General features: G+C 36.0%; 2 protein-coding genes across 2 annotated transcripts; one reads left to right on the top strand and one right to left on the bottom strand.

Annotated features, from left to right (window-relative positions):
- Nucleotides 1-24,836: 24,836 nt before the first annotated feature.
- On the top strand, nucleotides 24,837-27,367 carry egr2b (early growth response 2b). Its single transcript, XM_056469323.1, has 2 exons — nucleotides 24,837-25,164; nucleotides 25,625-27,367. The coding sequence occupies exons 1-2, from the start codon at nucleotides 24,999-25,001 to the stop codon at nucleotides 26,698-26,700; spliced, it is 1,242 nt and encodes a 413-aa protein (XP_056325298.1). The 5' UTR covers nucleotides 24,837-24,998; the 3' UTR covers nucleotides 26,701-27,367.
- A 4,546-nt stretch (nucleotides 27,368-31,913) lies between these two features.
- Nucleotides 31,914-33,586, bottom strand: adoa (2-aminoethanethiol (cysteamine) dioxygenase a). The gene has a single exon (XM_056469400.1). The coding sequence runs from the start codon at nucleotides 33,345-33,347 to the stop codon at nucleotides 32,601-32,603; it is 747 nt and encodes a 248-aa protein (XP_056325375.1). The 5' UTR covers nucleotides 33,348-33,586; the 3' UTR covers nucleotides 31,914-32,600.
- Nucleotides 33,587-72,089: the final 38,503 nt, after the last annotated feature.

The raw sequence follows: 72,089 nt of genomic DNA, 5'->3' as shown, positions 1-72,089 counted from the left end.
AATATTTAAAGAGGATCTTTTATTATTTTTCTGAATGCTGGTAATTGTTATTTTTTGTTCTTAAAGGAAAACATCATTGTTTAGTCATTACCCATTTTCTCCAAGAAAATCAATTCAATTCAAGTTTATTTGTATAGCGCTTTTTACAATCATTGTTTCAAAGCAGCTTTTACAAAAGGTGCACATTATTGCATTACAATCAAACTAAGTTAAAGTTACAATCAAATATAACTTATTATATACAGAGAAAGGTAACCTGCAATTTTATAGCATATAGGTGATGTGATGTGAGTTTTAAACTGAGAGAGTGTGTCTGAGCCTCGGACATTATCAGGAAGGCTATTGCAGAGTTTAGGAACCAGAGCGTCCAGTGCGTCTGGAAAGTATTCATAGCGCTTCACTTTTTTCACATTTGTTTATGTTAAAGCCTTATTCCAAAATGGATTAAATTCATTTATTTCCTCAAAACTCTACATTCAATACTGCATAATGACAATGTGAAAAAAGATTTTTTGACAATGTGATTTTTTTAATTTATTAATTTATAAATTTATTAAAAATAAAAAACCTGACAAATCACATGTACAGAAGTATTCACAGCCTTTGTCGTGAAGCTCTAAATCAGGGGTCACCAATCTCGGTCCAGGAGGGCCAGTGTCCCTGCAGGGTTTAGCTCTGACTTGCCTCAACACACCTGCCTGGTTGTTTCAAGTATACCTATTGCTCGTTTCCACTGACTGGTACGGTACGGTTCGGTTTGGTACGGGTAACCTTTATCAAGCTTGCGTTTGGAAAGTTTCAGACAGGCGTTATGTTTGGAGAAAACCAGGCACCGCTCATCACCAGGCTAATACAATCCCTACAGTGAAGCATGGTGGTGGCAGCATCATGCTGTGGGGATGTTTTTCAGCAGCAGGAACTGGAATACTAGTCAGGATAGAGGGAAAGATTAATGCAGCAATGTATGGAGACATCCTGAATGAAAACCTGCTTCAGAGTGCTCTTGATCTCAGACTGGGGTGACAGTTCATCTTCCTGCAGGACAATGACCCAAAGCACACCGCCAAAATATCAGTGGAGTGGCTACACAACAACTCGGTGAATGCCATTGAGTGGCCCAGCCAGAGCCCAGACCTAAATCTTATTGAACATCTCTGGAGAGATCTGAAAATGGCTGTACACTGTCACTTCTCATCCAACTTGATAGAGCTTGAGAGATACTGCAAAGAGGAATGGGCAAAAATTCCCAAAGACAGGTGTGCCAAGCTTGTGGCATCATATTCAAAAAGACTTGAAGCTGTAATGCTGCCAAAGGTGCATCAACAAAGTACTGAGCAAAGGCTGTGAATACTTACACTGTAAAAAATGATTTGTTCTCTCAACTTAATTGAGTTAAGTGATCTTGTTGCATTGACTCAGTTAAGTTGTATTGACTTAACTCTCTTAAGTTTTCTCAACTTAAAATGTTTAGTTGACAGAGTTAAATAATTGATCCAACTACTTATTTCATGTTAACTGGACTTGCAATGTTTAGTTTTAATAGGTTAACTTACATTATCAAGTTAGCAGAACTTGCCAAGTTTAGTTTCAATACATTAACTTTCATTTTCAAGTTCACTGAACTTAATTTAGCTGATTTTCTCAATTAGAAACAGAACAGACAATAAAATACATTATACATTTTATTAAAGATATTTACTCCCAATTTAGCAATTGTGCATACAATTTTTATACACATATTGAGATATTGTAAATTCAAACCTAAAACAAACTTCACTAAGTTTATAAAATGTGGCCAAATTCCACATTCGAGCAAAGGTCTAATCTGCTCTAGAAACATTTGTACTGGGAATAATACATTGACGATCAGTTCATATGTATCATTTTACATGTTCTAACACAAATTTGAAGAAGCATTACTTACCATATGTGATGACTGAACAATTAAAAAACCTGGTGAAAAATATGCCATGTGTCTGACTTCTTTTGGTGTTTAACTGGCAGTTGGCAAACTGACTTATTGGTTCATGTTCCGCTACCTGCTGGATTGGAAGTATGGGACGCAACTTAAAGGATGCTGGTTCAGCATATGTTTTTAAATTAAGTTGACAAACACGCTATTACAGATAGAGTTGAGACAGCGAAAACTTACCAGGTTAAGTTGAATTACCAACTTTGTTGTTTCAACTTACAAAATCATGTTGAAAAAACTAAAATGCAGAATCATTTTTACAGTGTATGTGCATGTGATGTTTCATTTGTTTTTGTTGTTTTTTTTTAATAAATTTGCAACAGTTTCAAAAACTCTTTTTTCACATTGTCATTATGGGGTATTGTGTGTAGAGTTTAAGAAAATAAATGAATTCAATCCATTTTGGAATAAGGCTTTAACATAAACAAATGTGGAAAAAGTGAAGGGCTATGAATACTTTCCGGACACACTGTCTGGTTCCTAAACTCTGGAATAGCCTTCCTGATAATGTCCGAGGCTCAGACACACTCTCTCAGTTCAAAACTCACATCACATCACCTATATGCTATAAAATTGCAGGTTATCTATGTCTGTATATAATGTCTGTATGTAATACAGACATAGATAATGGGGACGACAACTCAATTATTTTATGTTCAATCCACTTATATTTGTACAAAAACTAACTTAATTCCTTCATGTTGTCCCAACACAAGTGGATTGTGTGGAACCCAGCATTTTTAGTGCATGTACTGAATATGAACGAAGGGGTTTGGAACAACTTTTAAAAATGATCAGTTACGTTTAACCTGGTTATGTTTTAAAATTAATCTCCTTTAGCTGGTATAAACAAACAAGCAAGCAAAAACAAAGAATTATTGGGTTGCATTTGACATTGTAAAAGTACAATGACCGTCATTACCAGTCAAAATGCTCAGTGTTTCAATTTTTCAATGGTTTTAGAAGATCCTTGCCCACTTTTTTCTTCTTCCAGAACACACATTCTGCAAAAACAAATGCTGAAAATATGTAAAAAAAAATAAATAAATAAATGCTGTTACTGGACTTCGGAACAATTCATACTAAATGTGAATGTTAGCATAATATTCAGTACCACTATATATTACAGTCCTGTTTCACATATACTGTACGTACATTCTGTGATCAGAGTCATTACATAAACATGACATAAACAAAAACTGGGTACTTTCCCTAAATCTACCCCTGAATGTAGTTAACTAAAGTAACCCAGTTCTTTCCTATGTAGGTAGACTACGGAAATAAAGTGCAACCACACTGTAAAAAATCTTGCTGCCTTCATTTTTTTTTTGTTGAATCAAATGAACTTTTCGAGTCATCTCCACTTACATCAATAGAACTGACAAAAATATGAAGTTAAACTTTGTATAATAAGAATATTTGTGGGTGGCACGATTGCTCAGTGGGTAACACTGTCGCCTCACAGCAAGAAGGTTGCTGGTTTGAGTTCTGGCTGGGTCAGTTGGCATTTCTGTGTGGAGTTTGCATGTTCTCCCTGTGTTCACGTGGGTTTCCTCCGGGTGCTCCGGTTTCCCCCACAGTCCAAAGACATGCGCTATAGGTGAATTGAATAAACAAAAATTGCCCATAGTGTATGAGTGTGAATGTATGAGTGTATTGGTGTTTCCCAGTACTCAATTGCGGCTGGAAGGGCATCCGCTGCTTAAAACATATGCTGGAATACTGTAGTTGTCGGTTCATTCCACGGTCACGACTCCTGATATATAAGGGACTAATTATAAAGGAAAATTAATGAATGAATGACAACATTTTGCAGAAGCATACCATTCGCTATCATTTCCACCATCGAGCTTTGTAAGTTTATCAGAAACTTTTCAAATGAGTGTGAGGCCAGGGATATGTTTAATGGTCAAATCTGAGAATACAGATGCTCAAAGCGTTCCCCCATTATGCTTCAGTCGGTCCCAGAGAGCAGGAAAAGTCTTGCATCTTCAAAACATTAGTGTTAATGGCTGATGTTTGCTAATAGGAAAGGCAAAAGTCAATGATGGACCGGGTGTAATTATAATAATGAAGCTTGTGTTGGGACGTGACCTGCTACCCCAGTAGGACGCGACTCTGTGAGCCCATCACAACACAAATAGTATGAGTGTGAGACTCCGACTGTACCACTATGATTATTACTTTGCAGCATAACAAGACAGGCTTAATTTCAGTGCATTTTAAAAACTCTTCATTTCAGTTTTACCGAGCAGGTATCAGCATAAAAATCAATACAGTATTACAGTTTAAGAAATGTAAATGTGCATAAAAATGAGCAGTACAAAATCTGCACACTGGTTTCACGTTTTAAAGTTGACTAAAGAGTCCGCATTCCTGTTTATTTCAACACAATCTCATGGCACAGCCATTACTATTTTACACTTTAGCAAATACTCCTACAATCTTATTCAAATTTTGCATATAATCATGTGAGTTTTGGGGTGGTCCTGCTAAAAAAATAAATAAACAAAACTTTTTAAAGATAGAATGACAAAGGTGGCACGGTGGCTCAGTGGTTAGCACTGTTGCCTCACTGGTTCGAATCCCAGTCCAGTTGGCATTTTTGTGTGAAGTTTGCATGTTCTCCCCGTGTTCACATGGGTTTCCTCCGGGTGCTCCGGTTTCCCCACAGTCCAAAGACATGTGGTATAAGTGAGTGAAATAAACCAAATTGTCCGTAGTGTATGAGTGTGTGAATGTGTATGGGTGTTTCCCAGTACTGGGATGTGCTGGAAGGGCATTCATTTATTCATTCATTTTCTTTTCGGCTTAGCCCCTTTATTAATCTGGGATCGCTTCACTTTTTCAAAAAAAAATTATGTTACAGCCCTATTTCCTCAAAATTCTACACACAATACCCCATAATGACAATGTGAAAAAAAGATTTTTTTAAGTTGTTGCAAATTTATTAAAAACAAAAAACCTATAAAAATCACATGTACAGAAGTATTCACAGCCTTTGCCGTGAAGCTCTAAATTGAGCTCAGGTACATTCTGTTTCCACTGATCATTCTTGAGATGTTTCAGCAGCTTAATTGGAGTTCACCTGTGGTAAATTCAGTTGATTTGAAAAGGCATACACCTGTCTATATAGGGCCCCAGGGTTGACAGTGCATGTCAAAGCACAAACTAATCATGAAGACAATAGAATTGTCTGTAGACCTCCGAGACAGGATTGTCTCGAGGCACAAGACTGGGGAAGGTTACAGAAAATTTTCTGCTGCTCTGAAAGTTCCAATGAGCACAGTGGCCTCCATCATCCGCAAATGGAAGATGTTTGGAACCACCAGGACTCTTCCTAGAGCTGGCCGGACATCTAAGCTGAGTGATCGGGGGAGAAGGGCCTTAGTCAGAGAGGTGATCAAAAACCCGATGGCCACGCTGTCTGAGCTCCAGTGTTCTTCTGTGGAGAGATGAGAACCTTACAGAGGGACAACCATCTGTGCAGCAATCCACCAATCAGGCCTGTATGGTAGAGTGGCCAGACGGAAGCCACTCCCCACCTGGAATTCGCCAAAAGGCATCTGAAGGACTCTCAGACCATAAGAAACAAAATTCTCTGGTCTGATGAGACTAAAATTGCGAGTGAATGTCAGGTGTTACGTTTGGAGAAAACCAGGCACCGCTCATCACCAGGCTAATACCATCCCTACAGTGAAGCATGGTGGTGGCAGCATCATGCTGTGGAGATGTTTTTCAGCAGCAGAAACTGGAAGACTAGTCAGGATAGAAGGAAAGATTAATGCAGCAATGTACGGAGATATCCAACGGAGAAAACCTGCTTCAGAGTGCTCTTGATCTCAGACTGGGGCGATGCTTCATCTTTCAGCAAGACAATGACCCAAAGCACACCGCCAATATATCAATAGAGTGGCTTCACAGCAACTTGGTGAATGTCCTTGAGTGGCCCAGCCAGAGCCCAGAACCAAATCCTATTGAAGATCTCTGGAGAGATCTGAAAATGGCTGTACACCATCACAATTTCCAGACAGCTGTGCCAAGCTTGTGGCATCATATTCAAAAAGACTTGAGGCTGTAATGCTACCAAAGGTACATCAACAAAGTATTGAACAAAGGCTGTGAATACTTCTGTACATGTGATTTTTCAGTTTTTTTTATATTTAATAAGTTTGAAACAATATCAAAGCTATGAAAACTTTCCGGATGCTCTCTCTCTCTCTCTCTCTCTCTCTCTCTCTCTCTCTCTCTCTCTCTCTCTATATATATATATATATTTACATATATATATATATATATATATATATATATATATATATATATATATATATATATATATATATATATATATATATATATATATATATATATATATATATATATATATATATATATATTTATTTATTTATATATATTCCAGCCAAAAAAAAAAAAAAGGAGACTTTCTCCAGAAAAAAAATATTATATAGGAAATTCTGTGAAAATTCCTTTGCTCTGTTTAACATCACTTGGTAAATATTTGGCAAAAAAAAGACAAATTTCACAGGAAAGCTAATAATTTTACATTCAAATAATTTTACTATTTAACTATTTAGGCAAAGCTCATGTAAACATATTTTATTCCAGTAGAATTCTTATTTATTTCCTCTCTCTACAATATGTCTTCAAAGTTACGCATGAACGCTTATTATTGTCATGTTTTGACTTCTTAAGCATTAGTAAAAGTAATTAAACAAATTATTCTGCTTCCTTCGTAAGCAAACACAAGGATCCTCATTATCAGAGCCTATCCACATGCGCCATCCACCTTCAAGACGACACCAGAATCAACGATTCTGTCACGTCAAAACCTTTCAGCTCCTGCGCCTCTGCCTGAACATTACCATGACAATTTCAATGTCAAAGATGTAGGACACACATGAAGTCCAACCATTGTCTTGAGTTTCCCTCTTCCACTTTTTTGTTACACCCCCATAAAACAGCGCAAGAGAGAGTAAGCCGGCAACCTCATATAGCCACATGGCAGAATATAGACTATCAGTTTGAAAGCAGATCAGTTTGCAGATCATCCCAGGAGTGTGTGAGTGTGTGTGTGGAGCTGCTGTGTTGCTATTGGAGCGGTTGGAGCGTTTGGAGGAACCCACTCATATGATGGCAAGTCACAAAGAGCCACTCTCCACGCTGCACTGATAATGTGAGTATATGTTTCTTCATGTGTTTCAGCATGTGTGTGTGTATGTGTGTGTGTGCACTTTAATGCACTGTAATGCTGCATGATGTTGAACCTGTGGGTGTACAGTACTTGTCTCTGTGAGCACAGACCTTAATTTAGATAATGTGGATAATGGGATATTAGAACACAGGGCGAACTTTTTTCTTTTTTTTGGGGGGGGGGGGCAGAAAAGTATTATTGCTCTCGACTGTTTCATGTGAGCAATTATGTAATCTGAGTGTTTCATATTGACTTGATGGCATGCTGTCATTTAAAATGTCAAATTAGAATAAAATGCATGTGATTAGACTAATAGAGTTGAGGATTCATATTGAGAGCTTTTGTGTTCAGTTCATATTAGAATATTTAATATCATATATATATATATATATATATATATATATATATATATATATATATATATATATATATATATATATATATATATATATATATATATATATATATATATATATATATATATTGTTTTTGCTAAAGTGTTTAAATAAACTGGGAATTTTAGGATTCATAAACATGCCAAAAAAGAGAGTTCTATATATTTAAGATATAAAAGATACAGTTGAAGTCAGAATTATTAGCCCCCCTGAATTATTAGCCCCCCTGTTTATTTTTTGCCCCAATTTCTGTTTAACGGAGAGAAGATTTTTTTCAGCACATTTCTAAACATAATAGTTTAATAACTCATTTCTAATAACTGATTTATTTTATCTTTGTCATGATGACAGTAAATAATATTTTTCAAGACACTTCAATACAGCTTAAAGGACATTTAAAGGCTTAACTAGGTTAATTAGGTTAACTATGCAGATTAGGGTATTCAGGCAAGTCATTGTGTAACGATGTTCTGTAGACGATCGAAAAAAAAAATAGCTTAAAGGGGCTAATAATTTTTACCTTAAAATGGTGTGGAAAAAATCAATAACTGCTTTGATTCTAACCGAAATATATATTTATATATATATATTTCCCAAGTGATTTTTTAATTAGATTTTTTCAGCATAATAGTTTTAATAACTAGTTTTGAACAACAATTTCTTTGACTTTGCCATGATGACAGAACATATATAATACATAATAAATATTTAAGTTACTAGTATTTAGCTTAAAGTGCTATTTATAGTCTTGACTAATTAGGTTAATTAGGCAAGTTATTAATAATATTGACCTTAAAATTATTATAAATAAAATGTAACTAGACTGTCTATGATCAATTAGTCGTGACATCAAATGTTTTCGTTCAGTTGTTAATCATGTTGGGGGTGGGGTGCAAAAAGGTATTCTTGCTCTCGACTGTTTCATGTGAGCAATTATGTAATCTAAGTGTTTCAAACTGACTTGATGACACGTGATCATTTGAAATGTTAAATTAGAATAAATGCATGTGATTAGACTAACAGAGTTGAGAATTCATATTGAAAACTTTTGTGTTTAGTTCATATATTAGAATATTTTATATATATATATATATATATATATATATATATATATATATATATATATATATATATATAGTTGAAGTCAGAATTATTAGCCCCCCTGTTTATTTTTTTTCTCCCAATTTCTGTTAAACAGAGAGAAGATTTTTTGCAACACATTTCTAAACATAATACTTTTAACAAATCATTTCTGATAACTGATTTATTTTCTCTTTGCCATGATGACAGTAAATAGTATTTGACTAGACATTTTTCAAGACAATTTTTTTAAGCTTAAAGTGACATTTAAAGACTTAACTACGTTAATTAGGTTAACTAGGCAGGTTAGGGTAATTAGGCAAGTTATTGTATAATGATGGTTTGTTCTGTACACTATCGAAAATATATATAGTTTAAAGGGGCTAATAAATTTGACTTTAAAATGGATTTTTAAAAAGTAAAAACTGCTTTCATTCTAGCCAAAATAAAACAAATACGACTTTCTCCAGAGGAAAAAAATATTAACAGACATACTGTGAAAATTTTCTTGCACTGTTAAACATCATTTGGAAAATATTTAAGGGGGGGGCTAATAATTCTGACTTCAACTGGATATATTTCCCAAGTGCTTTTTAAATGAGATATTTTTCAACATATTTTTAAGCATAGTAGTTTTAATAAAGTTTTTGTAATAACTTTAAGGTCAATATTATTAATAACTTGCCTAATTAACCTAATTAGTTAATACTTTAAAATGTCACTTTAAGCTGAATATTAGTATCTTGCAAAATAAATAGTAAAATATTATATTCTGTCATCATTCAAAAAATAAATTGTTATTCAAAACTAGTAAATTTTAAACTATTATTAAAAAATCTAATTTAAAAAGCATTTGGGAAATAAATTTTAAAAATCACATTCTAATAATTATAAATATTAATAATAGTACTAATAATTTTTTCTTCTCTTTTTTTCTTCTAGTTTTGGCTGGAATAAAAGTACACTGTAAATAAAATCCTGGTTGCCTTGAATTTTTAAGCTGAATCAAATTAACCTGATGAGTCCATTTAACTTATATTATGTTAACCTGACTTAAAACAGCTTACGTAACTTATAAAACTTATTAAATTGAGTTCTATAAAATATAAAATAAATCTTTTACTGTGTAGTAACATGTTTTTGTAATAATTTTAAGGTCAATATTATTAGTAACTTGCCTTATTAACCTAATTAGTTAAGACTTTAAATGTCACTTTAAGCTGAATAGTAACTTGCTAAATAAATAGTAATATATTATGTTCTGTTATTCAAAACTACACTGTAAAAAATTATATGTTTTAGTTAGTCATGACAACATATTTTTTGTTTATTGTTACATTAAACTAAGTTAACCCTGTTCTAATTTAATTTTATAAGTTACGCAAGCTGTTTTAAGTCAGGTTAACATAATATAAATTCAATGCACTCATATGGTTAATTTGATTCAGCTTAAAAATGTAAGGCAACCAGGATTTTATTTACTGTGTACTTTTATTCCTGCCAAAACTAGAAGAAATTAAACTCCAGAAGGAAAAATTATTAGTATTATTATTAATATTTATAATTTTTTTAATTAATATTTATAATTATTAGCTTTTTTTTATTTAACTACACTGTAAAAAATATATGATCAATTAGTCATGACAACATGTTTTTAGGTCATTGTAAGGTATTATACTAAGTTAATCATGTTCTAACCTAACTTTATAAGTTTCACAAGATGTTTTAAGTCAGGTTAATATATATAATATAAGTTAAATTGACCGATCAGATTAATTTGATTCAGCTTAAAAATTTAAGGCCACTAGTTTTTTTTTTATTTATTACAGTGTACTTTTATTCCTGCCAAAACTAGAAGAAATAAAACTTCACCTAAAAACTTTTGTAGGAAATACTGTGAAAATTTCCTTGCTTCATTAAACATCACTTAAGAATTCCAATTTACTAATAATTTTGCCTTCAGCTGTATATATGGACACAATGAATTTCAATACACGCCATGGAATGTCATCTCATTAATCCTCTTGTACATAAATAGGAAATTCAAACCGATTTGTTATTTCCCCAAAAAAGCAGATAGGACAATAATTGCTTGCCAATAGCAATAGCACAAATCCAAAAGTCCTTTGAAGGTGAGCATCTATAGAAAAGTAACACCTACACAAAATCACTAAGAAAAACGGCCTCCTACTCGGTTAAAAGAACAATTGCTGTTGTTGCGGAGTCTCCCACGGCTGGTCTTCAGATCTCAGCTGGCTCCGGAGCAGGTTTGTGTCCATTCACCCTCATCTGAATTTTTGTGGGCGTAACTTGACAGCTTGCTTTATGCCGGATTGTCATATGCCTGACCAGCATTGGGAGACATTCCATTCCTGGAGCAGATTTGTAAATTGTGTAATTTCCTCCATTTTTTTCTTCTTTTTTTCCCAAATGCGTAAAGAAGTAACAGCGATCCCTCTGACCTTTCTTTTTTCTCTCTCACTTATTTAAGCTCACGTTGGTTTCTGGTAATTTTACATTTTTTAAGTAAAATCAATTTGTCACTTTTAAAGCAATGGATTCACTCACTTTTTTAAGCAATTGCATTTTACAGTGTAGATAGATAGATAGATAGATAGATAGATAGATAGATAGATAGATAGATAGATAGATAGATAGATAGATAGATAGATAGATGGACAGATGGACAGATGGACAGATAGATAGATAGATAGATAGATAGATAGATAGATAGATAGATAGATAGATAGATAGATAGATAGATAGATAGATAGATAGATGGACAGATAGGTAGATAGATAGATAGATAGATAGATAGATAGATAGATAGATAGATAGATAGATAGATAGATAGATAGATAGATAGATAGATAGATAGATAGATAGATGGACAGATGGACAGATGGACAGATAGATAGATAGATAGATAGATAGATAGATAGATAGATAGATAGATAGATAGATAGATAGATAGATAGATAGATAGATAGATAGATAGATAGATAGATAGATAGATAGATAGATGGACAGATAGGTAGATAGATAGATAGATAGATAGATAGATAGATAGATAGACAGACAGACAGACAGACAGACAGACAGACAGACAGACAGACAGACAGACAGACAGACAGACAGAGAGACAGATAAATAGACAGATAGATAGACAGACAGACAGACAGACAGACAGACAGACAGACAGACAGACAGATAGATAGATAGATAGATAGATAGATAGATAGATAGATAGATAGATAGATAGATAGATAGATAGATAGATAGATAGATAGATAGAATTAGATTTGCATATTTATGAATTGAATTTGTGTATTTATGAAATGTGTTTTGAATTTATGAATTCACCAATTGCGTTTTGAATTTACGAATTGGGTTTTGAATTTATGAATTGCGTTTTGAATTTACGAATTGCGTTTTGAATTTACGAATTGGGTTTTGAATTTATGAATTGCGTTTTGAATTTACGAATTGCGTTTTGAATTTACGAATTGCGTTTTGAATTTATGAATTGCGTTTTGAATTTATGAATTGCGTTTTGAATTTATGAATTGCGTTTTGAATTTATGAATTGCGTTTTGAATTTATGAATTGGATTTGTGTGTTAATGAATGGTGTTTTGAATTACCAAATTGAATTAGCATATTTCTGAATGGTGTTTATTTTGAATTTACGAACTGGATTTGCGCATTTGTGAATTGTGTTTTGAATTTAGAATTAGGATTTGCGCATTTGTCAATTGTGTTTTTAATTTACAAATTGGATTTGCACGTTTCTGAATTGTATTTTGAATTTACGAGTTGGATTTGCGCATTTATTATGAATTTTATTTACAAATTGGATTTGCACATTTATGAATTGTATTTTTTTTACAAATTGGATTTGCGCATTTATGAATTGTATTTTGAATTTACGAATTGGATTTGCGTATTTATGATTGGTTTTTTTAATTTCCGAATTGGATTTGCGCATTTGTGAATTGTATTTTATATACATAATTTGTATTTGCACATTTGTTAATTGTGTTTAGAATTTACAAATTGTGAATTGTAAATATTTTATTTTTGAGACTGATCTGGCTCCATAGTTAAGCTGTATGAGAGCAGTTTGTGTCGTGTGTTTGACAACAAATGCGTTTGTTCAGAAAATTGCAGAATTAAAAGCATTGGGTCTGGCAGTAATTGCAGCTTAAACATCTCAGAAAGCACTTCAAAATCCCATTACAATAGTTCTCTGTCTTGGAGCAAAAAATTAAACTATAGGGTAGATCAGCATCTAGTGAATTACATTTGTTCCAAAGAGGTGAGATATTTTGGAAGATTCAATGTAGTTTTTTCTTTGGGCAATGTAATGAATTACTTTAAACTGAATAAGACTGTGTCAGTCTGCAGTATTTACTATGTACACGCCTAATATTTACAAATTACGTGCCTAGAAAGTAACCTGTAAGTGGAAAACTGTCCTATTTACTTAATTTGTGAGTACAGTTGCCTGGTTTTGGCTTTTGCTGTGTGTGCCGATCTCACGGCCAACTTGATGAGTAATAGAGAACAATGAACCAGAGAGGAAAAACAATGCAAAGGCTGATGCAGAAGGATGTCATTCTATGTATCCTTAATGTGCAGAAGTCATTTGACCTCTCGAGACCCCAAGCACATGCAAGAAAGAAAGCTCTTGAATTCAGTGGCTGCCATGTGTGGGAGTCCATTACATTGAGACCATCATTCCCAGCAGGGACAGCCAGATCCCAGCTGCCAATGGGCATTCGACGGGCCCGGCACGCTCTGCCAAAGCGGGCCGCTTCTGCACAGTGTGCAAACATTTTTGCATCTGTAGGCGTACAACAAAAGACACATGCATCTGAAGAAGTTTCCTTCTTTCATTTGTGGGGGAGGACGCAAGAATCCCTGAAAATGTGAAGCATTCAGATGCGCCAGTCAGTGGCAAAGATTGTCGCTGTTCTGTGCAGAATTGAGAGCTTTTGTGTGTCGAGCTGAGCTTTCTTCTGGAGCTGTCATACAGTCACAATTAAACACTTCATAGTAAAGTTTAGATTATAGGAGCTGTGATCTTATTGGTGGAGCTGTGAACATGAAGGGTCGATAATGCAATATGTACACTATCAGAAACATTGGATGTCAATGGGGCAGTTATCTCCATAAAGGGATAGTTCACCAAAAAACAAAAAATTGTTGTTAGTTTACTCACCCTTATTACCCACCTTTTTGATTTCAACAGTAGAACATTTCAGCGGCAAAAGGTGTGGTCTTTGGGGATTTATGAAAAAAACTAAATAAAAAAACTAAATTAACATAAGTACATGCGTTTTGTTGTTAAAAATATAGAATCTGATGGTTCAAAATAATACAAAAATAATAGAAAAATGCATCTAAAGCTGCCCAAATGAAGTGGTTGGCAAGTCAAATTAATAATCAAAAATGGATTTTTTGATAAATGTACAGGGAATTTACTTAATAAGTGAAAGTGAATATGATTTTTACTAAATATTCTAATGATTTTTGGAATAACAGAAATATCTGTAATTCTGACCCATACAATGTGCAATTGGCATAAATATCCACAAGCAATGTAAGTTGCTGTCCATGGTCACATATAAAATAATTTTCAACAAGATTAAAAAATATATTTATTTTTTTATGTATTTTGCTGATTTTGGGTGGTTTTGGCGAATTGTACACTGTAAAATATACTGTAAAACATTTACACTAACTTACTGGAAATTTTGGTTGCCAGTACAACTGTAAATGTGCAAACAAATTGTAAATAAATAATTACAATTCTGCTGTATTTTTTACATTACAATTGTAATTTTTAATTTACAGTATCGCTTGTAAATTTACAGTCGTACTGGCAGCCAAAATTGGCAGTATTGTAATTTATACAGTAAATTTTAATTATTGATTCACACTGTGCTTGTAAGTGTACAGTCTTACTGGCAACCAAAATTGGCAGTAAATTATTGTAATTTATACAGTAAATTGTCATTATTAATTTACAATGTGCTTAGAAATTTACAGTCATACTGGCAACCAAAATTGTCAGTAAGTTACTGTAATTTTTATTGTAATTTTTTACCGTACAACTAAAGCCAATTTGATCCAGAACAAAATAAGCTATGGTCCATGGTCACAAATAAAATAATTTTCAACAAGTTAAAAAAAAATTTTTACAGTTTTTTTTTTTTACAGATTTTGTGTCTAAATGTACTCTGTAAAAAATATTGTAAAAATTTAGAATAACTTATTGCCAATTTTACATTTACAAGCACACTGTAAATAAATAATTACAACTGTTCTGCATTTTTTACATTACTATTGTCATTATTAATTTACAATGTGCTTATAAATTTACAGTCGTACTGGCAACAAATTTTGGCAGTACTGTAATTTATAAACTAAATTGTAATTATTAATTTACTGTGCTTGTAAATTTACAGTCTTACTGGCAACCAAAATTGGTGTAAGTTACTGTAATTTATACAGTAAATTGTCAATATTAATGTACACTGTGCTTACAAATTTACAGTCGAACTGGCAACCAAAATTGACAGTAAATTATTGTGAATTTTACAGGAAATTGTAATTATTAATTTACACAGTGCTTTAAAATTTACAGTCTTACTGGCAACCAAAACTGGCAGTAAGTTACTGTAATTTATAAAGTAAATTGTAATTATCAATTTACACTGAGCTTGTAAGTTTACAGTCTTACTGGCACCAAAATTGGCAGTAAATTACTGTGAATTTTATAGTGAATTGTAATTATTAATTTACACTGTGCTTATAAATTTACAGTCATACTGGCAACCAAAATTGTTTTTTTTACCGTACAACTACGGCCAATTTGATCCAGAACAAAATAAGTTGTGGTCCATGGTCACATATAAAATTATTTTCAACAAGTTAAAAAAATGTTTTTAATGGGTTTTTTTTTACAGATTTCGTGTGTCAAATTGTACTCTGTAAAAAATACTGTAAAAATTTACAATAACTTATTGCCAATTTTGGTTGCCAGTAAGACTGTACATTTACAAGCACACTGGAAATAAATAATTACAACTGTTCTGCATTTTTTACATTACTATTGTAATTATTAATTTATAGTGGGCTTGTAAATTTAGAGCCAAACTGGCAACCAAAATTGGCAGTAAGTTACTGTAATTTCTACAGTAAATTGTAATTATTAATTTACACTGTGCTTATAAGTTTACAGTCATATTGGCAACCAAAATTACCAGTAGGTTACTGTAATTTTCACAGCAAATTTTTATTATACAACTACGGCCAAAGGCGATGCAGTGGCGCAGTAGGTAGTGCTGTCGCCTCACAGCAAGAAGGTTGCTGGTTCGAGCCTCGGCTGGGTCACTTGGCATTTCTCTGTAGTGTTTGCATGTTCTCCCTGCGTTGGCGTGGGCTTCCTCCGGGTGCTCCGGTTTCCCCCACAGTCTAAAGACATGCGGTACAGGTGAATTGGGTAGGCTAAATTGTCCGTAGTGTATGAGTGTGAATGAATCTGTATGGATGTTTCCCAGATATGGGTTGCAGCTGGAAGGGCATCCGCTGCGTAAAACATGTGCTGGATAAGTTGGCGGTTCATTCCGTTGTGGCGACCCCGGATTAATAAAGGGACTAAGCCGAATGAATGAACTACGGCTAATTTGATTCAGAACAAAATAAGTTGTGGTCCATGGTCGTATATAAAATAATTTTCAACAAGTTAAAAAAATGTTTTTGTGTGGTTTTGGGAAATTGTACACTGTAAAAAAACACTTAACATTTTTTTACATTTATTGGCACTTGCAATTGTGCTGTATTTTTTACATTACAGTTGTATTTATTAATTTCCAGTGGGCTTGTAAATTTACAGTCGTACTGGCAACCAAGATTGGCAGTAAGTTACTGTAATTTATACAGTATTCTTTTACAGTTCAACATAAACTACATCCAATTTGATCCAGAACAAAAGCTTTACTATAAAAAACTAATAAATGTGCCAAGGTTACTGCCCAAATAAAATACTGTAGCCCTACAAAACAATTTCTGCCCATTTGTTTTCTGAGAGTGTACTGTGCTTCACAAATCTGTGACAGCTTTCATCTCAATGCAAATTCTTACAGCCTTGCAGAACAGTTAAAGGTCTTTTGAAGCCGATGCCTTTTGCAATTAATACGTCCAGCAGAAACAGGACCAGCTTCATTACCTCCTCATTATGGATGTTCAGGCTCCGAACCGAGACAATGTTTAGGGGCTTCCCCCATTAACAGCGTCTGACACGTCCCTGTAATCAGTCTGGCCGCTGTCTGTCACATTACTCCATGCAGCCTTTATTCACGGACAAGAAAAACAGCAAAGCGCCTGACAAACATGCATAGCTGTTCGGCACTAAACGTCCGCGGGTGATAATGTAACTGTGGCGTGTTGCTCGCTCGGGCTCTCTATTGAGCGTTTTGGTGATTTGCGGGGATGCACTCCAGTCAATATCTACTGAGATGTCATTATGACGACACGACCTCTTTACTAATTGCCTGCTTGAGCGACAGCGGCGATAAAAGATTCAGAGCAGACCGTGTGGACTAGAGGGGACCTCGGACAGGTTACGGATGCATGGGGCCCATATTAAATCATTGAATGTCCTCTCAGTTTAGGCTCATGACAGGTGTGGGGGTTGTGCTAAACAACTAATTAGGCTTTCAGCTTTCTGCATACTTCTTAGAGATCAACATAACATAGGGCTTGGATTCACAAGACATTTGAAGAGTTCTCTAAAATAGCGGTAACAGATTCACAAAGGTGGTGAGACCTTTTTGAATACTTTTACCAGGAAACACTCTTAAAGTCTGCGTGAACCATAAGTTGCTGAGACTTAGTTCGGTGTGTTGACGTCTTCCGACTGAAACTGAATATTTAGTAGGGGGTGGAGCTTTTTCGCATCATTCCCTTGTAATAAACTAACAATAGGAGGGGCAGGGTTACCAATATTGTGGTTGAAGTCAACAGAGACGGACCACCACTCCAAATGTAGAAGCAAATGTTCAAATTTTGATTACACAAGATTACACAAATAAATTCAGTGGATTTACTTGCAAGGATAAATTTTTAAACTAAAAATGAATTAATAATTAACCTAATGAATAACAAATTGCGATAGGATTATAAACATTGTAAATAATGATTAGACTGAACCAGAGATTGTTCATGTGGATTTTATTTCCGTATGATGAGAAATTTACTGAGTAGTTGTATATATTCAAATAAAGGTTAAAAACAAAAATCTGCCCACATTCAAATACATATTTTAAAATACAGCCTGAGTGTCACTAATAAAACAAGTACACTCACTGGCCACATTATTAGGTACACCTTACTAGTAGCGGGGTTGGACCTCCTTTTGCCTTCAGAACTGCCTTAATCCTTCATGGCACAGATTCAGCAAGGTACTGGAACTATTCCTCAGAGATTTTCGTCTATTGGTACTAATGGGCCCAAAGTGTGCCAAAAAAATATCCCCCACATTATTACACCACGACCACCAGCCTGAACCATTGATACAAGGCAGGATGGATCCATGCTTTCATGTTGTTGACGCCAAATTCTGACCCTACCATCTGACTGTCATAGCAGAAATTGAGACTCATCAGACCAGGCAACGTTTTTCCAATCTTCTATTGTGCAATTTTGGTGAGCCTGTGCGAATTGTAGCCTTAGTTTCCTGTTCTAGGCTGACAGGAGTGGTACCCGGTATGGTCTTCTGCTGCTGTAGCTCATCTGGCTCAAGGTTGGACGTGTGCGTTCAGAGATTCTCTTCTGCATACCTCGGTTGTAACGAGTGGTTATTTGAGTCACTGCTGCCTTTCTATCAGCTCCAACCAGTCTGCCCATTCTCCTCTGACCTCTGGCATCAACAAGGCATTGTCTTCGAAACCCTAGAGATGGTTGTGCAACAACCATGCCACGTTCAAAGTCACTTAAATCACATTTCTTCCCCATGCTGATGTTCAGTTTGAACTGCAGCAGATCATCTTGACCATGTCTACATGCCTAAATGCATTGAGTTGCTGCCATGTGATTGGCTGATTAGAAATTTGCGTTAACAAGCATTTGGACAGGTGTACCTAATAAAGTGGCCGGTTAGTGTATATGCCAATTGCTAGCCTCTTAGATGTGTGCTTTTTGTAAACAATTAGCAGAAGTGCATAAAAATAACTTTTATTTAACAGAGTACAATAATCACAAATGACATTAAGACATGCAGATGTAAACGATAGCCAAACAAAGCAGCTGTAACGTCTTGTCAAACTTCTTAATGAAAGAAATCCATTTTTAAAAGCTTATATCATCTAACATTTGAAAAACTACATCATCAAATATTTCTAAAATGTTCATTCTGATGCAGTTTGCTCACAACAGCCGTGTTAGGACAGTTTTGATTTGGTCTTAGTGACGTAGGAATCCTCTCTAACTTTTCACAGATTTAGAAGCTAGTTTTAATGACAAAATGTGTTGCGAATACTCTTAGAGAGGAAATTTAGGACTAGCACACCCGTTAATTTGAAGATCCTGAATCTCCAAATCATGAGCAACATTTAGCTTTAAGACGTTTTGTTAATACGGGCCCTGATTTGTATATAATATTCATTAATAGTATCCTTCCACCAGTCAGTGATAAGTGCATGCAGTGGCAACAGATGGCTCCATTTGTAATTCATTCAGTAATTATGACACTCTGATGGCGTTATGAGATCACAAACTGTTCACAAGCCATGCTTATGATGACAGCAACACGTTCTCAAAAATAGCCCGATGCTTGCATGGGTGGCGATAAAAATACACATTGATTGACGGACAACAGGAAGCTATGGGGATTTTTTATTGTACTATCAAAACAGGGGGTGTGATCTGAGGTTTCCTGTGTGTGGGGCCGATTTAGACTCCCATTGAAGCTTCTGTCATGGTTGAAGAACACAAAAATACTCAGACAATTATGAATTGATAATGAGGTAGTCTTTAAAAATGAAGATTGTGCTCAGTCTAGAGGTGACAAAACCTATAAAACTATAAAGGGCCAAAAAAGCTAAACTGATAGGGGGCTGTTGGCCAAAGGTAAATATACCAAACTGTATTACATTAAAGTTGCCATGGGTAATTTAATAGTATTTAAAAATAACTATAGATCATTGCTTTATATTAACTAATGCAGTATTTTACGAACACACGAGTCAAGCTGCATCTGTTTTTGCCGTGATTTGCTGTCTCGCTGATGTCTTCGGCATTGTTCTCTGTCCATAGATTGACAGTATTTACAGTATTTTTGAAAATCTGATTAATTTACAACATTTAATTGTAACATTTTATTTTCATTAGATTTTTTTGTAGCTCAGCAATAAAACAATCAAAAAAAGCTATGTTATATTAGAAATGATGATCTCAGTTAAAAGCATTCGCCAACCCTCCCATCAGTCTCTTCTCCGACTGGATGGTGGGAAAAATCAAAGGTGACCATGGGCCAAAATTGGCTGAGGGCCCTAGTTTGGGCATTTCTGGTCTAGAGAATATTTTTTTAGCAATTTGTAAAATTATTATTATTATTATTATTATTATTATTATTATTATTATTATTATTATTATTATTATTATTATTATTATTATTATTATGTGAGAAATGCTAGAATTATTACAAATATGATAACTGGAATAAGATGCAATAGCAAAATATGAAAATTTCTCCTTTGGTAATGGGGATCATAAAATGTATTTTGAAATGAAAGTTGGCATGTAAGCCACGTATTGTATGATATAAGTGAGTATATGTGACAACAGGGGCGGATTTAATGATTTTGGGGCCCTAAGCAATGCCATGGGGCCCAAAAATTCTAAAATGCACACTGTAAAAAAATTGACCTTAAATTCACAGTAAATTACTGGCTAATAAATGCATTACTTTCACAGTAAAATACTGTAAATTCACAACAAATTACTGTGAGGTAACAGTAATTTACTGTGATTTTGTTACATTAAATTACTGTGAAATTACAGCCATATAGTGTAACTTCACAGTAGATAGTAACGTCCATGACTGTGTTTCCCAGTGTTATCTATATTTTACAATGAAGCAGGCTTTCCTCGGCTAGTCATTCTGACATTTACCCTGACTTCGAAATCATTTTGGGTGTTTTTAAAAGTGTTTGGTTTCATGAATGAATTACTTCTATTCCAGTTTATTATTTTTTGGCTAAGCACAAAGTTATGTTCATAAAAAAATATTTAATATTTCCATGTTAACCTTATAAAATTAAATAAAGGTGCAGTGCACCCAAAAATGTAGTATAAAAATTCGCGTCGGTTCAATACAGGATGACTTTTTTTCAAGTTATTTTTAAAGATGTAACCACACTGTTTTTGGGGCTGCAATAACATTCTGTTATTTCTAAATATCAAACAAGTGCCAAAACTAGCATAAAAGTTCATTCGTATTAATGTCTATGTTGAATAAAATAAAGAGTTTGAATTCCTATAACTTACATGCAAAAGATATAGCCCTTTTTACAGTAATTTGCTGTAATCGTGCTAATTTGATTAATTTCACAATAAATTGTGAATATAACGCATTACTGTGAATTTTTCAAGTTAAATCCTGTAAAGTCATACTAATGTAATTTACTGTGAAAAATTACAATAACATGTTGTGAAAATCTGGATTTGTTTCACAGTGCACCCCTTTGTTTGTCGATCTCCTTGTCTATTTTTTCTTAATGCAAAATAATAATAACATATAAAGCACCTTGTAAAACTATTGAAACAATTAGTTTTCTTAAGATGAATTCACAACTAAATAATAAATGAACTATTTCTTTTTAAAACTAAATCTTTACTGATTTGACTGCTCCAATATTGAAGTCGCAGATGTAATAATTACGTTCAAATGAAAAATTTTAGACCCTCACCAAGCAAAATATGATAGAAAACAATGATATATATAATTTATATGTATCCTTTATACTTCTGTGTATTTATTTGGGGGCTCTCAGATTTCCTGGGGCCCTAAAGGGATGCTTACCTTGCTTATTATTGGTTAAATCCGCCCCTGTGTGACAAAACGTTCAGGATAAAACATATTCCTTATGCTGTCATGACTGGAAATTGTAAATACAAGGAATATGATATTTAAAAGAGTTGATTTCCTAATACTGAAATAACTGAAAACATTTAAACATTAAAAACATTATAAACAATGGAATTGTGCTCAAAATTATAATTAAATTAAAATGATAAGTTGTTTGTAATCACAAAAACGTATAATTTTTAAGATCAGTTTGGGGAAATCCTTAAATGTAAGAAAATGTTTCCAAAGCAATGCCAAAGATAAACCACATATTGCTCCTCAATATTGAACAGTTAACAGTTTTCTTAATGAAAAGAATGTTTTTATAATCTGAATTAAAAATACAGTATCAAGATCAGCTAGTGGGCGACGCAGTGCCGCAGTAGGTAGTGCTGTCGCCTCACAGCAAGAAGGTCTCTGGTTGGAGCTTCGGCTGGATCAGTTGGCATTTCCGTGTGGAGTTTGCATGTTCTCCCCGCATTTTTGTGGGTTTCCTCCGGGTGCTCCGTTTTCCCCCACAGTCCAAAGACATGCGGTACAGGTGAATTGGGTAAGCTAAATTGGCCGCAGTATAATAGTGTGTATGGATGTTTCCCAAAGATGGGTTGCAGTTGGAAGGGCATCCGCTGCGTAAAACATGTGCTGGATAAGTTGGCGGTTCACTCCGCTGTGGCGACCTCGGATTAATAAAGGGACTAAGCCGAAAAGAAAATGAATGAATGAATGAAGATCAGCTAGTAAATAGATGTAAACAGTTCATGTAGACACTAAAGTGCCAAGCACAACTCATGTAACTATTTTCAAAGCGTATATTTGACATGCTGACCAACTGCTGATAAGATTATTTAACCACATCTGATATCAGCTATTAATAACAATATAAAAACATTTACCTCTCAAATATAAACACCTCAAAGCATTTTGTAGTCAGTCTGCGGTAATGGGAGATATACTGCCCCCTGCTCCATATGATAGGCTATGACAAACCCACGCAGGGCTGAAATAAATCCCACGAACTGTAAAACTGAATATCTACAGTCATATTTACAGTTTTAGACAGCATAACATTATAATAGTTTAACTAAATTAAACTAATTTAATTTTACATATAGACTTGGCTATTACAATTTTTAAACACCCACTATTAATTTACATATTCAGATTTAGGATCTCACCCCACAAACATCAGCACACTGGTTTATTGTCTGCTATATTATTCATCTGTAATCCATCAGCCTTTCGTTTTTTAAATGGCGACAAGGATTAAGCAGGTGAGGGAATGCAAACGGATATTAACACAGCCTATGCTTGAGAAATCCGGCTTATTTTGGAGAATTAAGGCTAGATAATAACAGGTCTTTATATATTTTAAAGGCTGTAAGCTAAATGGTGTCAAATCTTTATAGTCGTACGTGCGACCATATACGCACAGTCATATCGGCCGTCTGTTGCTATATATGATGTGTGGGATGTCGGAAGTTCAATGGAAGAGTTTTTCCAGAGATTAAAATATATGCCCTGAAAACACACTATTGTGAGCATTCCAACAGTCATAACTCGTACAAAAATCGAGTAGTGACTTGACTCTTTAAGCAGTGGCAACCGTGCCGCGCGCGCTCAAAAGCGGACTGAAGTCTTTGCGCGGAGTTTGAAAAATATATCACACGTGATTTTCTTCTCTTTTCTATGAACTTATGAGGATTTAGTCAAGGCAAAAGCATGAATTGCTTATATGAAAATGTAAAAAAATATTTAGATGAGTCAGAATAAGCTATTATATGACAGTTTGTCCATCAAGACGCATCCCAAATAAGTCATGATAAACTTTTATTATTATGTCGTGCAATAATTGCAATGTGGTTCATTTTTACTGTCTTACATTATATTTCACTCTTAGATGTGAGTTTTGAACGTGTGTTTAATGTGAATTGATTATGCATAGCCTAATATAAATAAAATCATTGGCTTAAATTCCGACCCAAGTTCCCTCCTCCCCCGTATCTTACTAAGTGCAGTTTCTAAACCCACGGGGGGAATTCAGTTCTATCGTCTTTTTATATTGGTCGCATCTTTAAACCTCACAGCGGAAAGTATTTCTATTTACGTATACAGGCATTTACATTTGGAAAGTTTTAGTTCTTTGGTCTGCAGTTTAGGAGCGATAGAAATGCTTAATTAATTAAACTATAATACGCAATTCGGTGTTTTTAACACAAAATAAATAATAATAATTTAAAAATAATTCAAAGCCTTGCGCCAAATGTGCTGTATTATGAGCTATCCAGAGCGCAATGGACGCTTTAACATGACTTACCATGTACTAGAGGATAATAAAACAACAATATATATATTGGTCTAAATTTAGAATAACAAATAAATACACTTTCCAGTAGTTTTCTAATTATAGTAACACAGTTACTAAAAACGTTTCCCTCTTTCCAAAACCATGGGGTCTATTCAAATAGATGCAGCACACTTTCCGACTGTGCCATTGAAGCAAAGGTAGAAATTCCGTGATTGTGTCTCTCATTTGATTGTGGTTTTCTGATGCTTGCTGAGCTGCGTCTCTTTGCTCGGCAACACTCGCTAGTTTCCGATACTCAATTTCCGGAATATGCTCCATAAATGGACGAAGGGGTGTAGATGTTTACCGGATAAAACCATGTATGGCATTAAAATAAACCGGAATTCCTGATTGAGAATGAAACGTTGTATCAAAACGGAAGCATTTTTATTTAAAATGCTGCATCTTTCAGCACTAAAAACACATTGCTTGTGCTATCCTGCAGAATAAAGTGCTTTAAAACATCTAACAACGCGCCTTTTTAATTTCCCCTCCCAGCATGTTGGTTTTCATGCTCGAGCGCCTGTACAGAAAGGATTCTCCATTGACAAGTATTACCTCAACGCGTCAAAGTGCCCGCAACCAATCAGAACGCGCAGCGCTACTTTTCTTTTGCCATCCAGTCCTTAAATGGTCAGTGACGTGTCACCGCATTGATAGGCTCTCCATAAATACATACTACCACAAGCAGCTCCGCAAGGATCTGTCATTCAACAACACAGAGCCGTCAGATGGCATCACAGTGAACGCTAAACTCACTGATCACTGACAGCTTTCCACATGTAACGCTTTGTGCGCGCGTTCGCACAGGCACAACCACATTCTGTGAACATCCGAGCGAGTGCTTCTTAGGACTTCACGATGACAGCTAAAACTTTGGAGAAAGCCCCTGTGGCTCTCGGTGGCTTTGTGCACCCTCTTGTCGATAGCATCTACTCGGTGGACGAGCTTGCCACATCACTGCCAGCCTCTGTGACTATATATAACGGTGATTTAGGAGGACATTACGAGCAGATAAACGCGGGAGGTAAGAATGATGCGCGTGTCTCAATCACGTGCTCTCTGTTTATATATCGTTCGTGTCTTAGGGAATAATGATCTCATGTTGATAGTTTATACTTAAAAACATTGAAAACGTGCGTTTGTTGTGTTATATGTTTAAAGTAGTGAACTGAAGTTCGTTTCCAGTGTTGGGTTAAAAAGTAATGCATTACAATTTTAAGCCTATTTTGCTCTATATGCGCAAAATAACATAACATACTTTAATTAAAAAGTAACTCATACTTTAAAAAAGAACTTAAGATTGTAATGTATTACTTTACACCAATACCGCTTGTTGAATCGCCTTTAAAAATAAAGTGACAAGGGCAAAAAAATTGTACATGATTATTTTACAGTGATCAGATGTTTTACTACAGATTAAATCATTCTTTCGTAATCCATTCTTTCGTGTGCATCTAAATAAGCATTTTTGTATTTCCTTCCAGATGGCCTGATTAACGGGGATATGAGCACGGAGAAGCGCGCCCTCGACTTAGCCTATTCCAGCAGCTTCGCGCAACCAGCTGGCCCTCGCAACCAAACTTTCACCTACATGGGAAAGTTCTCCATCGACTCCCAGTACCCGGGAAACTGGAACCCAGAGGGCGTGATCAACATCGTGAGCGCGGGGATCCTGGGCATGACCCAGCCATCCTCAGCATCCTCGTCACCTGCATCCTCAGTCTCCCCCAGCCACTTCTCCAGCACTCTCAGCTGCACCATGGCGCAGAATCAAGCAGACATGGAGCACATCTACTCTCCCCCGCCGCCCTACTCTGGATGCGGAGAGGTGTATCAAGACCCGTCTGCGTTCCTTTCCACCTCCACCTGTCCCATCTCCTATCCTCCGCCATCCTACTCATCCCCAAAGCCAAACGCCGACTCCGGGTTGTTCCCTATAATCCCGGACTACGCCGGCTTTTTCCAGCCTCCGTGCCAGAGGGACATGCAGTCGATGCCCGACCGCAAACCGTTCTCATGCCCGCTGGACTCATTCAAAATACCGCCTCCTCTAACCCCCCTGAACACTATCAGGAACTTCACGCTAGGGGGACCAGTGCCTGATGGACCCCGGCTACCCACAGCTTACGCTCCGCAGAATTTGCCCCTCAGGCCAATCCTGCGTCCGAGGAAATACCCCAACAGACCAAGCAAGACACCCGTGCACGAGCGGCCCTACCCATGTCCGGCGGAGGGCTGCGACAGGCGCTTCTCCCGCTCCGACGAACTCACCAGACACATCCGCATCCACACCGGCCACAAACCCTTCCAGTGTCGGATATGCATGAGGAACTTTAGTCGCAGCGACCACCTGACGACCCACATTCGCACGCACACCGGCGAAAAGCCGTTCGCCTGCGACTTTTGCGGGAGAAAGTTCGCGAGGAGCGACGAAAGAAAGAGACACACCAAAATCCACCTGCGACAAAAGGAGCGAAAGTCCTCCTCGTCGTCCACGGGGGTGTCCAGCTCAGAGCGCGGCGTCGCCACGAGCATCTGCTCGTCCAGTTCAAGCCAGTAAACTTTCAACTGGACCGTGCAATATCCAACACTATGTAGGCAATACAATGACAACAATAATGCACAGTTCGTGTTTTATTAAAACTGGGTGGACTGATGAGGTGAAATCAAACCACAGTGCCAAATATGGACACTTTCTTTGCGCACACTTTTTTCTAAAGGTGATGCAAAGTGTTTTTCTTAATGCCTCAGTCGCATGCTGACTGACCAAACGCACTTTGTTTGAATATTTAGGCCAATTAATTTAATATTAATATTAAAATAACCTTAGATAGCACGTGGGAGAATTGTGTCTTAGATTTAAAAAGTTGGAAAGTTGAGTGCTTACGTTTTTTTAAAAGTTAATTTAAACAAACTAAACTTTCAAGGAGGTGTCTAACATCACTATTTTCTCCCATCGTCGTGCCTTTCGTCCGTTCATCTTGTACAGAGAGGCGTGGATGAAATTGTACATTAGCCTTTAATATGAAAGTTTTGGAAGATATATTTTTGTACAAACTGTTTTGTGTCGAAGTTGTGCTTAAACATGGATGTATATAGCTGAACTATATCGTTTGTTCTGTGGTTGTTTGACTGTTATAAATGTATTTGTTATGAAGTGACTAACGCGGATCAATAATGTCCTACTTTGTCAACTTGAAAATAATAAACAACACATGAATTGTGAACTTTTGTTTAACTGTCTGCAACTCATTTTTATTAAATTAAAAAAAAGGGGGGAAAGTAGGGGAGAAAAGCGATTTAGACTTGTAGGGACATTCCCGTTTTGGCATCACTGAGCTCTGACTCATGGTCTTGTAAGGTCCAGCGCCCACACATGTTGTTTACAAATGCTCAAAGGGTGTGAATATTCACAGCCCTCTTATTGTTAAATGCATAGCAATATTTTTGATGGGGAATATGAATAATCAGGCTTAGTACGGAACAATTTATAAACATAAAGTGACTCACGTTACGATTTACTGATTTGACACTAAATTACAATACATTATGACCACTCGTTACAGTGTATACGGTGTGAAAAAAAAACAAAACTGACAAATAATTGTTGCCACTGTATGAGTCTTTGTGGTTTTATGTGGTTGAATGTTTACCAACCCCCGCGTTTAGTGTTGGGACAACCCCATATTTAGGAGCTACATAAAATGTACATGATGACAACATGTACAATGTTTTGGATTGTAACCAGAAGTAGTTCAATATTAGGTGAAACAATTTTTTAAAATGGCTGTTTCAGCACTAATAACAGTAAGCGTTAATGAAAAATTTAAAATTTGACTTGTTTTGACGAGTAAATACACACCACACTCAAAAATGACTTTAGGTGCTTGTTCAGACTACCTATTTAAAATGAGTTGAAACAACACAATTCTTAGGATTTTGGGGGGCAACATACTTGTTTTATGTTCAATCAACTTAAATTCGTTTAAAAAAAAACAATTAAGTTAATTGATTTGTGTTGAGACAACATGAAGCAATTCTGTGGAGCCCAGCATTTTTTACTGTGCATGCACTATTATTTTTTCCAGTACTGGGTTGCAGCTGGAAGGACATCCGCTGTGTAAAACATATGCTGGAAAAGTTGGCGGTTCATTCTGCTGTGAAGACCCCTGATGAATAAAGAGACTAAGCGGAAGGAAAATGAATTAATAATTGAATGCACTATTGACAGATGAAGAGACGGATATTGACTTTAATATTTGAGTTTCTACTCTTCAGTGTTGCAAAAGATGGTTGTTGACCACTCTGCCACAGAACAATATTTGTTCACCAAAAGAATCTTTTAATTCTTAACCTGAAAAAAAATCAATCATCTAAACAACTTCTTGTGTAATGGAAATGTTCCAGGGTTGGTTCTCTGTGGAACCCCCTTTTCCAATACACTAATAACTAATCGTTTATTGTTTTTACACACCATATTCTTTTAAAAAAAGTATGTTAACATACAGTGCTCGGCATAATTGAGTACACCCCATTTTGAAAATTTATATTTCAAATTAATATCCATTTCTCAGTGAATATTGGTAATATAAATTGGTGCATTTGATCAAAAAAAAAAGATTTATTAAACAGATATATTTATTTAAATAATATTTTAGTCACCAAACAATTGAAATCAAAAGATAATAAATTAAGTTCAAGAAAAATATTGCAAAAAAAAAAAGTACAAACTACAACATTTCAACAAAATTAAAAATATTTTTTCTTTCTTTTGATTTTTGCTATTTTTGAAAATTATATTTAATATTTTTCTCAACATATAAATTTGGGCTACTAAATATTGAACCATTATTGTAAGTTATTTTGTTTGATAAGCTCCAGATTTGGCTTCAGTACTGACTAAACTAATGTATATGCACAAATATAATATTGCAAAGCATCCTATAGAAAACATTAATTTAAATGAGAGATTTCTGGAGGGTGTGCTTATATATGCTGTGCACTCTATACATAGATTCTATACATTAAACTTCAGACAAAAATCAGCACTGAACAAAAGCTGAGTCTAAGCAGAGCGGGAAGTGCTCAAACACTCCTCTGCTAGAGATCCAGGTCTATTAAAAAGTAGAAAAGCTTTGAGGGGATGCAGGAAAGCATGAAAAGAAATAATCTAATAATCCATATTAGGAAATCGTGTCTTTACTTCTAGGCATGAAACACTTGCCCGCCTCCTACATTAGCATTACATTCATATATTTACAGATGTGTGGGAAATATGACGGCCAATTAGACTTTAATATGTCTGTAAACATTCACATCGAAAGTCTGACTTTAAAACGGATTTCACACAAGTCTGAGACACAATATTCCTAATCAACAGAGTTGTTATCATTAGTGATTACAAAACTCAGAGGTGTAAATGATCCACTTGAAGGGATAGTTTACACAAAAAAGAAAATGTTCTCGTTATTTACTCAGCCTCAAGTTGTTCCATATCAGTTTCTTTCTACTGTTAAAAACAAAATAAGATATTTTGATGAAACTATAGTACACTGTAAAAAGTGATTAGTTTTTTAAAGCGAGAAAACCAATTGCCTTAAAAGAAACAAGTTCACTTTACAAAAAATGTAAGTAAACCCATTGTAACTTGGAACTCTTGAGTTTACCATTTTTTTTATTATTATGCAAATTGTATTCACTTTTTAAAAAATAAAATAAACTAATCACTTTTTCCAATACACTTTTATTATATGTTTTTGTATAACTAAAATAAATCTGCTCTTCCAGACTCCAGTGTGTCTTCTAACTTCAATACAGGCTATAAATAAATGTGGAAATCTAACCATTTTAATCTTATCTTTCACCCGAAACTGAAATTGTTGTCTTTATTTAGTTAAAATAATCAGAGGGAGGGACTTGTTTGAAAACCTTCAAGAGTTTCTTGTTAAACACAAAAGAAGATATTTAGAAAAATGTTGGAGATTAAAACCATTCACTGAAAAAAAAGATTCAAAATCTACAATTATATTTTATAGAATGAATAAATCACCAAATGTGTAATATTGTAATAATTACAGTAATTATTTGAAAGCAGACGTGCTAAAATAGTCTGACACTGTACAAAAAGAATTAGTTGACTTTAAAAAAGTGAGTATAATAAGCATAAAAAATAAGTCAACTTAACAGTTCCAAGTTACAATGGGTTTACTTACATTATTTGTGTGAAGTCAACTTGTTGCTTTTAAGGCAATTGGTTTACTCGCTTTAAGTAACTAATCACTTTTTACAGTGTAGGAACACTGATTAAATATTGTTGCAAAAATGTATATGGGTTGAATTTAAACAAACATATTTAATTTAGAAATGTTCAACTGAATTTGTTTGTTTAAATTCAACCCAAATAAATAGTTTACAACCACTTAGGGTAAAAAAATCTATGTATTAATGTAAATTAATGTAAATAGTGTAAAAATTACATTAATATAATTAATGTAAATCCAAGGAATCATCTTTGAATAATTTTTTTCAGTGAATGGTTTTAATCTCCAACATTTTTCTAAATATCTTCTTTTGTGTTTAACAAGAAACTCTTGAAGGTTTTTGAACAAGTACAGGATAAGTAAATGAAGACATAATTTTCAGTTTCGGGTGAAAGATAAGATTAAAATGGTTAGATTTCCACATTCTTCGCACCATCTAATAAATATCCCTCCTATGCAGTGGACAACAATTATGCCTAATAATAAGTATCACTGTTTTCATGTTTGCGAGTGTGAAATAGACAGTAAGAAAATCCTTTAAAACTAATCTTGTAGATTTTCTTGAAAGTCAAATGATTTAAATACATTTTAATATACTTTCTAGGTGAAAATATAAACAGTACAGAAGAATTAGTGTTTGTGTAGAGTCTTTTAAAATAAATTAAACAAGATTTTCAGACATGTATACATTCATTATTCACACGCAAGGCCACAAAGTGTTGATGAAGCCTATGGGTCGCAAAGTCTTGGAATGGACGTAAAAACGTATGTTTGTAGTGCCAAGAGGAAAAAATATATAAACAAAACAACTTTAAGGACGGATCAGAAGACCATTCCAGTGTTAAAGAGATAATTCACCCAAAATGAACATTTTACTCACTATTTACTTTCCCTCAAGTGTTTTAAATCCTTCATGAGTTTCTTTCTTTGAAGGACCGATTTTGAAGAAAGATGAAAACCAGTGACTTGCTTAAATACTGAAGTCAATGGTTACAGCTTTCCAACATTTTTCAAAATATCTTGTGTGTTTAACAGAAAAAGAACCTCATATAGGCTTGAAACAAGTAAAGGACAAACAAATTATCACAGAATTGTACATTTTGTGTGACCTATCCCTTTAAAATAAGACTAGAAGTTATAGATGTGCGCTTTCCTCTCGCCTCTAATAAATGTTCCTCATATGTAGTGGATAACAGTTATGCCTACACTGCAAAAAATAAAAACGTTTAAGCTGAATCAAATTAACTATGAGTCATTTGAACTTTTATTATATTACACTGACTTAAAACAGCTTGAGTAACTCATAAATTAAGTTGGAACATGATTAACTTAGTTTAATAAGTTACAACTAACTAATCCCCTATGTTGTCATGACTTATTGATCATATACTTTTTTACAGTGTAATAATAACTGTTCATTATCACTCTTCATGTATGCGGATGTGAAATAGACATAAAGCAAATCATTAAAAACTAATCTTGTAGATTTTCTTGAACATAAAACAAAGTCAAATGATTTAAATACATTTTAATATACTTTATAGGTAAAAATATAAACAGTACATAAGAATTAGTGTTCGTGTAGAGTCTTTAAAATAAATTAATCAAGATTTTAGTATATATATATGGAGTGCACATACAAGATTAAGTGTTTTTTTTAGACATTTTTTATACATTCATTCACACGCAAGGCCACAAAGTGTTGATGAAGCCTATGGGTCACATAGGCTTAGAATGGATGTAAAATCGTAGATTTTTGCAGTCCCAAGAGGAAAAATATATAAACAAAACAACTTTAAGGACGGATCAGAAGTCCATTCCAGTGTTAAAGGGATAGTTCACCCAAAAAAATATATAATTACTCATTATTTACTTGTTTCAAACCTTTATGAGTTGCTTAAACAAAGGGTTGAACAAATAAGATAAAAAATAAACAAATATAAACAATTATAAATATTTAAATAATAATAAAATATTAAACAAATAAAAATATTAACAAATAATAAGAAAGAAAGATGAACACCATTGAATTCAATGGTCAATACTTCGGAAATCAATGGTTACATCTTTCCAACATTTTTCTAAATATCTTCCTTTGTGTTAAACAGAAAAAAGAAACTCATATAGGCTTGAAAAAAGCAAAGAAGGAATAAATTATGACAGAATTTTCATTCTTGGTTGAACCATCCCTTTAATGTCTTTAAACAGTCACTTCAGGACCAGGGTACGGCTCACCCCCACACCAGAAATCATCCGGCTGGGGGATCTCTAAAAGCCAAGCTTCATCGTCACTGCTCTGCTCTGACTTTTTCCCAGCAGTCTGCAAAACTCTGTAGTAGTGACAATCCCGTCCATCGTCAGGGTCATACGGCGGTGCCAGTATATCAAGAAACGCAGCAGCTCCATCCACTGCATCAATCTCATGAAGGTTGTCTTTGAGAGGGCTCAAAACACAAGGGCCACTTTGTTCCGAAAACTGTCCCGAAGACCTCAGCGCTGCTCTCCTCACATCATCTCCCTGGAAAGCCAACAATGGAGGGTCAAACTGCCTCTCAGTGTCACTCTCGGCTTTATCCAACTTGTCATAACACCTGATGCTGACTTTACCGTACAGGACCTTCAGCATGCCGTGCATCCCAGGATGGTCGTGCAGAGGGATGGAAGCGCCAGATTTCAGGAGAAACACCCCCATGCTGAAGACATCAGTCTCGCAGATGTGCATGTAAGTGACTGGAGGGACCGAAGGGGAGGATGTGGAGACTTTCTTCGGTGGCGCAATCTTCAGATCCGCAGCCCTGATGTCGGAGAGCAGGGCGACCAAGTCTGCCTGGTGCTCCAAAAACACCTTATTATTATCCTCAATGGCGGAGGAAGAACAGTGAGTGAAAGTCGCATAAGCCTGGCTCGCGATTTTCTGGATGAGCGAGGTCTTGTTGTTTCTCGGCATGGTTAATGCGAGAAAACAAACGGAACCGTGATTTGCTTCGAGTCACGCGAAGACTGCAAAAATAGCGGTTACGACGGACGATATCGCCTTACGTGACTCATTGGAAGCAGTCGAATGCTGAAAGTTAAGACAATAACAACTCCATTGGAGAATAAACATTAATTTTACAATCGGGACACAATCCACAGACCCGCGACTCCACCACCCCATTCATGGCTATCAGATTCACACGTCCGAGACGACCGCGCACGCGCAGACGCATAAGCAGCTTAATGGAACTTGTAGTTCTTTTGAGTTAATGGGTTGAAAATATTTGTGGGTAATAACCAATAAATATACCAAATATTTAACCGGAGCTTCTTAGTATACTCAGACGCTACACTAACGATGTTTATTTTGTAAACATGCTATTTGTTTGTTTAAAATGTACAATTTAGCAACGTTACAGAACTACAATAGCCAGCAACCTTCACACTTTTGTCCCTTGTATAGTGAGTGTGAGGGGGAGGCCCGTTGGGCCATTCAACTCTGTCCCTTCCCCCTCAGCGACCCAGGATCACAACAATACACACCAGCAGCTCACCAGCAGCACTGCAGGGCCTTTATTATCAGATTTGCTGAAGAAACTGATGCTAACACAAATGCAACAGTGTCTATTTAAACTTTGCTCATTTTTCAGAAGGGTAACACTTTTAAGTAATAAAATAAATAATTGTAAAAAAAAAAAAAAAAACCAAGTAAATAACTGCATCAATAAGCAACAGAAAACAAATGATCAATAATGTAAAAAAGTAAAATGTAATAAAAAAAGATTAGTTTAATTGAATGTGCATTTCAGTGTGTGTTAGATCTTAAAAGTATTTTAAAATACTTGCAGATAATACATTTCATACAAAAAAAGCACACAAACAATTTTATTACAGTTTTAATGATATAATAACTTTAATTATTGTAGTATTTTAAGTATTCTGAACACTTCAACCATGTTTCAAAAACATAAATCTTAATTACAGTTTTCCCAATTGTTTACACACATTTCTGAAAGCATGTCTCATTGCCAGAACTCTACACACAAATCACAAAACACACACACACACATTTGGCAAAACCCTTCAATTCTCCTGCAAAATGAAACTTTACATTCAAAACAATGTGATTTCTTCTCAAAATGGTATTTTGTTTTCAAATGACACACACAAACCATCACATGAATAGACATTTATAAGAACAGTTGATCACTGATGTGCTTAATGTAAAACACTATGACCACTTCTTTTCTATTTATCATAATGACTTACTGTAACCCTCTTTTTGTTTAGTGTTACACTTACCACAGACAGTACACAGACCTACATAAGTGCATGGTAAAATATTTCAGAATATTGTTTTTATACAAAACACTCAAATACATGGTACCAAATATATTTTACTGTGGTATTTGTCCCACAAAAACTGTACACAGTGTTCATCCCAACCAACACAAAGTTGCACATAACATGGTCTACATATATGATCAACAGAAGTATTTACAGAATACAGTAAAAAAAAAAAGGACAGTCAATAGGTTTGAGGAATGGAGAATAAGAAAGGGAGATAAACAACTAACAAATGTGGGTGGGCAGTGAACCTGTTATGAACCAGATGAGCTCTGATTTCTAAATTGCAAATATGTGTGACAGGTGTTTACCTATGTGACGAGTTAGTATGCAAAGTAGAGCGATTGACTTTACAATTTTGAATGACAGTGTGTTCCTTGTGAAAGATTTTCTGCAAGAAAATTGTGCCAAATGCAGAGTACTGAGTGTGGTGTTTTGAAAAAAGTGTGTTTTAAACCTGCAATTTAAGTGTAAAGCAGGAATTGTGCTTGTAGTTCAGCAGAATTGGTTCAGGGGGTTGGTGCATCAGCTACATGTTGTAGTCATTGCGTTTGAAGTACAAGTAATTGTGTGGAAACAACTAAGAATAACTGTATTACTGGATGATAAAAAAAAGATAACAGTACATTGGATGGAAGAAGGTTCTCCAAAGGTGGCTCAGTGTATTCAGAGACTTAAACAGGTCTATGTAATGGATAAAATGACTGCATGATATCTTTCTGAAGAGGTGGAAAAGTACACCGGAAAAAATGCAGGGTTCCACACAATTCATTCATGTTTTCCCAACACAAATTGATTAAGTTAACCTAACACTTTTAACAAATTTATGTGGATTGAACGTAAAAAAAGTTGTCCCAATAAAATCTAAAGAATTGTGTTGATTTAGCTTATTTTAAATAAGTAGTTTGAACAAGCAAAAAATATATATTTTTTATTGTATTACAACATATTTAGATATGTATATTTAGAGGTTACTTAACTTATCACCACTGTAATTTGAGGTAACTTCAATGTAACACAATGTAACGTGATGTACAAATGTATCCCCTCAAAAGTAATTATGATGGCAGTACATTTTGTTTATTTATTTATTTTTCTTATTTAATTTTAAAAAAATTATAATATCATTATTTTTTATGTGTTCCCTCATCTGTAAGGGGTTAAATTGTTGGGGAAGGAGTTGTTCTGAAAAAATATATTTGGAAAAATCTTAAATAAAAAGTTTATATATATATATATATATATATATATATATATATATATATACTTTAAGATCTGTATATACTGCATATGAAATTGTTTCAGCGATGAATTAGTACATCAAGTTTTTTAATATAAAAAAGTTCAGTCAGCATTACTGGAGATTTAATTTCAGTAACAGACTTTTGAACCCATTGTACATCCTAATGGACAGACATCTTTGAAAAATTCCTGAGCTAAAGCTTGCAATGTTCCAAAAGATTTTACACTTTTATTAGTAAGTGCAATCCCTCTTTTTTTACATACAATCTATGAAATATTGGCAAACATGTCAATAAATATGAACAAAACATTGTAAATAAGGCTTGTGTCTGGAGTGAAGAGATGCCATGCTGAATTTTTTTCAAATGACAACATATCGAGCCATACTGCCAATCATCCGCTCTCATGGACTGCAGGCTTGAAATTAGATCAAATGCTCAGGAACCACAAAAAATGGGCTGACATATAATGTCCATTGTAACAGACACAGGGACTGAATAAGTTAATTTATACAAAACTGTAGAATTTATTATTGCCATATAAGAAGCTAATTAAATGACCTAATACCTTACTTTTATTTTTCAGTACAATGACAAAATTAACTCTTAAGATTAACTTTAAAAAATCCTCGTAACAATTCGCACAAACAAATTTCAAGTAAATGTCCAGGGGCAGGCTCTACAATGGTTTAAGTCATACTTAGCTGACCGTTACCAGTTTGTGAATATTAATGGACAGCCTTCACAAGTCAGCCCAGTAAAATACGAGGTGCCTCAAGGATCAGTTTTAGGCCCTTTGCTGTTTACAATATACATGCTACCCCTGGGAGACGTTATAGAAGACATGGGATCAGCTTTCACTGCTATGCAGATGATACTCAATTATATATTTCAACTAAACCTGACGAGATGTCTAAACTGTCCAAGCTAACTGAGTGTATTAAAGATGTTAAAGACTGGGTGACCAACAATTTTTTACTCTTAAACTCAGACAAAACAGAATTATTACTTATTGGGCCTAAATCCTATACACAGCAGATCTCACAACTCGAACTACAATTGGAGGGATACAAAGTTAGCGTTAGCTCTACTATAAAAGATCTGTTTGTCATATTAGACAGCAATTTAACTTTTAAAAATCCTATATCCCATGTCACAAAAACTTCTTTCATCTGAGAAATATCGCTAAGTTACGAAGTATGCTATTCATCTCAGATGCAGAAAAGCTAGTCCATGCTTTTATGACTTCTAGGCTGGACTACTGTAATGCACTGTTTGCTGGCTGCCCATATTAATAAACTTCAGCTAGTACAAATCGCAGCTGCCAGAGTTCTTACCAGGTCTAGAAAATATGATCATATCACCCCAATTTTATCCTCCTTACACTGGCTGCCTGTTAAGTTTCGTATTGAAATTAAAATATTGCTTCTTACCTACAAAGCTTTAAATAATCTAGCTCCTGTTTATCTAACCAACCTTCTGTCTCGCTACAATCCAACTTGCTGTTTAAGATCTCAAAACTCAGGGCTTCTGGTAGTACCTAGAATAGCAAAGTCGAGCAAAAGAGGTCGAGCCTTCTCATTTATTGCTCCTAAACTCTGGAATAGCCTTCCTGATAAGGTCAGAGGCACAGAGACACACTCTCGCAGTTCAAAACTAGATTAACGACCTATCTCTGTAGTAAAGCATACACTCAGTGCATCACTTAGCGGTATGATACAAGAATGTGCTCCACACAGTTTTCTTCATCTCGTTTATATACACTATGAACAGCAGCTACGCTAATTATTGTCTATTTCCACCTGGGGATACTCATCCCAAGACCCTCAGACCACACAGCGCCACATATTCAATCCAAGACCAGCAACGAGATGATCCCAAGGTTTCCATATCCTGGACCAGGCCATATCCTGAGCAGCTATTGTGGTGGTCATGGAAGAGTGGAGAACATGAGACTGATTCCTGTGACGCTCCAGGGACAGACAAGTCTCCGCTGAGGTCCAGCTTCCAGCCTCCAGCACTTGGACTGCAGCTCTGCACAAAACGTTTGGCCAGTGGAGAAATGGTCATGCCCATCTGAGCCTGGTTCTCTCGAGATTTTTTTCTTCACCCTCGCCAATTGGTGAAGTTTTTTCCTCGTCGCTGTCGCCACTAGCTTGCATGGTTCGGGATCTGTAGAGCTGAGCATCGATGGATTTGCTCTTCAGTGTTTGAACCCGCAGTAGTGATTATTAAACCACACTGAACTGTGCTAAACTGAACTGAACTACACTGTTCCAGTTTACTATGATCTTTTATGTGAAGCTGCTTTGACACAATCTACATTGTAAAAGCGCTATACAAATAAAGGTGAACTGAATTGAATTGAATTAGAAAATATTTAAATATTACAAGTAAATAATATTCATATTTAACTCTTACCACTCCTTTTAATTTATTACAAGATTCAGGTGTGTTTGGTTAAGGAGACATGGAAATATTCTCAGGATACATCCAGCTGTTGGTTGATCATTTTTTCATCAGGCTGGTGTTGCTAGCGAGAGGCCCGGAAGTGTGTATGGACATCAGTGAAGTGTGTACTCAGGACATGTACCTTCAGGGATGAGCACCACAAAGACCGTCCTCTTGAGAAATAATGAGGCCCGCTCATTTACTCAGAGAGCATCACATCCGTTTGGGGAATTCAATTAGACCCTCTTTCAATGGCCAGAATGTGGAGATCAGAAACGTAAGGGAGATCCTTCAATCAGCACACAGTCTTCAAGGCAGCTTCTTTAGATGAAAAGCACAGAGAGGTGGACTCTTGTGAAAAAGAGGTGTACTTTGCCATACATTTGAATGTAATTTGTTTAGGACATGTGTCAAGTTTTTGCAGTTATTACAGGAATACAAGTTATTATTTTATACCAAATTCAGTTTGATGAACAGTTTACAGTGTAAAAAAAGCTGGGTTCCACACAATCGATTTGTGTTAGGAAAACAAGAGGGAATTAAGCTAACTTATTAGCTTTTACAAATTTAAGTGCATTGAACATAAAACAATTAGGTTTCATGTTCACAAAAGAATTGTGTTTTTGATTTTCATTCATTTTAAATAAGTAATTTGAACAAACAGCAAGTGTCATTTTCAGCGCACAAAAAAGAAAATTACCGCATAATTTACTCAACTTCAAGCCATCATCAATATATTTGACTTTCTCCTATCAGATGAACAAAGTTGGACTAGTTTTAATTTTATCCTGGCTCTCCTGTGCTCTATAATGTAAAATTGCACAGTGGTCCTTTTTTTACACCTATTTTAAGTAGTTTTGTATTTAGTTTTCTCTTAATAATAAAAACCTTCATTTCAAAAGTGCATCATGTGTTTACTTGTGTTGTCTTTGACTAATATTTCAATTTGTGTGATGATCTGAAATATTAAAGTGTGACAAACATGGAAAAAATAAGATATCAGTAAAGGGGCAAACACCTTTTCACACTACCGTATAGACGCACACACACAAGTGCAGTTGAAGTTAGAATTATTAGCCCCCCTGTTTATTTTTTTCCCCAATTTCCGTTTAACTGAGAGAAGATTTTTTTTCAACGCATTTCTAAAAATTAATAGTTTTAATAACTCATTTCTAATAACTGATTTATTTTATCTTTGCCATGATGACAGTAAATAATATTTGACTAGATATTTTTCAAGACACGTCTATACAGCTTAAAGTGACATTTAAAGGCTTAACAAGGTTAATTAGGTTAACTAGGCAGGTTAGGATAAATAGGCAAGTTATTGTATAACGATGGTTTGTTCTGTAGACTATTGAAAAAAAAATTGCTTAAAGGGGCTAATAATTTTGACCTTAAAATGGTAATTAAAAAATTAAAAACTGCTTTTATTCTAGCCGAAATAAAACAAACCAGACTTTCTCCAGAAGAAAAATTATTATTCGACATACTGTGAAAATTTCCTTGCTCTGTTAAACATCATTTGGGAAAAGAAAAAAAATTAAAAAGGGGGCTAATAATTCTGACTTCAACTGAATATATAATAACTCCTGAGTTTTCCTTGAAAACTGATTAGGAACAAGTATGAACAATGATTGTTAACTTGTTAACTTTTGCTGCCAGGAAAAACATTTTGATGTCATGGATAAATGATAAACCCCCTTCCATGAAAGGATGGCATTCAATCATTCAAGAGACTATTCCCCTGGAATATTGAACATGTTTTAGCCACTCCACAACTGATACATTTATTGGCACTTGGTCATCATATTTGGACAATATAAACCTTGCTGTATGTCACATTTGAGATTCGGAATGACATAATATCCTTATGGACATTCTTCATGTGTGTTCTGTTTTCATTAAACTTCTCTTGTATGGTTTGTAGCACAATGGTTTATGGCTTTTGCCATGTCTATAGTTCTGTATATGCAGTTGTATTTTTATGTCAGGCATTTCATGTTGTGTTTGTATAAACCCTATATATATATAAACCCTGGTGTTAAATACTAATTTGAATTCTGACTAATGTGTAAAATATGATTGGTATGTGATTTAAATGAAAGTCTTTAACCGCCAACTTATCCAGCATATGTTTTACGCAGCAGATGTCCTTCCAGCTGCACCCCATCACTGGGAAACATCCATAAACAGTCATTCACAGACATACACTACAGACAATTTTAGCTTACCCAATTCACCTGTACCGCATGTCTTTGGACTTGTGGGGGAAATCGGAGCACCCGGAGGAAACCCACGCGAACAGGAGGCGAACGTGCCACCCAACGTGCACCGTGCAGCCCCTACAACATTTTAATAATTTATTATTCAAAAGCCAGTTCTGTAGAATATTAAAACAAGACTAAAGAGCTAGATATATAAAGTCAGATTTGAACCATTGTAAAATGTTGAAAATTAGAGGTCGATTGTTACATGAAATGGAAAAAGAGAAATGGTCCTATTACTGAGCTGTGGGTCACAAAACTAAAGAAAGAAACAAAAAATATCCCTATTTAGGACACCACATTGTATTTTAGTCTATGAGGTATAGTTAGGAGCATGGAGTTTATTCAAAAGCAGATAACAATCAAGTAAATAAAAACTTTAGTTAATGACATGCTAATAACATGCTAATATTACAGATTACTTAATAAGGTGCTTATACTACAGTTAAAATGAAAAATTTTTAGCATGCTGCTCGTCAAATCAAAATAAGTTTATGTCTTTAGCGTATAACAAAAAATGTAAGTAAAACTCCTAATTTGACAGTATTATGTAGTGAAAGTTTTAAAAAGTGCATTTAAAAACAGTCAAAGTTCACTAAGAGGCCTTTTATTTCATTCTATAATCTGCAAGTACACATTTATATATTCACTAATATCATGAAAGTGTACAATATTTTGGTGATTTTAGTGATTTATTTTAGTGATAATTTTATTTTTTCAACTAAACTTAAATATAAAAATAAGCCAAAATTAAATAAATTAACAAAATTCAACCTCGAAAAAGTTATATTTTTTTCCCAAACATTGTTACTTGTGACTTGTTTTATTTAACACAGAGATGCCCAAACTAGGGCTCGCGGGCCAAAGTTGCCCCATTGTAACCTTTAATTTGGCCCTCCATCCCATTGGAGTAGAGACAGAGAACAATGGAGATGATTGGAGATTCATTCATTCATACATTTTTCTTCGGCTTATTCCCTTTTTTTCATCAGGGGTCACCACAGCAGAATGAACCTACAACTTTTCCAACATATGTTTTATGCACCGAATTCCCTTCCAGCTGCAAACCAGTACTGGGAAACATCCATACACACTCATTCACACACATACACTACAGACAATTTAGTTGATTAAATTCACCTATACCGCATGTCTTTGGACTGTGGGGGAAACCAGAGCACCCCGAGGAAACCTACACCAACACGGGGAGAACATGCAAACTCCACACAGAAATGTCTACTGGTTCAGCAGGGACTCGGTTCAGAGGGGCTCAACCAGCGACCTTCTTGCTGTGAGGCGAACGTGCCACCCACTGCACCCCCGTGTCGCCATTTTAATAATTTATTATTGTAATTTTTAGGCAACCAACTTTAGGATGTTTTTGAGTTTACTCAACTTAAATCCAGTCAATTGCAGTACGTGGGTTGAAAGTTGAGTCAACTCAAAAAAAAGCTCTGCAGCGAGTTGCCTTACAATTTTGAGCTAAATCAACTTTTTTTGTCATTGTTCTGTTCCATGTACTAATTTTCTCTGAACATTGTTACTTGCAACTTGCTTTATTCAACACAGAGATGCCCAAACTAGGGCCCGCGGGCCAAAGCTGGCCCATTTTAACCTTTCATTTGCCCATCTGAGAAGAGAGGGAGAATGAAGGGAATGATTGGAGATTGTCATTTCAAATTTAATGTAACCTTTTGTCTGTTTGTTTTACTGCTAAGCTACTATAAAATCTAACTGAAAATAAATGTTTCATTTTAAATGGTTTAAATTAAACAGATTTAGTTTAAAATGTATACTGTCACCTGATGGATAGAAGACAATGAAGAGAGTTTGGTGAGCAAATCAAGGCAAATGCAGATTTAGCTTGACTACTTTATAAAGCTTTGAATGCCTTTTGTGTGATAAATGTAATATAAGTTATAATTTAAAAAGTTATTAATTAAACGATTCAAAGTAATGTCCATTTATTCATTAATATTATAAAAATTTATTAGGATATTACCAATGGCTTTAATGAAAAATACTTTGGTATATTTATTTTCGGCCCACGGCTCTCAATGATATTTGCTTCTTGGCCCTTCATATGAAAAAGTTTGGAGGAAACCCACGTGAACACGGGGAGAACATTCAAACTCCACACAGAAATGCCAACTGACAGAAAGCAGTCTTGAACAGGGTTAACTCTTGATCTCAATCTGTGCACGTCACAGGTTAATACAATGCAAGGTAGTGCATAGAGCTCATTGGTCCAAGAGCAGGCTAGCTCGCATCAACCCGTCTATTGAGTGCAACAGGTGTCATTCTGGTTCACCTACTTTAATCCATATGTTTGGTCCTGTCCTTCCCTGCTTTCTTTTTGAGACAAATATTCCTCTCGCTATCAACTATTACAACTGTTGATATCCCACCGTGTCCAATTATTGGTATATTCGGGGTTCTTCCGCCCGACCACACTTTACCCTCTCATTTTGCAGACTTTATAGCCTTCTTAACCCTTCTGGCCAGGTGATTAATTCTTCTGAACTGGAAGAGCCCTCACCCTCCTTCTCACACTTGCTGGATAAGAAATGTTCTTTATTTTATGAAATTAGAGAAAATTAGGTACTCTCTTCACCGACCGAGCACTATTTTTATTAATTAAATTGTGGGAACCCCTTCGCAAACATGTCCAAACTCTTCAGCTTGACCCTGCTCCTTCTGATTGAGTCCCCACCCCCCAATTCCCAGCTTGGTACTGGATACTAGTTCTGGTCAACACATTGTAGACTTGTTTTTTTCTGTACATAAGATTGCACTAGTTTTTTTATTATTATTTTTTTATTTATTTATTTATTTATTTATTTATTTATTTATTTATTTATTTATTTATTTATTTATTTTATTTGCTCAAAATACTCTTCAGTGAATTTGCTTATTGTTACATGTTTATGTTTTTGTATATTTTTGTAATGTGTTTCATAATGTATAAATAAAACATTTCAAAAATAAATACCAACTGACCCAGCCGGGGCTCGAACCAGTGACCTTCCTGCTGTGAGGCATTTTAACATTATTTTAATGTTATGAAATTAATTAGAAAATGACCTATGGCAACTTTAATGTAAAATACTTTGGTATATTTATCTTCAACCTACGGTTCTCAATGATATTTGGTTTTCGGCCCTTCATACGAGAAAGTTTGTGCACCCCTGATTTAACAGCATAAACATTTGGTTAATAGTTTTGTGGTTTGGGCCTTCGTGTTTCTGGGTCAAAAGATCAAAACATTCAGAATCGCAGTTCAAGCACAAGGAATCAACAAAGCCCTCAGATATGAATTCAGCTCTTAAACCGTCAATGTTTCAAAAACCCATGGCAGAAAGCTTCCCTCACAATCCTTTTACTGTCATGCATAATTCAGTTGACTAGTATGTGTACATTAGATCAGAATAAGCACTTTTTTTCCAAGCTGAGATGCAATCTTTCTCAGCCGTTAAAATCCGAGACGGATAAAGGCGACATTATTCGCCGATGCTTAAAATGTGCATGACTAACATTGCACAGAGGTCAGACAGAATGGAGAGCATGCATCGCTGGTAATTCCAGCCAAGAATCCTGAATGAGAGGACAATAAGACTTTCTAATTGCTCCGACATCTTGCGTTGAACGTCCCCATTGTTGAGCTCAATCCGCCGTCTGTTCTGTTATGATTTGGTGGTACATGCATGCCTTTGTCAGTGGTGAGTCCTTTTATGCCTTCACAAAACGAGACTCCATTGATTTCTTGAGGACACTGAAGCGGTTACTGTTTTTAGATATGCCAGCTATTCCTTGGGATCATCAAAATTCATGCTTTGGAAAATATCTGCATGGTTAAGAGGCAAAGGGCAGTGAAAATGTTGTTCTTGATGTGAAGCAGGATCGCTCATTTTTTTTTTTTTTAAATGCTCTGCTTTGATTATGTGTGTATTCTGTGAATGAGGGGCTGTCATGCAGGCGGCACATGCGTAAGCGCTCTTCGTCATCGCTTTATTAAATCAGATTCCAGCTGATTCATGAGATCAAAAGCATGATTTTCACACGCGTGTCACATTTACAGCAGGCCCGGTGCTACATGGGGGACCATCATGCTGAAATGCTGAAATTTTTGATTTATTACTAAAACACTTATAATGTAGTGTATAAACAAAGTAGTTAAATTACTTTAATTACTTTGTTTACCTTTACTTTAATTAGAGCATTTTCATAATCTGTATAAATTAAATTACTTTAATTACTTTGTTAATTACTTTTACTTTAATTAGAGCATTTTCATAATCTGTATAAAAAACTTCTACAAGTTTTTGTGCCAATTAGTTATCGCAACTAAATATTTTTAGTTAAGTTAATTTATCTGGACTGAATGTGTTGAGACTTATTAGACTTAAAAAAGATTCAGCTGAACTCAAATTTATTAGTTAACTGCTTTAAACATCTGAGTTTTAAATATTATAAACTTTTAATGAAATAAATCCACTTTAAATGTTTATTTCTATATATTTATACAACAGTTCTGTCTGGTTCTTGAATTTGATTGGCTGATAGCCGTGAGATATTCCGCCAGCAACAGCACTTGTACCGCCCCTTTACCCTTGTGTATTACTCCGCCCACATACAGCAACAAGCAGAGGACACTCTACACTTTGACAAATATTGCAGCTGTTGAACAACATAATGTACTTTTGATGCTTTTTTAGTCGAGAATGTAGTTGTTTAAATTGCAACTATGCAGTTTATTTGTAAGGATAGTGTCTGTTTTAAAATATTTATAATTTCTGAGAGAGTGCGCATCGGTGACCTTTAGCTTGCCATACTGAGCAGACCAAAGACGGTTGACATTGTCCATCCACAAGATGGCGACCGGACCACATAATAAGTCCTTAGAAGATTAAAACAGCGTAATTTCTAACTACAGTTGATCAAATCATTATTATACTGGTAAGCGACATTTTAAGTCGATCTCTCTCTTTTGTATGTTGTAGTGCTGTATTTACACCATGCAATTGTATTGGGTGTGAGATGGGACTTGCATATCAGGAATGTGTGTTGTGTTGGCAGAAAGAAAGAAGAAATGCCCGCATGTGTTTAGCATTTTTCCTTATCGCAAACACAACAGCAGTCTGAGAGTAATTGCGCTGCTTTTTTCGGGCTTAATTATTGTGATATCCCAATCATACCAGCCAACATTTCACTCTGAAAATCGGAGGGGGGTGGGGAGGATGGGTTAAATTCCGGGGTTTTTCTGGGAGACAGAACAAAACGGGAGATGAGTCTGAAATACAGGAGACTCCCGGGAAAACGGGAGTGTTGGCAGGTATGATCCCAATTGCAACAAAGAAATACTGTAGACCAATAGACTGTAATACTGTAAGGAGATATCTCTGTAGGCCGATGGCGTTTCATGTCCCGTTTAGCCTTATAATCTTAAAATCTCAGCAAAATCACCTGTTTTGTCATCACTTTAGACATTATGCTAGAGAATCATTCATATACTAGCTCTAAAGTAATGTTGGTGAATTAGTAACAGCTTCTGCAGTTCTGACATCAGCTGCGGTTGTGAATGAATAGCAGAAGAAAGCATGATTGTGCCGTCGAACTGCTGTATAAACACAATATCACACTCGTAGCAGTGCGATATTGCTGTATATCAGCACTAGATATTTTTAAAGATATTTTTCAAGTGACATTTAAAGGCTTAACCAGGTTAATTCGACAAGTTAGGGTGATTAGGCAAATCATTAATGATGGTTCTGTAGAGTAAACAAAGTGGGGCTAATATATATATATCAATTCTCTTTCCGGGTCTAAACACATATGATTGGCCCGTGATGAACGAATGATTCAAACCCGATAGAGGACTTGAGAGGTGAACGGATCAATTCTCTTTCCGGGTCTAAATGCATATGATTGGCCCGTGATGAACGGATGACTCAAACTCGATAGAGGACTCGAGAGATGAACGGATCAATTCTCTTTCCGGCTCTAAACGCAAATGATTGGCCTGTGATGAACGGATGACTCAAACCCGATAGAGGACTCGAGAGATGAATGGATCAATTCTCTTTCCGGCTCTAAACGCATATGATTGGCCCATGATTAACGGATGACTCAAACCCGATAGAGGACTCGAGAGGTGAACGGATCAATTCTCTTTCTGGCTCTAAACGCAAATGATTGGCTTCTGCCTTACCGCGATGAACGACTCAAAAGACTTGAAATGAACGATACCACCTGCACAAATGTGCGCAGTGTGCGCAAGCGTGGATGAACGAATCACTTCCTGAGAGGACTCGTAGTTACCGAGTCATATTGAAGATTCGTTCAAAATGAACGCATCGTTCAAGAACGACCCATCACTAATATATATATATATATATATATATATATATATATATATATATATATGTTTTACTCGAGTAACTTTTAAGATTGTTACTTTTACTTTTACTTGAGTATAGATTTTGCATACTCTACCCACCTCTGAGTGTAGGTGGTGTAACCCCTGTGTCCTGACCAAATTTCCTCCATTGGCCCTTATCCATCCTGGCCTCTCATTCATCCTCATTTACTGAACTGTCCCTACCGCTGTATCCCCACTCCCCCCTATAGCTGATGTATGATGAGCGCACCGGCGCTGTTCTGGCTGGTGTCGCATCATCCAGGTGGATGCTGCACACTGGTGGTGGTGGGAAGAGACCCCTCCCCCTCATGATTGTGAACCGCTTTGGATGTATGGCCATACACAATAAAATGAGCTATACAAATACACTACATTACATACAGAACAGTAGTAGTTTCTAAAGAAAACATGGTTCTCAATCTTTTTTGCCCCCAAGACCCCAATAAAAATATTCTAGGGCCCCCAAAAAGACTTTTTGACCTCAGAAAAACCTAAAAGTGATTTTTTACAGCTTTAGTCGTTTGTAGTAAATTCTCATTGATAGCAAAACATATGAGAGTAAAGTAATATGTAAAATGTAAGTAAGTGTAGTAAATGTAACATGTCTAGCGCATCCTTTTTAGAGTCTATGGTTTAATAGGTTTTGTGACCACACACACAGCACATCAACTATATATGACCAATGCTGTCATCGTCTAAAATGAAAACGTTAACAGAAGCTGTGGGTTTTTTGGTCAACTTGAAACAACACTATATCACTAAAGTTGTTCACTGTCTTTCACGCTTGGTCTGTGAATCGAAACAGGCCTTAAATACGGTCTGAAGTAGAAAGGATGAGGGTTGATTAGGTCTCTGCTAGATGGAACTTGCTGGATCATTGAGTTGACACTTTTGCAGGGGGAACTAGGAGACAAAGTCTTGGTCAAAGAGACACAGAGGGCATTAATGGAGACGTTAATACAGAGAGCACTTGACACAGTGCACAGTTTGACCATATGATGACTGATTGCAGACATTGAGAGCTGCTATGTTTTTTTTTGTACCAGGGCTTTTCAGCTCAAGAGAAAAACAACACTGTAAAAAATGCTGGGTTCCACACAATCGATTTGTGTTGAGACATTATAAAGGAAATAAGTTAACTCATTAGTTTTTACAAATTTAAGTGGACACAAAACAAGTTTACCAAAAAAAAAAACCCTGAAGAATTGTGTTGTTTTGGTTTATTTTAATTAAGTGGTTTGAACAAACAGCAAACATAATTATTTGAGTGAAGGACTGTAGTAAATATAATTTAAATAGGTCAAAAATGATGCATACACTCAAAAAAATAATAATAATAATTTTGGTGCTTGTTCATAACTACTTATTTAAATTAAATTTATTTTCAACAACACAAATCTTAATTTTTAGGTTCAATCCACTTTAAAACAATAAAACATTTAATTTACTTAATTTGTGTTGGAACAACATGAAGAAATTGTGTGAAACCCAGCATTTTTTATAGTGTATATCCAACACAATCTCACGTAATTCATAGCTTTTTGATTTAGCTAATTCGTATGAATTCGTACAATCTAATTCATACAATTTAGTACGATTTACTCATCCCCAATGACGGTTGGGATTAGGGGCAGGGTTGCGCTTTTTAAAGTTGTACATTTTAGTATGACCTAATTCGTACAAATTAGCCACTAAACTGACAAAAGTTAACAAAATACTTAAGTTTCCTCGTGGGATCAGGCTGGTATATCCATGCTGTGAACATGAATATTGAAGCAATTATATTTATATTTTAAAACAAATTTATTTAATAAGAAACAAGAATGTATTGGTTGAGCGTGTGTTCAGTTTATGCTGAAGAATAAATGTCAAAATATCTTTACAATATGTTAACCACAGAGCTTTTTTACATGAACTGAAAAAAACAAACTTTAAAACACAATGGAAAATACTTTCAAATTAAACTTAAAATATTTTTTGTTAGTCTCACTTTTCAGGCTATGGGCAAGCAGAGCAATTATAATCTGAAAATAATACTTATATTTAGTAACACAGCTTTAAATTGATCAAAAGTAACAGCAAAGACGTTCAAATGCTGTCCTTTCTATTCAATGCTGCAGTCAATATTTAATAATAAGAAATGTTTCTTAATAATAATAATTCTGAACACTCAAAGCGCTTTACACATTTTTGGGGGGGAATCTCCTCATCCACCACCAGTGAGCAGCATCCACCTGGATGATGTGAAGGCAGCCTCATTGCGCCAGACTGCACACTACTGATTGGTGGAGATGGACAGAGGCCAGTGGCCAGGATGCCGAGGTTAAACCCCTACTCTTTTTCAAAGGGATTTTTTTACGACCACAGAGAGTCAGGACCTCGGTTTAATGTCTCATCCGAAAGACAGCGCTCAGTGAGTAGTATAGACTCCCTATCAATATACTGGGGCATTAGGACCCACACAGACTGCAGGTTGAGCATCCCCCTGCTGGTCTTACTAAGACCACTTCCGGCAGCAACTTAAATTTCCCATGTAGGTCTCCCATCCAGGTATTGACCCTGCTTAGTTTCAGTGGGCAACCATGTGAGAAATGCAGAGAGCTAGCTGCTGGCTAAACGTTAACTTTGGTCGGATCTTGAACAATGACACAAATCTTGAACCAAATCAGCATAAATTCTGAAGGATCGCGTGAAACTGAAACTAACTATTTGCGTTTTTACAAAACTTAGAATTGTGTTAGAATTGTAGAATATGTGATAAATTCTTCTCAAAAACTGCATTTGCTATATCTATAGTTGAAGTCAGAATTATTAGCCCTTCCCCTATATATATATAAGGAAAAAAAATAAAAATAAATAAATATATATATATATATATATATATATATATATATATATATATATATATATATATATATATATATATATATATATATATATATATATATATATATATATAAATTTATTTATTTCCCCAATTTCTGTTTAAGGGAAAGAGGATTTTTCTCAACTGATTTCTTATATTTTTGCCATGATGGCAGTACATATTCAGCAGGCACACAACATCATAAGATGTTAATATTATGTCAGATTTAGGTCATGACGTCAGGCGACCAAAACACAATGTCTAGCCAGCATCTAAGGACAACATTATTTTGACATCCAATAACGACATCAAATTACATTAGCCGCGTTTCTACTATCGCGCCTAAAGCGAGCGAGCCAGGGCGAGCCAAGGCCAGTCGCGTTTCCACTATCACTTCCGGGGCGTAATCGGGCCAAAGCGGGGCTTCCTTGGGGCCAGCGTCCGGCCTTTTTCGGCCCGCCGAATACCTTGGGCCAAGGAGGGCCAACTGGGGCTTCGGGGCGGGGTTACGTACAAAGGCGGAGTTTTCCTGTCAGGTAAAGAGGAGACAAGATGCTTTCTTCCCTTACATTTGTTTTGCTATCGTCATTCTCGTCACTCGGCTGCTCTTTTGCGCCTTGCAGCCAAAATCTGTGTTCGAAGTAAATGCCGCCGAACTCGAATGTCCTTATCCAGGGATCGCTGTCTGGCCTTACACCAACAGACTACAAACAGTAAAAAAGCAAATCGCTTTGGTGTTCTCCATCTTCCAGCTCTCGTAGTGATGCCAGGTTGTGTTTGTGGTTATAATTTGAGTTTTTTGTTCCCGCTGAAGTGGGCGGGTTGTGTGACGGGTTGTGTGACGGGTTGTGTGACGTTTGATTCGGGGGACGTTCTGGGGACGGTGTTTGCTTGACGCGCTGCGAGCAACTAGCCCGACAGTGGAAACGCGACATGATTTTGGCCTCATTTCTCAACCTCCCGGGCTATTGGCCCGGCCTGGCCCGATTAAAGCCCTGGCTCGCACTGGCCCGATAGTGGAAATGCGGCTATTGATTTTAGCTTGTGTTGGAAAGTGACCAAAATCCAATATCTGATAGATGTCATAAACAAGGCAAGGCAAGGCCTTTATTTATATAGCACATTTCATATACAGTGGCAATTCAAAGTGCTTTACATAAACAGGAATAAACGAGACAAGTAATAATAATAATAATATAAAATCAGATATAAACAGATTAAAATGTGTTAAAACAGCTGATAAAAGAATGAAAAAGAAAAGAAAATAGTGGTAACATCCACATAATGTCAAGGTGTAGCATGATTAGACGTCGATATTTGGTTGATTTTAGGTTGGACGTTGGACATTGACGTCGGACTGATGTTGGGTTCTGACGTCAACACGGTTTTCATTTCCAAATAAAATCCAACATCCCCACGACGCTTGGGTATGTTAGGGTACAACGTCAATATGACGTCATGTTGACGTCCTGTGCCTGCAGGGTAATATTTTAGATATTGTTCAAGATACTAGTATTCAGCTTAAAGTGACATTTAAAGGCTTACATGGGTTAATTAGATTAATTAGGCAAGTTAAGGTAAATGGCAAATAATAGTATAATGATGGTTTGTTCTGTAGACAGTCGGGGAAAAAAAATATTGCTTAATATTGACCTTAAAATGCTTTTTTTAAAATTAAAAACTGCTTTTATTCTAGCTGAAATAATATGAAAACTACTTTCTCCAGAAGAAAAAAATATTATAGGAAATACTGTGAAAAATTCCTTTCTCTATAATGTGGGAAATAATTGAATAAGAAAATAAATTTACAGGAGGGCTAATAATTTTGACTTCACCTGCATATGTAACATATTTAATTTTTTCCATATTTCTTCATATTCTTTGTGATAATAATACAAATTATAACATGAGATTATTCACAAGTGATCATTCATCTGGAGATGATAGTATAATCTTCTCATGTAAATGCATTGAGTCTTGAAGGGTGAGTGAGAAGTGGAGCAATTGAGACTCTCAGAGGTAGACAAAATATAAACAGCTTGAATCCACGCACCTGCGTGAGGACGTCCACTGGATGTTTTCTAATTTGTGTTGATCCATCTGCGTCTGTAACGTCACACATGCTGACGCACTCTAGCCTGTGTTTGTTTTCACTGAGAAATGCACAGGACCACAATCACCTGACACTTCACCTGCTGTTTTACTGAAAGGAGGGCTTTAAGGTTTCATCCGGGATGCGTTAAAGGTGATATTTATGCTTCTATTTAAATAAACGTCTGGTAAACGTCTTCAGAATGTGTCTGTGAAGTGTCAGCTCAAAATAACCTAATTTATCACAGTCAAATTTGCCCCTGTTTGGTTGAGCAAAAATGCAGTTTTTGTGTGTGTCCCTTTAAAGAGCTCCAATTTTGGCCACATTACAAGATGTTTAATAAGCCTTTTGTGTCTCCAAAAAGTGTCTGTGAAGTTTCAGGTCAAAATACCCATCAGATAATTTATTATGCCCTGTTGAAAATGGAAAGTTTTGGCATCAAAGCTGTTTTGCGCCTGTGCCTTTAAATAAAAATGAGCTGGCTTTCTAAAGACTCTTGTTGTGTGATTGAAGTGTGCTCATTTATAGTTGTGTACACTATGCGGCTGTGGTGATTCCCGCAGTTATAAATAACCTAGCTCAAAAAGTATAGTTCAAAATGCTATAAAAATTCAATGGATACCACTTAATCCTTCTTGAAGTTCAGCTGGAATATAGAGAGTTGGAACAGATCTTTCAATCAGTTTCTTTGCAAAGCCTGTCTTGTGGACATGATAATATGTGTTAATACTGAGACATGGTAATACATGCATGTCAGTCATTATTGTTAGACAGCAAAAACTGCACTGCTACGGGCCTCAAAATTGCTGGGATTTGAATCCTGTTTTAATGTCAGGACATTTAAAAGAAGTGATTGTGTTTATAACACTCCAATATGACTGTGGAAACACTCCTATATAAATTTCTGTTCAAACAGCTTCCAAGTTTATTTTGGATGAGAGGTGCCCTTTAAATACAAATGAACTGAACTGCGAATGTCAGAGTTGGTTAGCTGTGGATTAAAGCCTTACATAATGTTCAAACCAGAGTCAGTCAATGATGGAGAGGAAATGATGTGCCATTTACTGATGTGGCATTTGATGTGCCACATGTGTGATGTGTGATGTGTTTGATGTGTGTTTTTTAAATGAAAAAAATAAATAAATAAAAATCTAAATACTGAGGAAATTGTCTTTAAAATTGTCTAAATGAAGTGCTTAGCATTGGATAAAAGTAATTAAAAGTTAAGTTTTTAAATATTTACAGTAGAAAAATAACAAAAAAGATTTCATGGCAATATTTACTCAATGGTTCAGAATTGATCTGTCTAACAGCTAACCGGTTAGCATAATATTCTTGAAACACAATGCCTCCCCTGAAATCACTAATGCGCACATTTAAGATGACAGAGACCCACTAGACTGTGTCATTCACCAGTTAGAAAACTTTACAGTAATTTATAATACTACAATTTTGAACGAAAATCTATTATATCTAGCACGTTTTCAGTTGTGCAGCAAGCAAAACTTGTCATAATGTGCAATATTTCATGCATGCAAGGATCGCTGGCCTCACTCTCTCATGTGCTTTGTCCTAAAGCGACAACTGTATGCTTAGTGGTTGGCTGGAGAGTGCAGGAATTACACTTATTACTAAGCCAAACTTACATGCTATTTCAGACCGAATATTCAAAGTATCATGGTAAACTCAACTCAGGCTCATTCTGAAAACATACCTCTATATACATTTCTGGAGACAATCAAACACATCCCAGGAACTATGTTTTTTTTGCAGTTTTTGTTTTCGCGAATGCACCAAAAGCTACTGTGTATGCTTTTTGAGATCTCAAATTTCGCCCGCGAATGCCATTCGTGCCTGCTGTTCTCTCGTAAATCCACCAGAGGCTGCTGTCGACTGACTGTTTGACTGACTGACTCACTAACTTTCCTAAACCCAACCAATTGTACCTTAAAAAGCACAGATTGACCCGCCCACCCATTTCCCTAAACCCAACCAAAAGATTTAGAAAGCAATTCATAAAAAGGAAAGCCCTCACCTGATTTTTACAATGATTTACCACATTCTCAACCTCTTATTTACTTATTGATTAAATTTTTTGGCTTCTGTTTTTGTCTTACCCGCTTTCTGGAACCGTTCTTCGCCATACTCAAACCTCATCGTCATGGTCAACTCCTCTCTGCGTCTCAAGTCTGCCGGCATACATGACAAGCCACTGGACAACCTGGTAGCAACGGTCAACTGCTAAGCATAAAAAAGGAACGGCGTCTTACTGCCTTGTAGCATTCGTTCAGAAAATGAAATGCAGCCATACGTACTTCTGGCTACATAATTCACGATCTCCAGACATATATAGGGCTACATTTTCATAATGAGACTATGTTGGGTAAACCATACAGGGAGCGTGTCACAGATTGTCATTGTTAAAAAAAAAAAGAAACCAATGTAAATATAATACCACCTTCACCTCAGTAAAGCAGGCTAGGCGGAATATTGCTATTTACTTATGTTTTGTTGTTAAACTAAATAAAAATCTACATTATCGATGCTGTAAAAGGTGCCTTATAAAATTGAAAATAGTCACATCAATCTTTCGCCGGAAGATTTCAGTGGCTGAACAACACTTCCATGAATTTAACCCATTCATAAAACAACAAAATCTACATAAGCTTTGCCTGACTAAAATAGTTTTAAAGCATAACATTACCTGTCTAAAAGCAATACTTCAGCCATGGCGTCATCCTTCCTTCAGTCTGCAAAAGTAACTCCAATATTGATTCAGGATTTTAAAGTTTTGATTCAGCATTTGTTGTTACCGGTCACTCTGTATCTCGTATGCACATGAACTCAGCGGGTGTGTACGCGCCTTAGACTGTAAAAGATATAGATGTAGTATCCGTGATGTCAGCCATAGGTTTCTGAAGAAAGCAAAAGAAGCTACAAGTAGGCGTGGCCAACCGCAGCCATTTTGTTCACGTGTCATAACACTGTATCACAATGTTTCAGATGACTGTTCTGTCGCCTACAGCTGATCAATCTGTCAGATTGTGTAGTGCTTTACAGGTCTAAATAAAGTTATAAGGGATAAATTATCTTAAATAAAACAAATACATTTATAGAGATGATATAGAAGTATATAATTTCACTCACCTGGGAAATAGAGGCCACGTGAATGGTTTGTGAGCACAATTAAGTGCACACCATGCCATATCATCTGATAATTGTAAGAAATAATTCCGAAACGCAATTGACTGTGAAAAGACAGGTAAAACAAAACAAAAATGCGATGTATAGGTCAAGTTCAGCGGCTAATCAGCCGGAATCAGCTGAGGTGACATGACGGCAACCAGCTGTCACTCAAGTGGCCACGCCCTTAATTATGCAGACGTAATATAACTTAAAATCAACGAAATTATAAAACGAAGTTATAAAATAATTCACTCTCCTCACAGTTGTCATGAAGGGTAATATAAGCTCATACCTGTCAACCCTCCCGTTTTTACCAGGATTCTCCCGTATTTTACAGTTCTATCCCGCTATCATGCCGTAAAGGTGTTTTCCCGTATTTTTAGTCTTTCTCTGAAGAGTGACAAATAAACATTAAAGAGCCAAGCCTCCCTATATGCAACCCATACCGCCGAACCACCAGGGGCCGCCCCTTGCTCTTGAATGTGAATCTTGTCTGTGCTTTCGCTTTGTTTATGGCAGGATTCCCTTTCCTTTTCATTACAGGTGCCATCTCCCCTTCATATGCAATCCTCAAAACAGTCATATAGTGGTGCATGACTGTCAGCTGGCGCGGTCCATAGTGATATATAGACGCTATTTCTCAAACGGATTCTGTACACGCGATTTGAAGCGGAGTGAAAGTCTGGGTTTTGGGTGCGTGTTTGAACAGACATATAAACGTTATTAATAATAATAATATTCTCTTGGTGGGGAATATCTTTGGGTCTTGGTGGGGTCTTTTTTCAAACACTAATTTCATCCTAAATGAGCAAAAAAAGTTAGGAAAGCAATCGAAAGCTTTCATTATAACGTTAGACATGTGCAGTTTTAAAGTGACACCTGTTATTTAATGTAATAAGAAAAAAATCTAAATAAATAAGACATTCATTCGTTGCTCTTTAATCAGAATGTGTAAGTTATACAGTAAGGAAACGGCTAATGAGATTTGATAGCTTGAATCTATTTCATTATAATAGCTTTTAGTTTTAATAAACTGAACTGTTTGCTAATGTATTTGCTGCTAATGTATACCATTTAATTTTTCTTTTGTAAATAATAATAATAAAACATATTACTGACCATTTAACGGTTTATTTACAATGAAACAGCTCCAAATGAACATATTTAGTAATTTGGGCATTTTTTAAGGGGGGGGGGGGGGGGGGGGGGGTATATCCCTTATTATGGTAGCATATCCATAATTATGGTGGCATATCCCTAGTTATTGTGGCATATCCCTTATTTTTTATGGCATATCCCATATTTTCACATCCCAATGTTGACAGGTATGTATTAGCTATATGAACCAAAATCGTTCTTTCTTCCAGGCTGTAAACACCTTGTTTTCTGCTGTAAAGTTGGCCATTTTACAGTGGGCTCAATAGAAATTTACTCTATTATGGAGCCAGGATTATCAGAATTTAGATGAATTGCAGTTTCAGTTACTTCCGTATTAGCTTTACGAGGGAGAGCGGAGGTTACTGCTTGGTACGCACAAATGGCAGATCTGTGTGAACGGCTTCGCAGATGTACAAATCTACATTTGTTGACAGACAGTTTGGGCTACTTATCAGAACTATGGGAATTATCAGCCTGACAAATTTTTATTGGATGAACATTTTTTAGTCTTATGCCTTACCCAGAATATAAAAATACATATAAATACATTTAGATCATTTACTTTAATGTGAAGAGAGCACAACCAAAAATGTTTCTGAAGACAATCACCTACTGCACTTTTAATATTAAAAAGATTTTTGCCATGAAAGAAAAATATTTAATATTGACCCATATTGGTAATTGCCAAAAATATATACCCATGCAACATAAGACATCATTTTTGTGGTCCAGGGTCCCGTTTTTATGATTTGACACCTTTTAGAGGGTCTCGTCATTGTAGGTTTTGGGGGGTGGGGGCACCACAATACGACAGTAAAGTCACTTACAATGTCCGCCCCTGTCAGCCTTGAGAGGTTCTCCATTGCTATGCTAATTTCCTCCCTTGTCGGCAGAGAGTGTCCCTGTCAAGGTGGACAGACATGCGAGGAGGGGCCAACAGGGCAGGAAGAAGCTCTCTCTCCCCTCCAGGGGGCTTTCAAGCTTTGTGAGCGAAATGATGCACGAGACAGCCGCTCCTATAGACGCTGTGGAGAACACGACAGAGAGGGTAATTTGAGAGAAAACAGTGTCTCCGTAATGGAGACTGATGGCCTTGTCCTGTCCCCCTGTTATTGTTGAGGATCAAGATTGAAGCGGGCCCGTCGTATGAGGAACCTCATCCAGTTGGCGGTTCACGTCTGCTGGGCTCGCTTCCCTCGCCGGTGGCCTTCCATCCTAAGCTCCTGGAGCCGCCAGCCGCTCTGATCCGCTGATTCCTCCATGACATTGAGAGGCATTCCTTGCATTTCCCAGCATTGTATTCATATCCCAGGTTGGGCTGGAATGGAGGATGTATGAAGACTTGATGTCAGCTTGGGAGATTTGACTTCCTCCTCTTTCTGACAGAGCTGCTGAGTGTGTGTGTGTGCGCGTGTGAGTCTGTGGAAGGGAATAATGGATGTTTACCAGGGAGCTGACAATGTAACAGGCCATGCTTCGTGACTCTAATCAAACCGCTGAGGTTTTACTATGCATGAAATACTAATGATAATAGTGGTACGAATGCCTCATGAAGAAAAGGTTGAAGTGATGAATCATTTCCTGTCTTTTGCAAAAGAGAAGCATTAGAGGGATAGTTCACCCCAAAAAGTGAAGATTTGCTGTTCATTTAGTCATCATCAGGTCATTGAAGATGTAGTGATTTGTTTTTTCTTCAGTAGGATATTAAAGATGATTTTTAGCAGAAGCTGTTGTCTTTAGTGATATGCAAGTAAATATTAAAGGAAAGCGCATGGTTTCTAATGATCAGTGGTGGAAAGAGTACTGAAGAATCATACTTAAGTTGAAGAACTATTACTTGCCTAAAAATGTAGAGCAGGTAGAGTAAAAATATCTGCTGTAAATATTACTGTAAAGTAGAAAGTAGACCTTTCAAAAGTAGTGAGTAGTGAGTATTTCGTTGCTGATGCATTTACATCTAATCTGAGGATGTGTGTAAACGTAACATTCTGTAGGGCATTTAATTATTGCTAAGCAGGCACACAATGTCATAAGACGTTTATATTAGGTTAGATTTAGATTTTGATGTCAGGTGACCAAAATTCAATGTCTAGTCAGCATCTAAGGACAACGTTATTTTGATGTCCAATAACGATGTCAAATTACGTTGATATTTGCTTGATTTCAAGTTGTGTTAGAAAAAGTCTAAAATCCAACTTCGAGCTAACATCTTAAACCAACGTCATATTGACGTCAAAAATGCTGACATTTATTCGTCAGGCATGTCAACCGAAATCCAACGTCTGATAGATTTCATATCGGTTACATCCACTCAACGTCAAGCTGCAACATCATTAGATGTTTATATTTGGTTGATTTTTGGTTGGACGTTGGACATTGACGTCAGCCTGATGTTGAGTTCTGACGTCAACCCGATTTTCATTTCCAAACAAAATTCAACATCCCCACGACGTTGAGGTACAACGTCAATCTAACGTCATGTTGATGTCTTGTGCCTGCTGGGTGTTTAAGGCCATTTCGGTCTTTATACAGTAAACATCCGTCATCTTCTCATCAGTGATATGCATCTAAACAGTCTCTGGGTCAACACGTGTAAAGATTTTAGACATCTTCTTGGACACTTTTAATGTTTCCTTTTAATCATCGATGGATTTGCTCTTCAGTGTTTGGACTCTCAGTAGTGATTATTAAACCACACTGAACTGAGCTAAACTGAACTGAAACTCTGAAAACTGAACTGACACTGTTTGAATCTACTATAAGCTTCTATGTGAAGCTGCTTTGACACAATCTACATTGTAAAAGCGCTATACAAATAAAGGTTATTTAAATTGAATTGAACTAATGTTTGCTGCATTTATATATCACCCATGTCATGAGGTAGTTCATTATGATGTAATTTGATTGGACAGCAATCACAGGATTTATTTTTCTAATCCCCATAGACAAGGAAAAAATGAAGTAGTGACTGCAGGTTGAAGGAAAGTGGTGCAGTAAAAGTAGCAATACAGCACTAAAAATTTACTCAAGGCAAAGTAAAAGTACACATTTTTAAAACTACTTTTCTGAGAAAATCTACTCAATTACAGGATTTGAGTATTTATAATTTGTCTTTACGCCACTGCTAAATGCACAAAGTTTAAAGTGCAAATAAATCAAAATTTACTCTTCTTATTTTTATATGTATATAGTAGTGCTTGTCATAAACAATGTATCGGTAAACTTAATTATTTTGTAAAAAATAATTTGACCTCAGAATCTCTATCAGGGTATATATAGGGTGTACATTTATTCCACTGAGTGGTACAGTATGGTACGAGGTTGCTACGGGTCACCTTTATCAGGCTTGTGTTTTCACTGCCATAAGGGTAGCGATGGTACCTTTTGGTGGGTGTGGTGTAAGACAGAAAGTTTCAGTCAACGCTACTCTTGCTCAAGGAAATGTCAAAGTAAAGCTGTACGGGTCGTTCACATATCAAATGAGAAGCATTTCTCATGAAAACATTTGCATTATACACATAAATGCTTTTGTATAAATGTTCATTACTAACCTTTCTATGAACAGGATTTGATTATAGCAGATCAATGATAGTACGAAATAGCCCATACTGTAACGTCTGCAATTACATAAAATAAATAAAAAAATGCAACATATATGAACACATACAGACCCCTACAGTCTCTGATATGTTGCCAATTACAGAAAAACTACACCTAGCAGACATTTGGTCCTTGTTTGACTTCAAAAACAACACGCAACATATAGCGCAGTCAATGCAAACCTCTCATCTGTATCTTTAATCTTCAGCAGCACATGTAACCTCTGTTAGAGAGTAAATCCGTCATTCCGAATTCATAATAGTCCAAAAGGTAATGATAATAGATAAACACAGCAGTTTGTTCATGTTTTAGGTTGCTGAAACAATCATTTGCTCCTTTGTTTTGTCGGGCTTCTCCTTTGATTTTTCGCGCATCACTCTCGCATTGTCCATTTCTTTTTTTTTTTATAATAATTTTTTCATGGTTTTCACCTTTATTGGATAGGACAGTGCAGAGTATTGACAGGACAGCAGAGAGAGGGGAAGGATCAGCATAGGACCATGAGGTGGAATTGAACTCGGGTCGCCGTGACCACCACAGTGCATGTTTCGACACGTTTGCCCATTTCTAACAGGATTGTATGTCAGAAGCACTTCAATAATCACGTGCACGTTATTATAATCAGCTCAACACGGGGACACGGACGCGCTTGCAAGCGAGAAAGCGAAACCGCTCGTGCTTTAGATGGCCTTGAAAACAACTATGGGGCACAGGGTGGTTCTGCTCATCTTCTTGGCTTTGTGGCTGTACATCAAGACGACGACAAGGTTTGTTTAAGCTCGGGTTGACCATGGCTCATTATTATATGTATATATTATTACGGTGTAATGTCTTGGCTGTGTATTTAAAACATGGCGATTCCTTTGTTTTCATTCCTGGCTTGTTGCACGAGTGAGTGACGTATCTCTATAAACCAATAGTGTTCAGCTGCGCATCTTGCTCCGCCTTTTGGTTTCCTTTTGTTGTGCTAGGTACCCTTCCGAAATGGTACCCAAAAAGTGGTATGTTACGGTTCGCTTTTAGGTACCTTTTAACAGTGGAAACAGCCATAAAAACGTACCGAACCGAACCGTACCATCCCGTACCATCCCGTACCACTTAGTGGAAACGGGTCATTAGTTTACACCAGTTCAGCGTTAATCTGGAGGTCTTACTTGCCTTCCTTTTGTGATGGGGGAGCGGGGGTTCTGACATGGTTAGTTTGTGGTCGGCTCTTTATCCTGTGAGGCTTGGAGTGGAGTGGAGTCTGTCATTTCAAGTTTTTGAGGCAGCAAAAGGACTAGTCATGTTGATTTCTGGTTTCTTTGGTGATTCCCTATATTCTATAAAACTAAACTGGAAATCGAGGGTGTGACATCATTAGCATAAACAGGGTTGGTCACAAACATTTAGGATAATGTAAATACATGGGCACTATATTAATGATCTAAGCGCATGGTCTAAAGCGCATAATGCAGGTGCACTTAAAGAAAAATCTACTTTTCAAGCTGTTTGGACAGAAATGTGTGTAAGTATAGTGTATAAACTGTCATATTGGGGTGAAATAAACACACCCAGTCCTTTTTTTTCAAATTTAACAACATAAAAACGGTGGACCAATTGGAGCTGTTTTAAGATCGACCGCAACTTTACGTAGAAGTGCGGTCCCCCCGCCCACCAATATTGATTGACAGCTGCACGCATTAACATGTGCGGTAGTCACGTGTATAATCATATCATCAAGAGAGGACGAGCGCAAAGCAGCCGGGAATAAAAGGTGTGTTCAGTTCACTAGGATCATCAATCATCATCAAATGTGATCAAGAGTGAGTTTCACAAGTTTTAAAATGTTTTAAAACAGTGCATGTGTGTAATGAATTACAGCGATTCACTTCAGATGCACTTAATCAGCACGGCCGCGTGTCAGAACAATTATATAACCTGCCACAGGAGCTGCTCGTACAGTTCTACTCAGCTGTCATCCAATCCATCCTCTGCACTTCAATCACCGTCTGGTTCGGCTCAGCTGCCAAAACCGACCTCCGTAGACTACAGCGAATAGTCCGGACTGCTGAACGAATCACTGGCACAACCCTTCCTACACTTCAAGAACTGTACTCCTCCAGAGTGAGTAAAAGGGCTCGCAAAATCACTCTGGACGCCTCACACCCAGCACACTACCTGTTCGAACTGTTACCGTCTGGTCGGTGCTTCAGAGCACCAAGCACAAAAACAGCCAGACACAGGAAAAGTTTCTTTCCTCAGGCTGTCTACCTTATGAACAGTTAAATATTCCCCTACTGTGCAATAAATATGTGCAATACTTCTCATACACACTTGTACACAGCACCTTATATCAATATACAATGCAATACTTTCTACATTCGCACTTGTACACAGCACATTATAACCTGTATATTTATAACAATCTGTACATAAAACTCAATATCCCGGTTTCTTGACTAACCGCATCTGTTTAATGTTCATCATTTTTATTTTTATTTTATTTTTTTCATATTTATTTTGTGTTGTCACTTGTCACTTTATGTACACTGGAAGCTCCTGTAGCCAAAACAAATTCCTTGTGTGTGTGAAGAACACTTGGCAATAAAACTGATTCTGATTCTGATTCTGATAAAGGAAGATGCTTCAATCCCGGTTTGTGGACGTTAAATCAGGTTTATTTTGTACATTAATATAAGAGATATCCATACAGCAGTGGATATTACCAGTATCATGACACATATGCGTTCAAAACGAGTGCAAAGCTTAACATGCTGTCTCTCTCTCTCTCTCTCTCTCTCTCTGTGTGTGTATGTGTCTGCGCTACGTTTGTGTGTGTGTGTGTGTGTGTGTGTATGTGTGTGCGCTATGTGTTTGTGTCCTTGCACAAATGCATCAAATACTGATTGTTAAAGTTCTTACTGTAGTATTTCTCACACACGTTATGTGATATCTGCTTCCTGAGGCAGCCGAGGGCGGCGATTGCTGACAGGCACGTGGGAACAGTGGGCGGGGAGGACTAGCCTTAAAGGGCCAGTACAAAAAAACAGCAAAACCTTTTTTCCAGCTATAATATAGACACTTCAAACAGCTATAATAAATAATCTGATGGGTGTTTTGAGCTAAAAATTTACAGACACATTCTGGGGACACAAAAGACTTTTATTAAATATGAAAAAAGGGGTAACCTATGTGCCCTTTAAAGCAAATCCAAATCTACTTTCGCTATTTCAAGGACGGGAATAAGATAAATTGTCCGTAGTGTATGTGTGTGGATGTGAGTGTTTCCCAGTGGTGGGTTGCAGCTGGAAGGGCATCCGCTGCGTAAAACATATGCTGGATAAGTTGGCTATTCCACTGTGGCAACCCCTGATTAATAAAGAGACTAAGCTGAAAAGAAAATGAGTGAATGAATTAATTAATTTTTCATATTTAAAAATATTTGTGTCCTGCTGTGCATCCCTGTGTTTGTAATAAGCAACATGTATGCATATTTGGACCCACCTATTACTAGTCCACTCTTTAAATAAAAAAAAACTTGTGCCATTGACTTTAGACCAGCTTTTAGTTTGTCAGCTTTTTTAGTTTGTCTAGTTTATCAGCATCTCAGCCGTTATCAGTTTTCTTAAAATAGCTGCCAACAATGCGTCTTAACACACTTGCATTTCAGACCAGCATGGCCATGGTTACACAAACGAGTGAAAATGCATTTGCTATTTAAAAATTGTGGCACTGGATGTAAAAAGGATACCTAGCAAAAGCTAGCAAAAAAACACTTGCATCATGCTTTGATCTGCATTGCACCATGTGTATGATTTTGCCACATAAGTGACCAGAATATATAATACTTTTCTAGTTGTTTTTGAATATTTTAATGAAAAAAATATGACATAATGTGCCTTTTGTTGTGTAATTGTTGTCAGGGATGGGCAGTATTTATGATACCTGTGTTTTAAATATTTATTTTAAAAACAAAATTGTATTTTGTCATTTGTATTTGATATGGCTGATGAAAATGGCTTAATATTTTGAATCAAAATACTTGAGTGTCTTGTATATTTAAAACACTGTAAAATACTTTGTCGTTAAGACTAACAACAAAAAAATAAGTCATACAGTGTTGATTCCTACAATACTTTATTGGCTGTTTCAGATGTCAGTAGTTGATCAGTAGGTCCACTGTTAATGAAGAGAAAAGATGTAAGCCCTAAGATGTCACAACATATAATAATACAAATGTTTAATAATAATCAAAAACTCCTAATACAGTTGTTAAATTGAGTATTGAAGAGTTCAATAGCAAAAAAAAAAAAAAAAAAAAGATTTCTGAAAGTTCTGTGAACAAAATTTTTAATTAACTCTTTATTTAACACTATATTTAACAATAATCATTGTACAGAGTTGATGGCAATTTTGCTGGCCACATTCGCTATCAAACGTTTTTTAGTTTACTAAGTCAGTTTAATGGGGAAGGGATTGATCGAATAGGCCTAATTGATGGAAGATTTAATTGCTAAGCAATGTCATGCTCCTTTGAAAAAGTATTTTATAGTAGTTTTAAAATACAAAATACTGTATTTTATTTTGAGACACGTTGTGGCTGCTGTATTTTGTAATTTATTTTGATACACCTAAATTTAAGGTATTTGGTATTTTATTTTAAAATACATTTCATTGTATTGTTGCACAAACCTGATTGTCGTAATCCATGGTATTTGTTTCGATTTGATTATATATGCTATTTTGAAGTGCTGATTGACATTGTTTGGCACTTTATGATTAGCCAGCTAACATAGGTTGAGCTAAAATCTACTTTAAAGTGGTACAGAAGAAATTTTTTTTACAGCTTTGGTGTCTATGTGGGTGAGTAAATTAACTACACTGTAAAACTTAAAAAGTTTTTCAAAAACCATTTGAGGAAGCCGATTGCTTAACTGTTTAAGTTCAAAACTAATCCTAATGAGTACTGTGATCTTAATCTATTTGAGTAAATGAAGTAATTTGAGCACAGTAAAACTCAATAAATGAAGAGGAATCAAACCAACTGAGTACTGTAAAACCCAATAAGTTAAGGCAACTCAAACCGTTTGAGGAAACCGATTGCAACAAACTATTTGAGTTAAAAACTAATCTATTTGAGTACTGTGAACTTACTCCATTTAAGTTGACATATTGAGGTATTTAATTAATTCATAACCTTCAACACTGAGTTCAAAACTCTTTTCTAAAGAGTAGAATTAACTTTTAGTCAATTTTGAGTTAACTACACTCATTCCATTTGATAAAGTTGACTGTTGGGTTTTACAGTATATGGACCTTCATTTTCTCAGGTTTATTTACAATAAATTGCATAGTGCAATATCCATTTGGATACTTTTGGTCTTATATAACTCTGTAAAGTGGCTTTTAACCATTCTGCATTGTACAAAGCGCTATAAAAATGTCTTACCTTGATCAAAATCCGCAATTTCTACCAAACAATCTTTAGAAAAATTCTATTGGAAAAATAATCACCTGTTGTACATCTCATACATCTAATGAGTGCATGCAACCACATGAACAATCCTATATGGGTGAGCTATAAGGCACAGTGTAGTCTATACATAATGCCAACATAATACTTCTCTTTAATTTGTTAAAATATGTAAATAAATAAAAGGGAATGGAATATAATGAATTTAATTTAATGGAATACAATAAATTAATAATTGAAAATCTGATAAAGATAGAATGAAATAAATTATATATAAATTTCCTTAATTTACAGGTCATTTACAGGCCTGAAAGGGCAGCTCAGAAGTAATAAAAGGACTAACCTTTTGAAATAAGAACATTTTCACGTCTCTATGTCTGCTATTCGAACTTTCTAAGCTTTAAGGTTGTGAAGCCAGACTTTCACGTTTATTTCTGCTGCATTTTCACTTCTTTCACTTGATGTTTTGTAAAGCAGAAGCTCTGCACATAAACGGCTGCAAAAATGGCATTGTGGAACAAACATATTCTTCCGCCGTAAGACATAAATAGAGAGAGAAAAAGTGAGATAGATAGAGTCTGTCTCACCTTAGAGGTTAATGCCAGGTTGCAGATTTCAGTACAAAGGTTCAGGTCTGTTAAGGGGAATATACAGAGCGTAAAATAAGGATATGAAACAAGTCTGTCGAAGTTCTTTCTAAAAAAGGTTAAATTTTCACCTTTAAGAAATTTTTCCCTATTTTCTTAATATTTGAAAAGTGAAAAGTGACTAATATGCAAAATGATGCAAAGAAATCAAACAAAGAAGATCCATATCATACGCTGAAACAAAGAGAGTCATAACTTATTGACCTCTGAGAGAAGAAGTGAATGTTTAACCTTTTGCCCTTTTTTAAAAGAAGGAACTACAAACTACATTTGTGCCAAAATGTTTTGGTGTTCCGTGTTGCTTCTAGGAAGTTGCTATGAGTCATCACAATGTATAATAATATGACTTGGCTGCCTTCAATTTTTAAGCTGAATTAAAGCAACCCTATGAGTAACTTTACTTGAAATATTTATATATTGTTTTAATAAAAATTGTCATAATTTTTATCAGTGATGTTGCTAATAAAATTAACTTGTAAAGAAATAAACAGTGCATTTAAAATAATACTAGATTTTAAATTAAATTGTTGTTATTTTTTAATATTTTGTAAGCTCTAACTGAGATTTTATAGCCTACTAAATGGCTAATAATTACAGATAGTGAAAACAAGATTAACCTTCATATAAAAAAATTCAGTGACTGTTCAGTCAAAAGTTAAAAACTTATTCTGTTTCAGTAAAATTGGTACAAAACCATTAAACCAAATAAAATTTTTATCTTCCCATCATCATGAGGTGAAAATGAGGATCATTCTGCATCACGCATTGACATTGCTGTTTGTAAATACCTCCAGAAAGTGTGTGGTACAACTGAGTGTGATAATATAAAGATGTTAAGCAAATCAGTCAAAATACCATTTTCAAGCATTACTTATATAATTACATGTATATAAAGTTAAACATTGCTGTCAACTGTATTTGCTCTGGTGATGATTATGACCAAATGTTGCTAGTAGATATACACAAAACACTACGAGCCACTATAAAGCTGCGGTCACACTTGACATTTCTTCCCATAGACTTCCATTCATACGCACGCGAATGCGTCAGACCGGAAACGCGGGGTCATGCGTTAAGTTTCGCAGGTTGCTGCGGTGCAAAGTTCAAGCTTGGTAAACTCTGACCTGTGAAATCGCATCATTTGACTGCGTGAGACCAATCTAGGATCAAAACACGACCTCTCTGGGCAAAAATGTAAAACATGGAGCAATCGCTCGCTTTTTTAAATGTCTAATAAGTTTGTTTAATCCCGCCCCTTTTCGCAGCGCCGCACGACAGAATTTCGCACACACAAAGCCCGGTGTGACCTTAGCTTAAGTGAAGTTTAATTTTAAACTAATTTCGAGAGGAGCATGTGCTCATGATTGACCCAGCTGGTCCACATTAGCTAATCATGATCCACCAATCAAAGGATCCCAAGTCACTATATATATATATCCTCATTTCCTCTCTACAACTATCTTCATCTAAAAGAAACCCTCCTCCTCCCCTTCTTCCACCTTTATCCAGAATGGGTGGCCCAGTGACTAGCACTGTTGTCTCACAGCAAGAATACCAATGGCGTTGGGTCTTCACTGGGCCATCTGGTATTTCTGTGTGGAGTTTGCATGTTCTCCCCGTGTCCGTGTGGGTTTCCCACGGGTTCCCCGGTTTCCTCCCACCATCCAAATGTGCTCTATATTATAGATAAAATAAGCCTAAATCTTTTTTTCTAATGTCTTACTCTCAGGAAGTTCACCTTAGTCTCAGCAGCGGGGGAGTTTCAGATCGACCTGAGCTCAGTCTCCCCTTGCCCTGTGAAAGGAGGGAGCCCTGGGCTCGAGGATCCCTTGAGCTCAGGGCTCTCTCCCGGGACAGCACGCCAAACAAGCTATGTATAAATCGTGAGCTAAGTGTGAACTCTTGAAAAACATATAGCAGAGTCCAGAATATGTGTCTGTCAGAGGGATGCGGGTAGAGTCCCATCCCCAAAATCATTAAAAAGCATTATAAAATTGGTGCTTTCGTATAAAAAAACACCCATGGTAAGTCCAAACAACTTCATCCTTGCCTGAAATGTCTCAAAAATACATTAGGTGGCACAACAGTAGCAGTATTTGTCAAACCATAGTGACTTTCGTACTCCGCTATGACACTAACAAAGGAAAGAAGGTCTGGATTTCATACTGACCCCAGTGCTGCCATTACAGGTTTAGTTGAGTGAACCAACAATACAGCATAGCTGCTGGTGACTATTTAAAAATATCAAGTCTGTCTTGGCCACTTGTGTCACTATAACAAGTATTTCTGAAATTGAAATACACTTTTTAAGGTTTTGATTGGGCACGCCATGATTTTGCGAAGTACGATGTGATCCTGGATTAACATCTATGTTAATCCTGGAACATAATTTTTGATTGAAAATCATAACTGTAAATTATTCCCAAAATCAGAGAGGAATAATAGTAAATTATTCCCAAATATGTAAATTATTCTCAAATATGTAAATTATTCCTGTATAATTATTACTGTAAATTATTCCCAAAATCATAGGGGAATAATAGTTGGATAACAATCATGAAGTGCATAAACCTAAACGTAAGTCTAAACTTAAAATAAACAGTAAACATATTCCTTGATTCTGATTGGCTGATTGGAATGTTGTTCCAGGATCAATGTAGATGTTAATCCAGGTCCAGCTTGGTGAAATCAGGTTGGTGTTTGATTGGCATGTAACTTTAATTTACTAAAAGCTGACACACAATAGTATTAAAACACTACGTTTGTGTGTGTGTGTGTGTGTGTGTGTGTGTGTGTGTGTGTGTGTGTGTGTGTGTGCGTGTGTGTGTGTGTGTGTGTGTGTGTATGTATGTATGTATGATTGTGCGCTATGTGTTTGTGTCCTTGCTGTGTGTGTGCGTGAACTTTGTAATGACATTGTGTGACTCATTGTTGCAAATCCACAAAAAAAAATGCATCAAATACTGATTGTTAAAGTTCTTACTGTAGTATTTCTCACACACGTTACGTGAGATCTGCTTCCTGAGACAGCCGAGGGCGACGATTGCTGATAGGCATGTGGGAACAAGCTATAATATAGACACTTCAAACAGCTATAATAAATAATCTGATGGGTGTTTTGAGCTGAAACTTTACAGACACATTCTGGGGACACAAAATACTTATATTAAATATGAAAAAAGGGGTAACCTATGTGCCCTTTAAGTTGCCAACTGCAGTTCACTTAACAGCCATTGGTGTCGCCAATAACATTCATTCATTTTCTTTTCAGCTTAGTCTCTTTTTTAATCAGGGGTTACCACAGCGGAATGAACTGCCAACTTATTTAGCATATGAAACAATCACTGGGACAATTTTACTTACCCAATTTACCAATGTGAACCAATGTGACTGTGGGGAAAACCAGAAGGAAACCCACGTGATCACAGGGAGAACTCTACACAGACATGCCAACTGACCAAGCCGAGGCTCGAACCAGCGACCTTCTTGCTACCCGCTGTGCCACCAATCAGCCATCCCTAATAACAAGATTTCTAAATTCCACAACATATAAACCCTTAAAGGGTTAGTTCATCCAAAAATGAAAATGACCTCACCATTTCCTCTCCCTGATGTGGCTTTAAACCTTTATGAGTTTCTTTCTCCTGCTGAACACAAAAGAAGATATTCTGAAAAATGATGTACCCATTGACTTCAATAGTAGAAAAAAAAAATCAACCAGCATTCTTAAAAATAAATTGTAAAGAAACTCAAATAGGTTTTGAACAAATGAAAGGGTGAGTGAATGATGACAGGGGGGTAAAAGACATTTTCAGGTTTGAATGACCCCTTTTTTTTAATTCACTTTCGCCCATTGGTGAAGTTTTTTCCTTGCCGCTGTTTCCACTGGCTTGAATAGTTCGGGAATTGTAGAGCTGCGCATCGATCGATTACTCTTCAGTGTTTGGACTCTCAGCAGTGAATATTAAAACACATTGAACTGAACTGAACTGATCTAAACTGAACTGAACCACACTGTTTCAATTCACTAAAATCTTCTATGTGAAGCTGCTTTGAAACAATCTACATTGTAAAAGCGCTCTACAAATAAAGATGATATTTTTACAAATATCAAACACACAATAGTCTGTAGGTTCCTGACTGGGGTTCACTTAACAACCGACAATAGCAGTAGTGTTTAATATTTGCCGCCAATAGTGTTGCCAATAGCAGACACTGTAAAAATATAACAACAACAATAACAATAATAATAAAACAACTTGTTAAAAAATGGGAATCTTCAATCAGAAGTATAAAAATATAGTGTAAAATAACTAAAAGTAAAAGACAGGAATATTTCAGCCGTTGGGATGCCGTTTTTTTACATAAAATATTGGAAAAACAACTGTTCAACAGAAACAAAATTACATTTCCATAACTAAAAAAGGGCTCATAACGGTAATTTTACACAATATCTTCTGTTGTTTTTTATTTATTTATTGTTTTTACTGTTTAATAAAGGATATCTAATCATCTGAAAACAATAAATATACAAATAAATAAGGTACTTCAATTTAAAAATATATTCATTCATTCATTTTCCTTCACCTTAGTCCCTTTATTCATCAGGTGAAATGAACTACCAACTTATTCAGCATATATTTTACACAGCGGAGGCCTTTCCAACCACAACACCCATACACTCTCACATTCAAACACACACTCATACACTACAGCCAGTTTAGTTTAATCATTTTATCGCGCATGTCTTTGGACTGTGGGGGAAACTGAAGCACCCGGAGGAAACCCACGCCAGCACGGGGAGAACATGCAAACTCCACACAGAAATGTCAACTGGCCCAGCCGGGACTCGAACCAGCGACCTTCTTGCTGTGAGGCCACAGTGCTAACCATTGAGACCCTTTAAAAATATATAAATTATTTAATGATTTGAATGGCACATAACCCTAATTTACAGAAAGCAAACATACACAGTAGCTAAGCTTGAGAAAATGCGCTTGTCACCACTTGTAAACAGAGCCGTCATCCCACTGATCAGGCCTGAGTATGAAGTCAGCGAGGTGGAAACTGAGTGCAGTAAAACTAACTACTGCATCCATCTCAGGCAAACCAACTTCTGATGGGGTTTGGTCGTTGTACTAAAATGAGTGTTCATTCCACCTCGACCTCTACAGTAGTGAAAGTATAGCCCCATTCATCAGGTCGCAGTGGTTTTGGTGAAGGTGGGCGCGCGGGGCAGTGGAGGCAGACTGACTTTCTTTTCCATGACAAAATGGTTTAATCCTCCCCCAAATGGGAGTTTGATATATGAGTGTTGTCTTCTCAAGTCTTCTGACACCGTTTGTAAACCTACTTGTTCTGTCACCGGGGATACTACATCTCAATGTTGTCGCTAGTGCATCAAAAAACAAACCTTAATTAATTTTTTAGGCAGGATGTAACTGACAGGCTACATTAGACCACATAGGCATACTTACAATACAATGTGCTTCCTGTAAATGACTTGCTTTGTTTTGCTACAGTAGAATTACCAGTGTGAAATCCCCTTTATACTTGACCTACAAGTACTAAAAATTGATTTAATGATGTCACTTTTATATGGAATTATTTTAGAGATATTTAGAATAGTTATCAGCCATTGGTCATCATTGATTAATCTGATAATAGTGATATTTTAGATAAAAATTAGCAATTTCTTTATGTTTTTAACGGTTTTTATGCACAATGACAATGTAAATTGTCAAATGTAAACGTAACTTTAAGCAGTGTGCGTGGGGGGGGGGTCTTCTTGTTTGGTAATGTTAGTTTGTGTAATACATGCATCTAATTTATGTATTTATTCAAATTACATCTAATTTATTTATAAAATATATTACAATTTTCAGTGTTTTGTGGGATATTTAGTGTATTCTGATCTGGTTAGCTATTTTCGGCTTACTTTAGGTCAAACCATACAAACTACGCATCTAATTTGACTTGACTTTT

This window comes from Danio aesculapii, chromosome 12 (genome assembly GCF_903798145.1).
Source record: "Danio aesculapii chromosome 12, fDanAes4.1, whole genome shotgun sequence".
Taxonomy (NCBI): Eukaryota; Metazoa; Chordata; class Actinopteri; order Cypriniformes; family Danionidae; genus Danio; species Danio aesculapii.
Note: the sequence above shows the minus strand (reverse complement) of the source record. Positions and strands in the feature narration are given on the sequence as shown.

Coding starts and splice junctions, on each gene's coding strand:
- egr2b (XM_056469323.1), top strand. CDS start 24,999: ATGACAGCTAAAACTTTGGAGAAAGCCCCTGTGGCTCTCGGTGGCTTT. Junction 25,165..25,624: donor CGAGCAGATAAACGCGGGAG/GTAAGAATGATG, acceptor ATTTCCTTCCAG/ATGGCCTGATTAACGGGGAT.
- adoa (XM_056469400.1), bottom strand. CDS start 33,347: ATGCCGAGAAACAACAAGACCTCGCTCATCCAGAAAATCGCGAGCCAG.